Source organism: Medicago sativa, chromosome 3 (assembly GCF_051527215.1).
Source record: "Medicago sativa cultivar Bolivia chromosome 3, Bolivia_mono, whole genome shotgun sequence".
NCBI classification, from domain to species: domain Eukaryota; kingdom Viridiplantae; phylum Streptophyta; class Magnoliopsida; order Fabales; family Fabaceae; genus Medicago; species Medicago sativa.
This window is the reverse complement of record NC_140751.1, coordinates 64,768,818-64,840,684: the sequence shown is the minus strand read 5'-3', so window position 1 is coordinate 64,840,684 and position 71,867 is coordinate 64,768,818. Positions and strand designations below refer to the sequence as shown.

The 71,867-nt window shown below is 33.8% G+C and overlaps 7 protein-coding genes across 7 annotated transcripts; 4 read left to right on the top strand and 3 right to left on the bottom strand.

Moving 5' to 3' along the window:
* The first annotated feature begins 20,666 nt into the window (after window positions 1-20,666).
* LOC146939181 (putative receptor protein kinase ZmPK1) lies at window positions 20,667-23,398 on the top strand. Its single transcript, XM_085752955.1, has one exon. It carries the CDS (start codon window positions 20,824-20,826, stop codon window positions 23,254-23,256), a length of 2,433 nt encoding a protein of 810 aa, XP_085609081.1. The 5' UTR covers window positions 20,667-20,823; the 3' UTR covers window positions 23,257-23,398.
* A 3,914-nt stretch (window positions 23,399-27,312) lies between these two features.
* On the top strand, window positions 27,313-29,988 carry LOC146939180 (putative receptor protein kinase ZmPK1). The gene has a single exon (XM_085752954.1). The coding sequence runs from the start codon at window positions 27,325-27,327 to the stop codon at window positions 29,704-29,706; it is 2,382 nt and encodes a 793-aa protein (XP_085609080.1). The 5' UTR covers window positions 27,313-27,324; the 3' UTR covers window positions 29,707-29,988.
* Window positions 29,989-32,083: 2,095 nt separating this feature from the next.
* On the top strand, window positions 32,084-34,736 carry LOC146939179 (putative receptor protein kinase ZmPK1). Its single transcript, XM_085752953.1, has one exon. The coding sequence runs from the start codon at window positions 32,148-32,150 to the stop codon at window positions 34,506-34,508; it is 2,361 nt and encodes a 786-aa protein (XP_085609079.1). The 5' UTR covers window positions 32,084-32,147; the 3' UTR covers window positions 34,509-34,736.
* Window positions 34,737-36,914: 2,178 nt separating this feature from the next.
* LOC146939178 (putative receptor protein kinase ZmPK1) lies at window positions 36,915-39,447 on the bottom strand. Its single transcript, XM_085752952.1, has one exon. The coding sequence runs from the start codon at window positions 39,442-39,444 to the stop codon at window positions 37,045-37,047; it is 2,400 nt and encodes a 799-aa protein (XP_085609078.1). The 5' UTR covers window positions 39,445-39,447; the 3' UTR covers window positions 36,915-37,044.
* A 6,422-nt stretch (window positions 39,448-45,869) lies between these two features.
* LOC146939177 (putative receptor protein kinase ZmPK1) lies at window positions 45,870-48,628 on the top strand. Its single transcript, XM_085752950.1, has one exon. It carries the CDS (start codon window positions 46,050-46,052, stop codon window positions 48,450-48,452), a length of 2,403 nt encoding a protein of 800 aa, XP_085609076.1. The 5' UTR covers window positions 45,870-46,049; the 3' UTR covers window positions 48,453-48,628.
* Window positions 48,629-49,446: 818 nt separating this feature from the next.
* LOC146939176 (receptor-like protein EIX2) lies at window positions 49,447-53,387 on the bottom strand. Its single transcript, XM_085752949.1, has 2 exons — window positions 50,138-53,387; window positions 49,447-49,819 (listed from the first exon to the last, which is right to left on the bottom strand). The coding sequence occupies exon 1, from the start codon at window positions 53,160-53,162 to the stop codon at window positions 50,181-50,183; it is 2,982 nt and encodes a 993-aa protein (XP_085609075.1). The 5' UTR covers window positions 53,163-53,387; the 3' UTR covers window positions 49,447-49,819; window positions 50,138-50,180.
* Window positions 53,388-63,595: 10,208 nt separating this feature from the next.
* Window positions 63,596-66,909, bottom strand: LOC146939175 (putative receptor protein kinase ZmPK1). Its single transcript, XM_085752951.1, has one exon. It carries the CDS (start codon window positions 66,862-66,864, stop codon window positions 64,468-64,470), a length of 2,397 nt encoding a protein of 798 aa, XP_085609077.1. The 5' UTR covers window positions 66,865-66,909; the 3' UTR covers window positions 63,596-64,467.
* Window positions 66,910-71,867: the final 4,958 nt, after the last annotated feature.

The window sequence follows — 71,867 nt, the reverse complement described above, 5'->3', positions numbered from 1 at the left end:
TCTACATGATCATTTTCAACAGTTTGTGGAATTTCAGTTACTGGTTGTCTAGCACCTCTTTGTACTTGAGGGGTGTGTATGACAATCAGTCTGTCACTGGATGTAGAAGGTTCAGCCTCATAGTGATCTTTCTCAAAATTTATATCTTTGAACTGATCACTCCCACTAATCAAGTCATTTTCAAGAAATTTTGCATTTCTTGATTCCACAATCCTAGTTCTAAGTGATGGACAATAAAATCTATAACCTTTAGACTTTTCAGCATATCCAATGAAATGCCCGCTAATAGTCCTTGGGTCTAGTTTCTTTTCTTGTGGGTTATAAATTCTCACTTCAGACGGGCAACCCCATACACGTATATGTTGCAAACTCGGTTTCCAACCCTTGAATAATTCAAATGGTGTCTTTGAGACAGCCTTGGTTGGAACTCGATTTAATATATACGCAGTCGTCTTTAGTGCTTCAGTCCACAAAAATCGAGGAAGATTAACATTACTCCTCATACTTCTAACCATGTCCATTAATGTTCGGTTTCTTCTTTCTGCTACACCATTCTGGTCAGGAGAACCAGGCATAGTGTATTGGGCAACAATCCCATGCTCTTGAAGAAACTTCGCAAATGGACCGGCTACTTGTCCACTCTCAGTGTATCTACCGTAGTACTCTCCACCTCTATCAGATCTCACGATTTTAATCTGTTTTTCACATTGTTTCTCTACTTCAGCCTTGAAAACTTTAAAGGCATCTAAAGCTTCATCCTTGGAATGAAGTAAGTAGAGATGCATATACCGTGAATAATCATCTATAAAGGTGATAAAGTATTTTGGACTACTTGCGTCCATGTCTGGACAACAAATATCTGTATGTATGATTTCTAATAAGTTAGAACTCCGTTGTGCACCCTTTTTGAACTTGTTAGATTGCTTACCCTTAATGCAATTTACACAAGTCTCGAAATCAGCAAAATCTAGAGAACTAAGTACCCCTTCATTTACTAATCTCTTAATTCTATCGATTGAGATGTGTCCCAATCTTCGGTGCCATAACATTGAGGATTTTTCATTCATAACACATCGTTTTAAACCAGCAGTAACATGCATTGAATTATAAGCAGCATTATTTTGTAAATTAATAGAATAAAGACCATCACGCAATTCACCATAACCAACAATTCCAGATTTATTACACAAAGTAAAACCAGAATCCTTGAAATTAACTGAAAAACCCAAAGGCGATAGTTTTGAAACAGAAATTAAATTCTTCGAAAAACAAGGAACATAAAAGGTCTTTTCTAAAATTAAAATAAAATTGCTGCTTAAAATCAACTTGCACGTTCCAATGGCTTCCACATGTGAACGCATCTGCCCTCCTGAATAGATGAATTGTTCACTTCCCACTGGTTTCCTTAGGTTTTCCATACCCTGCAAGGTATTAGAAACATGGATTGTAGAACCAGAGTCAATCCACCATGTGTTATGGTTTATATTAACCATATTAGATTCATAACAAACAAAGGTAAATGGAGTACCTTTCTTGTCCATCCAACTCTTAAACTTCAGACAGTCTTTCTTCAGGTGTCCTTTCTTTTTGCAAAAGAAACACTTAGACTCTTTCTTAATGGTTGGCTGAGGAGGAATGTTGCTCTTATTCTTTGCAGCTTCCTTCCTTTTCTTTCCTTGAACAGTCAGATTAACCTTCTCACCTTCCTCCATCATCAGCCTTTCCTCTTCCTGCACACACATGGTCAATAATTCATTGATTGACCACTTATCCTTATGTGTGTTATAGGATATCTTAAAAGGACCATACTGATGAGGTAGAGTGGTTAAAATGTAGTGAACAAGGAAAGAGTCAGACATTGTCACCTCCAAATCCTTAAGTTGAGCCGATATATCCCTCATGCGCATGATGTGATCACGCACTCCTCTCACCCCAGTGAGCTTCATGGTGGAGAACTTAATGATCAGAGTGCTGGCAAGGGCCTTATCAGATGTAGCAAACTGCTCATCAATAGCCTTAATAAGATCCTTGACATTTTCATATTGCTCGATGGAACCACGGATGCCAGCAGATATTTTGGTCTTTATGAACATAACGGAGAGACGGTTAGATCTCTCCCTGTTTTATCTTGGTTTTTCGGGTGTCAAACATTGATTACGTTTGAACTTTTTAAACCGGTGATATCTTATTTTTTTCTTGGGAAAGGAAAAAGTAAGCAAAACCCTTGAGAATCGAGGTCCGGGAGTTGTTTTCGCTACGGGAAGGTGTTAGGCACCCATAACGACTATAGTAACCTATAGGAACCGTCTTTAATTTCTACGCGTGCGCTTTATTTTTAAATGCTATTTTGAAATGTTATTTACACCTAAGAATATTCTATGTGAAGAATTGGAGGGAGAAGATTGTGTTTGAATTTTTATTTTAGTTGAATTGAAGGAATTTTGTTCCTTGCCTACGTACCCGTTTAAGGGATCAAATCCACCGTAGTTCTCTCTCAAAAAATGTTTTTGTTTTTGTTGGTTGATTTTAAGTTTGAAAATGAATTTTGAAGAATAGAAAGAGGCCTCAAGGGCATGAGAATTTAAGAAAAGGTGAGGTTGAATTAGTGAATTGCAAAATATGGTCAAAGTAGGATTAGAGTTCATTGAAGTTTGATTAAGAAAATGGAAAAGAAAATACAATGGGATGTTGGATCCCAAGGTTTATTTGGAAAAGATTTGAGTAAAGTTGTTCACATTTGTTTGGAAAATTGATTTTTTCTAAGTATAAGTCCTAGGCATTCATCTAAACATACAATCCTAAATATAGATCTAAACATGCATATTCTAGCTATATAGTGATGTGTGTGCATGTATCGGTGCTTGTGTCGGTGTACATCATTAGAGTCCATTGTCCTTTACATCATACCCTAGATCCATTCTATGGCCTCTTTGCCAAGCAATTAAAAGCATGGAAGTAAGATATTACAAAAGCTCCTAAGTGTCACATTCTAACTTTAGTACAAATTAAATTGCAAGAAAAATAGAAATGAATATGGGATGAAATGGAGATGCTTAAGATGAATATGAAACATGAAATGAAAAGGTTAGTAGCACATGATAATATCAAAAGAAATAAAGCAAGAGAAGCACTAAAATATAAAGGGTAGAAAATGAGTGCAAACATGGCCAAAATTTGTGCCTAGAGTGCAAGAACCATATGACCTATAATTCTCACATTCCAATACATTTTAAAGGTTTAGAATCAGGTCTTGGAATGAGGATTAAGGCAACATGATTTACTTGGCAACTTAAAGCAAATTTTAAGCGCATTTGCATTATTTAACTACACAATGCCTTGCAAGCTAAGTAACTAATCAAGATTCACATGTATGCAATAAAATCAAACACAAACAGTAGCAACAAACCCACAAAATCATCTAATATGTATCACAAACAATTATCAAGAATTTGAAATAGAATTTCGACAAAATTTTCATGAATTTTCAAACAATTAAGGAAATAAAGCAAGAAAATGCAATAATATTTTTCATCAAGATTTTCAGTAAACAAAATGCATAAAAACACCACAAAAATTAACAAGAACATGTACAAAAATTTATAGAATTTTCCAAGTAATTTTGATCATGAACAGAGGTGTAAAAAGCAAAACAGTGTTAGGAAATAGCAAGGATGCATGAGGAAAACGAAAATCTGCACAAAAGGAGGTTCAGGCCCAAACTGAGATGGATCCTGGATCATCCAAACGCACCAGGGGCGTTGGATTGATCCAGTACCTCTCAACCCTAGATCTAACGGTCAAGCAGTCATGAAGGCGCATGGTATGGTACTGACGCGCGCGCGTGGGATCATAGAGCAGGTATATAAGCAAAATCAAAGGGGAAACCTCACAATTCTCACTCCTTTCTCTCTCTACAATGTTCTTAGAGAGAGAGAGTCTGCAGACTCTCTCTTCTCCGACCTAAGGCCGGTCATCTTCAACCTTTCTCCGACGCGGTGGCCGGCGGTGGCGCCGCCGCGTCGGAGCCCTAAACCGCCCAGAACTCAGACTTAAACACATGTTTCTAAAGCTCTTCTTCTCCTCTACTCGATTCTGAGGCTTGTTTCTCAAAGAAACTTACGAATCAGAGTAGATCGGACTTTTACTTCACGGTTTTGATGCTTCTTTTTGTTAACTCTTCTTCTTTTTCTCTTATTCGAAAGGTTTTTGCAAGAAAACTCTTAAAATGCTCCGATCTACTTTGATTCATAGCCACAGCGCATGTATGAAGCTAATTGTTCAGGATTTTCGAAAGAAAACGTGAAGAGGAAGAGATTGATAGTTTGATACCTGTGTTTTGGACTGGTGAAGTGACGAACGAAGAAGATTTTGAGTTCTTCGATTGTCCTTCCTCTGGTGAACTTCGTATCCCTTCCCTTCTTCTGCTACGGCTTCGAATTCGAACTTTTTCCCTCTTCTTCTTCAAATCCTTCGTGATCACGAAGAGTTCGTCGTTATTGATGAATCTTCGTTGGAATTGCGAAGGTGAGCTTGATGATGAAGATTCTTCAGAATCTCTGAAAGCTTCTTCCTCTTCCTTGCGAATTCGTTTGTTTTTTGTGGAGTAGATGCGGAATTCTGTGTTGTGTGATGTTTTTGATTCGGTTATGGCTTGAATTTGATGAGAATTGATGAGTTTGGTGATAACTGAATTCGGTTAGGGTTTTTGGATGATGAATTTGTTCATCATGTTCTTGAGCTTTTTCTGGATTTTTTTGTGGTGTTGATTCGTTTTTTGTGGAGAGAGAGAGAGAGTGAGAAGTGTTATTGATGATGTGTTGAAATCTGAATGGCACTGCAATGATTGGAGCCTTTTATAGGCTGCCAAGTGTATTACTGGACCAATGCAAAGGCGCCACCTGGACATGGACTTTGTAACAAACTCTTGGACAAATGGACAAATGAGAAACTGACACGTGTACAGACCTGATGACTTGGACAAAAAGGACTAAAATACAATTTTTTTAGGAATTTTAGGACTAAAAACAAAAATAAAAATGAATTAAAATTGGTAATTGGAAAATAACGTAAAGTGAAACGATTAAAATTTGACAGAACGGACTAAAACGAACCAATGGCCTAAATGAGGTACTTTAAAGTACCTCTCTGCCGAAATTTCGTGTGAAATGATCAAAATGCCCCTGGGGCTGAAAACGACTAAAAAATGACTCAGATGCAGTTGAAAAATGGATTTTTTGACAGAGATTGAATCAAAGACTCATACAAGCAAAATTAAAAGACTCAGAGACAATTTTTAGGATTTAAACAGTACTTTGACACTTGAAAAGACTAAAATGCCCCTAGGGGCAAAACTGACTCAAAAATGACTTCAAATGCAATTTTTAAAATGGATTTAGACATAGAATGAAACAGAGACTTATTCACACTACTTGAAAGGACTCAAACAAAATTTTGAAAGACTGAGAGAAATTTGACATAGGAAATGACTAAAATACCCTTGCATGTGAATTTTTGCAAACAATATTGAAATAAAATGCAGAGAAAGATGCAATTGATCAGAGACAGTTCAAATGACTTATAATGCAAGAAAAGAAAAATTGACTAGTATTTTTAGGTCCAAAATTAGGGTATACTCCCACTTTTCATAAAGATCCACTTCAGTGATGGCAGATGGTTCATCTTTCCTGATAGCAAAATCAATATCCATCCAGCCCAAATGAAGGAGAATTCTCTCCTTCCAGATTTTGTAATTGTCTCCATTCAACTCAGGAATGTCACACTTAAAGTCAGAAAAATTCGCAGATTGAACAACTGCAAAAATTCAGTAAACATGCTCATTTAATCAAAATTGAGACAAATTAAATAAATTTCATGGTTTACCAATGCAAATCATGCTTAAATATATAAATCTAGTGACATAACACCTGCCTGTGGGCTAAGGTTTTACTCAATTAGATTTATATTATAACTTTATGATTAAACTATCAAATTATGTTCCTTTTCTTAATTCCTGTGGGTAAATCAAGAAATATAATCTGATATTTTATCCTAATTAAACACACAGTCATAACAAAATTCCTGTGGGTAGATTTTATTATACAAGCATGTTTAACTACAACTAATGCTTTGAATGTGATTCTAAATTCTTTATATAAAAATTCTAATCAATTAAAGATGTTGTGGCTATTCCTTAATTAATCACAATTTTATTAATCACTTAACATTAATATTAATTAAGGCTTAAAGCTGAGCAATGCATTCAGCAAAGTAAACAGCAACTATACATAATACATAAGCAGTAAAATTAAAACAATTGAATACTGCAGCACGTTTGGTTACAGACTTCTTATGCATCCAGAAGGACACAGGTTCGATTCCCCTTGGAGTTTTCCGGAAAACCCCTTGGAGTTTTCCGGAAAATTCGATTCCCCTTGGAAAAGTAAAGGAAAAGTAAAACGCGCACCTTTTTTTTTTTTTTTTAAAACTAAAGGTAAAAAGAAAACTAGAATTGTGGGAATCGAACTCGCGACCAAAAGCAGTTGATGACTGAAACAAACCGCTGCGCCACATGCATTCATGTTGCTAAAATTCACGTTGTTTAATATAAATACAAAACGTGCACTAATTAAAAACTATATATTCATCGTCTTCAACCTTCAGCCGGGTCGATTTGACCCGGTTCAGACCCGCGGTACCCGAATAAAAACCCGACGGTTTTAGATGCATTTCGACGTCAAAAAACGATGAATTATTATCCAGAAACACTTTATAAATCATTTCCAATAGGTTTATGATTTTATTTTTGACTAAAAAAGGGTCATAAATGAAATGCCCAAAAATTGAAATTTTCAAAAACATAATGGAAACGATTTAGCAAGACAGAGGCATGAAGGCTCTGATACCAAATGTAAACTTTATTATCGATTTAAACATGTAAACAACATTAACTACACGTTTAAATCAGTAAGCGGAAGCAGAATAAGAGCATTTACCTCCAGCCATTGCTTGATGAAAAGACCTCACTGCTTATGCTTGCTGCTATCACGGACTGATTTCACTGCTGTTCCAAACCTTCACTTTGCTCAAACTCGATGGTGCAGTATTATGAAGAGAGAAAGTAGGTTCAGTGACTATGAAGTTGTGAATATGTCCTGGATTTATAGTACCTTACCCATCATAAGGTCTACAGACATGTAACACAATATGAGGGAGTACTCAATTGAATATGGGATAAGTGGGAACAAAAGTTGCACAAATTCAGCAAACTTTTTCCCATAAAAACAGGATTCAAGTGGACCAATATAGCAAACTTTTTCCCTTAAAAACAGGATTCCACAACAGCCATTTTTTACTCAATATTGGCATATGTGGAAAGGGAAAAACAGTGAAAGATCTAACATTTAGTTCCTTTATCTATTAAAATATGCACAAGTTAATCATTTTTCTATTAAAAAAACTTGCATGAAAATATTAATTTTATTAATAACTTTATTTTATAAAATAATTTTTAATATAAATTCATGAACCATATGAATGTCTTCATCTTCATCATCGTCATCTTTATCTTCTTCTTTAAATCAAAAAATTGTCCATCGAAATACACCTTCAAATTCCTTAAATATTTTTACTTTCATCTTCTTCTAAGCAAAAAATTCAAAATCCTCAAATTTAATAAACCCTTAGTTTCCCAAGCCCAGAAAACTTTTTAATGAAAATTTTGTTAAAAAAGAAAGAATGAAAATTAAATTCTTAAAATTAGTGATGGGAGAGACCATCACTAATTTTTAATTGATTAACAAAAGTATAGTTAAAGGATCTAAACGTAACACCAATTAGTTTTTGCACCAAAATGAAACTAAATTATTAGCTAAGGGGCCAAAAAATCAACTTAGGCTTTTATTGTTCCATATGTTTGTCCACAAAAGACAATCTTATTTGAGATACATCATTCAATCAATATTATAAGCAAAAATCTATATTTTAGATACATTCAATAAATGATGCATATGGTCTATAATAAAGACCATATACATCATTAATTAAATGAATCTTAAATGGGAACATCTCTTTCAACGGATAATTGAACTTTGATTGCTAGTAGTGGTTGAGCTTCTCTAATGCTCGGTGGGACACAATTCACCCCTCAATTTTTCTTTTTTATCCACGACAACGTCTCAAAATTGTTTCTTAAAGTAGAATAAGTCATCTTATATTTTGACAACAATTTTTGTACAGTGTGATGTAGTGTCCTACGACAACGATTTTTACTTACTATAGGTAACTCTATCAAAAAACCATTTTTGGAATGAGAAAAGTCAGCCCAAAAGAGTTGAAATGGACTGCTTTCTTTATGAGAAATGATATTTGTACAACCATTTTGTGACAACTTTTGAATAAATTTCTCTCTCATACTCACATGATGTTCTTTTCCTCTCTCTTCCTTTTTCTCTCTCCATTGTTTTTGACCTATAAGAAGAGAGAAAAACAAGTTTGTCATAAAAGTTGTTTTCAAATAGATGTGCATATATCACTCCTCTTTCTTATTATATAGTATAGATTTTTTTTTTTGGGTGTTAATCCTTCGGTTCCTATACGACAAGATCAAATAATTCGAAGTTCGATCGAAAACTAAATAAGGATGGAAAAAATATTCCACTTAAAAAAACTTGGGGTTGGGTAGCTAAATATATGTGATTAAGGATAGCTAGATATAAATATATACCTACTCACTCAAAAAAAATTTTTTTTTTTTGGGTAGCCATGGCTACCCCTCCCCTATGAAAGCATACACCCCTGATAGGGACCATAATAGGCCAGTCTATTTATACTTTATACCAATCCTTCTCAAACAACGAGTTAACGAGATTGTTCTTTAGGCATTTAGTCATTGCTTGCTAACGGTTATTACCATTCGCTAAATGACAATTAATTACCGTTCACTTCAAAACGACAATTAATTGTTATTCAACACTTTTTAAATTGGTTGAATCAATTTTTAAATTAGTGTATCCGAGTTAAAAAGTTCCTTCAACGGTGATTAATTGTTGTCGGAGGTATTTTGGGTAATTTGAAATGTGCAAGCAATTGATAGGTTTATAAAAAGCAATTTTCATGATCTAATGGTATTTATCGCAGGCTCTTATTTTATTTTTGGTAAGCTGTTTACACATGAATAATTTTTGTTTGATGTGAATTTATTTCAATTTCTTCGATTTTGTTTAATTTGTAGATCAGGACAATCTAAATATACTCTTTTTTCTATTAATCAAATTCAGTCACTTATTGCCCTGGCACAAATATGGACTTCAAATTCCTTTTCAACGACACCATAAACAAAATAAATGACTCTTACACCACAATAATAGGGAGTAAATAGCCAAAAAACCCCCGAAATTGCAAGGTTCATCAAATACCCCATGTAGTTAACGAAACATCAATTACCCCCCCTGAAATTGTCTAGCGTCTGTCAATTACCCCCCTCCGTTAATTTCCTCCATCCAACGTGCTGATGTGGCCGTTAACTGCCACGTGGCACTGCCACATGGTCAGAAAAATCATGTCACGTCATAGGGGGTAATTGACTATATTTTTTTTTTTTTTGAAAAAAATCTGATTCTTTTTTTTTTCTTTTCAAAATTAACATTTGTGTCATCCACTGACCTTGCAAATACCCCCCCTGAAATTTAACATTTATGTGCAAATATCCCCCTGAAATTTAACATTTATGTGCAAATATCCCCCTGAAATTTAAAATCCAAGATTCTCAACAACAACCCCATTTCTTCACTTTACCCTTTTATGGGAATCGATGATTCCAACAATGCTTCTGCTGTTTCAATGGAGAATTTGGTTAATGGTTGTAACCCTGACCTAAATCTCAACCCTCCTAATTTGGGGGTGAATTATATTGATTCTGAGCCGTGTGAGGGAAATGATCGAGCAGTTGTTGTTGTTCCGGAGAAACAAGAGATGGCGGTTGCGGTGGTTAGGAAGAAAGCAATTTGCTACATAAATTTTAAAGAAAGCAATTTTCTTTCATTTTCTCACTTCCCTTCATTTCTCCTCATTTCCTTTTTCTCTAGCTGAAGCCAGAACTTTCCCTCTCCTCTTTCTATGTCTCACGCTCATCTCCCTCCTTCCCTCAATCATCAATTTCTAAACAAAAAACTAACACCAATTATATATGCAAATACATAATGATAAACTATGATCCAAGATGAGCCTAGAACTAGCTTGATCTTTCCCAAATTCCATTTCTATATTTTTGGTTAGGTTGTGTTTTTGTATGTGGTGTTCGGTGCTGAAGTGGATGACTTGGGTTAATAGGAATCAATATTTAAGGATTAGTGAATGGCAAGCATCTTTAAAAGAGACAGAGTTTTTAACTTTGGCATGAGATGGAAGCTAAGCTACTCTTGAGGTGAGTTTTCCATTAAGCTTGAATTTAACAATATGGAGTTGAATTTAATGTTGGTAATAATTGGAAGAAATAGTGATCTAAACACCTTAAACTAGAATGTTGTTATGGTATTTTCAACTGGTGCTGTTGTTGAATTGATTGCTATTGTTAGTTTGGTTACAGTTAAGCTTTATGAGTAATTGGCTAAAATTCGTATGGACATGTTGCTGGAAAAACTGTCATAACTTCTGTTACATGATTCGTTTTGGAGTGGGACTTGAACCATTACAAAGAAGACAAAATTCCCTACAGTTTAGACACAAGAATTGTTAAATTCTATTAAGTACAGTAGGAGAAAAGCTACCTACAAGTTTGAGGAAAGTTTCAGTCTTGTTTCTGTACCAATACCTACTCTTTTGTTAAACTGGACCAATTGGATGATTTAATCTCAAAACAAAAATTATATCTGTATTGTTGACACCCTAAGCTTTCCAACGAGTGTTTGTTTGCTCAAAATGAATATTGTTTGGTATTTTAATTAAATTGTGAAAGTTAAGGTACCGTTGCTGTGTTGTGCCGAAAATCTGGTTTCGCAATTTGCTACATAAATTTTAAATTTGAGGGGGGTAATTGCACATAAATGTTAAATTTCAGGGGGGTATTTGCACATAAATGTTAAATTTAGGGGGGGTATTTGCAAGGTCAGTGGATGACACAAATGTTAATTTTGAAAACAAAAAAAAAAATAGTCAATTACCCCCCTATGACGTGGCATGACTTTTCTGACCATGTGGCAGTGCCACGTGGCAGCTAACGGCCACATCAGCATGTTGGATGGAGGAAATTAACAGAGGGGGGTAATTGACAGACGCTGGACAATTTCAGAGGGGTAATTGATGTTTCGTTAACTACAAGGGAGTATTTGATGAACCTTGCAATTTCGGGGGTTGGCTATTTACTCCAATAATAGGCTTAGAACATCACAACATACACAAAACACAATAATATGATGACCAATTGCACACAAACACCTCAGTTCGACCATGGGTCGTAACACGAGTCATGCTCCCCTCGTAGGCCTAGACTACACCAAAACATGTTTATTGTCATCGCAGGCTCGAGATCAAACAACACATCACTTGGATCCAAATTAAACACATAGACCCTTTCCCATTAACAATAACACTCATAGAATCGATTTGCATAATATAGCCGCATATCACTTAGCAAAACATATCAGAACACATTGGAATTTAACAGAACAAGAATACATATAGGTTTGAATGCAACAAAGTAATTTATGGTATAACATAGTCATAACAAAGTAAATAGTTGATTCTAGAACTTACATTGCGTTTTCTAATACAAAATTAGCATTAATTTATTCTAAGAACTTCTATAATATTCTAGAAAGATTTAAAAGTGCGCACCAACACTTAATAAGTAATAATGATTAAATAACTTACTAATGGTTTCTAGAAATCTCTAGAGATATGCATCATAGTTTAACCAGAAAAGAGGGTGCAATCAAATGTGTGAATTTAATTAATCTAAGGCTTTAGTTGTTGTTTAATGCGTTCCACCTTTAGCGAATGTTTGTTTATAGAGGCGTAAGAAACGAGAGAACCTGAGATGAGAGAGTGTTAAGAGAGAAGCATCACATCAATGTTGTTTGATAGAGCGATGAAATAAGAACAACAAATTAAAATGTGTGGACCCCACATGAAAATTCATTTGACCTGATTAGCAGAATGACGTTTGATACGGTGAGCTGGTTGTTCTTGAGTGCTTGGAACGTCGATGGGTGATGTATCTGCAGATACTTTGGTTGTTCTTGAGTGCTTGGAACGTCAATGGGTGATGTATCTGCAGGTACTTTGACGCTCAATTCAGAATTTGAGCAAGAAAAGAGGGTTAATGGTGAATGAAATCATATCTTGGGAGATTGTTAAAGTCCCCTTATATAGGGAGCTGTAGGTTGCCGGTGAATTCGATTTTTCGTAGTCGTTGCTCGACGGTTACCGATCGTGGAATCCGTAATCGTTGAGCGTTAAAGATTGCAATGATAAGAGGCAATTACGATTCATAAGTTTCAATTGTTGCTCTGTATTGTTGCGAGCACACCCCCTTATAGATAGAGGATAAGAAAATCGTTGTTGATCCAATATGGATTTAGGTCTGTTTGTTGGACCTTGGACTGCGAGCAGGGGGCATCCTATCATTCTGAAAGGGTAGTCTTGGCTACCCCAAAAAAAATATCTTGAATTAGTTGGTATCTATTTATATTCAGCTAAATAATAAACATTGAGCTACCTCAAACAAGTTTAATTGTCGAAAATTAGCATAATTAAAAAAGTAAAAAAAATTAATATATGATTGATAGATTTATTTGTATTGGTTTGATACTTCTGGTCTCAATAAAAATTATAGAGAAAACTTTTGCAACAATAGAAATTATCAAGACAGTAGTCATAATTAAACATAACCTACTTGTGTACATTGGAAAATACATTATTAATATATTTTATAAATAGTCATTTATGGATAAAATTGGCTTCTTAAAAAAAAATTTGTCCAGCTTTTTTAAATAGCTATTGTCATTTTTAATCATTTGTTCCTGCTCATAGTTAATTTCATGTATTGGTTAATTTTCGAATTATTTTGATTTTAGTCTCAACAACACTTGCGACTTTGAAGTTAAGTTCATAAGATTTTTTTTAATTTAATTTTAATTTTTTGTTATAGATATTAAATTCAAGACTAAAAACACTTTTTTTTATAATTTTAAAAAATTGAGTAAAAAATTGAATATTTTTTTTTTTGTAAGGACCTAACCTAAAGAATTATAACTTATAGGACTAAAAGTATATTTTATCTTCAAATTTAATATATTGGTTTTAAATAATTTTTTTACAGTTGGTCCGTGCGTAAATTCTTTTGAACAGTCTAGAACAAAAACTCTTTCTCTTCGTTGGTGTGAAGAAACAAGGAGAGGGATTAGAATTTTTGGTCTTTCTCAATTCTACCCTTGAAAACAAAGCATTGAATATAAACCATATTTGATTTTTGGCTTAATAGGTCACTTGATCCCTTAATTAATTTCAAGTTTTCATTTTGGTCCCATAACTAATAAAACTCATGTTTTGGTCCCTTAATTTGCCCTCCGTCTGTCAAATAAATCTTTGATTGTTAAATTTAACCTTAAATGTCTATGATGAACTGTACTCGTAAAAAGCACAATAAGGGATACTAGGGTTAAGTATCGTATTCTAGGGTTTAGACTGATTATTGGATGCCTTGAGAATGCTCTCAAGGGTGGTATTTATAGCCTGCTATGGGCTTGGGTTTCGGTTGCTTGGTTCCCAAACAATAGGGATATTTGTGTATTTTAGGCGGTTTCTAGAGGTTTCTAGAAGTTAAGAAAGGCGGCGTCCTAAGAAGGGCGCGCCTAGGCCTCAGGAGCCCTTCCGGAGGGCGTCTGAGCCATTCTAGAGGGCTTAGAGCCTTTCTAGAGGGCTTTTAAGCCTTTAGGAATATTATGACGGTCCATAGCCCCCCAAGCACGAGTCTTGGTGTAACGCCCCATTTTTATTCTATTATTTTTAGTAGATGGGTGGATATTTTATATGACTTTATTTGTTATATATATGTGATTTTATGTGAAATATATATATTATATGATTTTTATGTGATATATGGTGTGATGCTATTTTATTATATGATTCATGGAGTTGTGTATTATTTAAATGAATGTGGTTTTATTATTTATGGAAATAATAGGAGAAATAGAAATAGGTAGAATTAGTATTTATTTTTGGTTAATGGGAATTAAGTAGAAATTAAATAGAAATTAAGGGAGTTAAGTGAGAAAAGAAAAGAGTTATATTTTTTGGGAGTAAAAGAAAGAAAAAGAGATAGAAACATTTTCACGTACAAACATTAGAAAAACTAGTTTTTGGAGAGAAAGAGGAGAAGAACCAAGAGAAAGCTAGGAGAAGAGCTAGGAAGAGAGAATCCAACCGTTTTTGCTGTAGAATTTGCTGAGATAAGGTAAGGGTGGGATTCCTTTCACTAATAATATATATAATTCTGATTTTTGATGATTGTGGTGTTTTGGTATTAGGGTTAGAAAGTTTTAGGTTAATTGCTATAATATGATGAATTGTGTTGTTGATGCATGTTTCTATGTTATTTGATTGCTATATTGCCTAATTGAACCTGAAAACTTCTGTTGAAACGTATTTTGGGTAATCAGGGATTGAAAATTGGGATTTTCGATTGAAACGTCGGTGTCTGAATGTTCTACAGACAAGTGATTATGTGAGGTTTGGGAAATCGATTTTTTTGAGTGGTGGAAAATTGAATGTTTCTGTAGATTATGATAGAGGGAAATGTCAGGAACGTGTAGGCGAAAACGGCACTGAAATCTGCTTAACGGTTTGAATTTTATGCGCAAAATGGTGAAAACGGAAAAAAACAAAGAAAAAGTTGTGCTGTCAATCGAGCACGGCCGTGCCGTGCATGGCACGGGCCGTGCCAACGTTCTGTTTCTTCGTGCTGACAGAACTTCGATTTCTGCGTTTTTTGTGCTTTTTCACCCATTTCTGTTTTGAATTGGCTTTTGATGTAAACATGAAAGTTGTAGATAATTAAGTTAGCTTTATAATGGCCTTGGTTTGGAGTGGAAAAGATTTGTAGATTTTGAGTTATGATAAAAATAGTTTAGGTGGGTCTTCAGAAAATTTTAAGAAAACTTAGAATAACTAATCCCAAGTTAGTCCAAAAACTTATGGTTGGTTTCCCAACTTCAAACTTAAGTGTTAGGGATTTAGTTGAGGTGTTTTATGGATATTTGACTTATGTTCTATTGATCAAAACTTAATTGCTTTTGGGGGATGTTTTAGACTTTGAGATGAATGTAATTGATTTATATATATGCTATGTTGTTGATTTCCGTTGTTGATGTCGTTGTATCATCTGATGTCAAAGTTGGGAAGTGTGTCATAATTGTTTTAGGCACATATGTTGTTGTTGTAGTCGCTGTTGAAGTTGTATGTTGATATACACAAGTTGAGTCCATTTGCATACTCACATCTGTTGGGGGCTTATGCCCTGAAATGTTCATCATTCAACCCGTTGGGGGCTTATGCCCTGGAATGTTTATCATTCACCTGTTGGGGGCTTATGCCCTGAGATGCTTTAACCATCCAAATTGTTGGGGGCTTATGCCCTGGAATGCTTAGCATTCAACGCGCGTAGATTGGTACCACCTGCATGATGCATTAGTTGTTGTCGTTGTCGCATTGTCAAGTTGTTGTTGTCATTGTCGCATTGTCGAGTTGTCGGTGTAGTTGTTGATAATGAAGTTGTTGTTGTTGCTGCTCTTTGTTGCGGAAAATGATTATGTTGTTGCTATATGTATTTTTTATATACATTATTAATGATGTATGTTGTGATATGTTGTTGCTTTCATTAATTTGATGAATTATATATTATTATTATTGGATAAGTTTCTCACCCCTTCTGCTTGAAAATATTGCCCTTCGTATGGGTAACTTGCAGGTAATGATGGCTTGTAGGTTGGTTGGCTCAAGTGTCTAGGGCTCTGATACATATTAGGATGGGGATTCGTCGTGAATGTTTTCGTTTTCTTCATTTCTTTTATGTATCATATTTTTGGGAAAAGACTTAATAATGGAGTTTATCGTTGTTGAAAATAATGTTGATTACGTTGAGGCCTTTGTGCCAAGATTTTCCTTTATGTTGGATTTGGTTGAAATTGTATTTCCTAAAGAATTATTCCGCTGCAGTTTTGGAGATATTTTAAATGTTGATTTAAATAAATAGCTATTTTCTATTTATGAAATTTTGATTAGCAGTGTGACACTCCGTTGTATGGTTTACTCTGATTATAATAATTAATATTACGTTGTTGGGAGAACGGGGTGTTACACTTGGAACAAGGCGAAGTGTTGAAAGGGTCTTTAAGCCTTTAGGAATATTATGACGGTTCATGAACCAACCTTAAAAGTGGTCCACCATAGATTTTATTAATTATTTTAATATGAACCGTTTGATCTTGTTTATTAAAAGAGAACCGTTACATCATGCATGTCTATTGTATCTTACGGTGAACCAACCACATCTAACTTTATTTCATCTCTCTTTCTGGAACAACACAATAACACAACACGCTTCCTCTTCTTCGTCCCCAAACCACCACCACCACCAACTTTCAGCAATCGTAGCTTCTCTGTTCGATCTCTTTCACAATTCTACCACCACCATTGAATTCCTTTATCTATCCTCTACAGAACCCACTATTTTATTTCTCAGATTGGAGATGTTGAAAACTCCAAACCACCACTTTTTCTCATGTTTGCCGGCCACCATGTGCTTCCATTGGAAAAACTAAAATCATTATCTCCTCCCTTGTAATGTTTGCAACAAAAGTCCTATGTTTATTTCGAAATCTAAGCAACTTTGGAGGCAACCACCGCGCCGAAAAAGTGGTTCACGACCTTCTATTCTTAAATATAAAGCAGTGGAAACCATGTCATTCATGAATCTAGACCTCAAATTTCTTATGTCACGAAACTCACCTTGGAGGGCAGAACTGATGTCAGTGATTGTTTTCATGGTGAAAGAAATCATGTTTAATCTGAATATTTTTGTTTTGTCTTTTATATATTTTTCTTTGCTGACAATCACAATTTCTTCATATTATCCATGATAGATTTGAGTCTCCATTACATCTCCAAATTATGTGTTTCATTGTGTCATCTGAATATTAAAGGATGTATTCCCTCCGGTCACTATTATAAGCAAAAGTTTACTTTTTAGGTTCATTCAATAAATGATATATGTGATCTATATATAGACTACATACATCATTTATTGAATGAATCTAAAAAGTAAACTTTTGCTTATAATAGTGACCGGAGGGAGTATTTGTGTCACTGATATTGGCATATCAGATCTCATACACAGATGTAACAAAATTTTACGTTTGATTTTGCAGATTGGTTTTAAACTTTTAATCCTTTTTTTATGTTTCTATTGTATTAATTTGTGCAGAATTGATGATGATGATGATGTTGTTGTGTAATTGATTTGTGCAGAGTTGTGTAGATTTATGTTGTTGTTTGCCTCTTTCTGAATTCTTTAATTCATAAGAAAAAAATCTATTTTTTTTTATGGGTTGATGAGTTTGAATGTGTTTTTGAAGAAGTTGAGTGATTTGGATGTTGTTGTTGTTTGGTTTTTTTTTCTTCTGGATTTTTTATGAATATTGATGATGAAGATGAAGATGGTATGAAGATGAGGAAGAAGATGAAAGAAGGAGATGAAGATGGCAAAAACTAATGGAAGCTTGTTTTTTTTTTTAACAGAAGGGATTTCTTTGACAGACGGAGGGCAAATTAAGGGAGCAAAACATGAGTTTTATTAATTATGGGACGAAAATGAAAACTTGAAATTAATTAAAGGACTAAATGACCTATTAAGCCTTGATTTTTTTACGAGATAACCAAATCTAATTGTTACAAAATTAATAAAATTGGTTTATCAATTCAGTAATTAATTAAATTTGTGTGAAAATCTAATAATATAAAATTAATAGTTAATAGGATTAAACTACTACAATTAATTAAATTAAAATATGACAAAATAATGTTGTATATTAAATTTTTTTAGTCTAAGAATGTTTGTCTTTTTAAAAAAGAAAAACACTTAATTTTCTTCTATTTCTCTCATTTCTCTATTGTACTAAATAATATGTCAAACGTCATCGTGAGTTTAGCTCAGTTGGTATTGACAATGCATAATATATGGAAGGTCTGAGATTCAAACCCCGGCCACTCAAACCTCTTACATTTCACATATACCTCTCTTTTTTCAGTGTTTTCCACCTCTTTCTCTCTTCATACTTCCTTCTCACAACCATATCATTCATTTTAAAAGGACTTTTCTCTCTTCTCATATATTACTTTTCTCTCTTCTCATATTGAAAAGTCCTTGTAAGTAAAGTGAACTATATTACTACCTCCGTCCCAATTTAATTGACACAATTTTGTTTTTCACACATATTAAGAAAAATGTATAAATAAAGAGGAAAGTGGAATATATTGTATTGGGAATGATAAAAGTAGTATTATTTAGTGTTATATTGTATTGGGAATGATGAAAGTTGTATTGAAAATTGAAATGAGTCAGTTATTTTGGGACACTTTTTTTAAGAAAATGGATCAGTTATTCCGGGACGGAGGGAGTACTATATTACTTCCTTCTCATCTTTTTCTCTCTTCTCATAAATACTCTTTCTCACATCTTTCTCTTTCTTATTTTCACACAATCTAATTCGTTCGTTAGACCCCATTATTTAAAAGTCAACATGATAACGTCAATAAAAAGTCAACTTGATAGTTTCAAAGAAGGGAAGGAGGTGCATAGGAAAAAATGGCTACGTAGGACACCTAAATTTTCTCTTTTTAGGAAAAATTGAAGAGCTGTGTTATTTGAACAACTATTTGTATGACAATTTTTGGGATAACTATAAATTTACAAAGAAAAGTAGATATCAACACGGAAATCAAAATAATAGAAGAGAAAATAAAAACATAATATGAGTATGAGAGAAAAAATTGTCACAAAAGTAGTTAAAAAATGTTGTAAAGATATCATTTCTAAAAATTGAAACTCTTTTGTAATGGGAATCTAATAATGGCACGAGGTTCGATGTAGGTTAGGTAGTGTAGAAGATAGCGCCAAATCGTTGAAAATTGACCAGCAGACATTGACACATGAACAATATCAACGGCGGGAACGAGAATACTTCTAATCTACACCCTCCGGTCACAAATATAAGCAAAAATTTACTTTTTAGATTCATTCAATAAATGATGTATGTAGTCTATTTAATAGTCCACATACATCATTTATTAATTGAACCTAAAAAGTAAATTTTTGCTTATATTTATGACCGGAGGGTGTACACACTGTTGCCATTGACCATACAAATATAATCAAAGTCTTGTAACAAAAGAAAACATAAGAAATGCATGTTACAATTATTTTATTACAACTAGTAGTATTATTATTTAATTAATATATTAATTTTTAAATGATATATAGTGAATACAGTACACGTGTAAACACGTGTAGACATTATAATTGATTCTTCAATTTTCAGTAATCTTTCATTTTTTTTCTTTCTTTTTGAATTTATTGCATTCAGACATGTTATTACGTACTCCCTCCGTCCCATATTACTTGACCTATTTAGAATATTTGCACTATTCATGTACCATGCTTTGACTCTATTTTTCTACTAATATATAAAAACAAAATATAGCATATAAGATGTTGTTAGATTCGTCTCGATTAATATTTTCAAAATATCCAATTTTCGTAATTTTTTCTACTAGGTTATTAAAGAAATTTAAGTTTAAAATTGTGCATTGGCATACGTGACAGAGTCAACTAGGTCAAGTAATATGGGACGGAGGGAGTACCAAATACTCAGTAACATTTGAATAAGACGGTAAAATTATCTCATTCAATTTGAATAAGACGGTAAAATTATCTCATTCAGTTTGTTTTGTGAATATAGTTCACTTTACTTACAAGGACTTTTCAATATGTAGGGGTTAAGTTTTAAATTATGGAAATCTCTTTCAATCTAATTAAAGAGTTTAAGGTTCAAATTCAGTTTTGTTAATACATCAATGTTAAATATGGAAGAGTTTTTTCATCTATTATGATTTGTATCTAGCTAAAAAATGTGTGAAAAATTCACACAATTGAAACGAAGAAGTATATTTCTCATCTTAAAGGAGAGTTTTTCCAATGTTTCATAGACATTTTCTTTTTCAATCACATGCATGTAATATTCAGTTAATAATGCCAAAAACTAAAATCAATTTAGTTGAATAAACTATAAATCCAATTCATAATTAAACTTGTATGCATTTTTTTAAGTGTTCTCCTCATATACGACACTCTTTGCTTTGTAGTTTCTGTCTTACCGATCTCTGCTTGTTTCGTGCAGTGACTTGTATGCATATCATCTCTGGTTTTTTTTTACAGTGATTTATGTGGATATCACAATTTTCATGGTTGATTGAATAAATATCTATTTAATTGAATTAACCATATTTCTTTAACATGATTAAGATGTAGCACAGGGTGCACCAAAAGCGGTTGTAAATTTTGAAAGCTCTTTTTGAATTATTGCATTCACACACATGAATTATCTATACCCACCAACCATCAAATACTACAAGTACAAATGATTCAAACACTCAATGTCCTTTTAGGACCACACTATTTATTTTTTCTTCTTTATCCATAAAACTACACCACCAAAACAATTCAATATTAAGCACTAATCTTCTTCCCTCATCACACCACCCAAGATTCCAATAATGCTCCCTTCACCATCACAAATCTTCATAACTCTTTTCATCTTTCTCTTCCATTTTCAACACACCTCATCCTTCACCCTCTCAGTAGAAAACCCTAAACAAAACATCATACTCTCTCCCAAAAAAACATTCACGGCAGGTTTCTACCCTGTTGGACAAAATGCTTATTCCTTTGCCATATGGTTCACACAAAAACATAAAAACCTCAACAATACCACCATTGTTTGGATGGCAAATCGTGACCAACCAGTTAACGGAAAACGCTCAACACTTTCCCTTCTCAAAACCGGAAACCTCGTCTTAACAGACGCAGCTCAATCCATTGTTTGGTCCACAGACACCACCTCAACAAAACCACTTGAATTAATCCTACATGAAACAGGTAACCTTGTTCTTCAAGAACAAAATACAAACGGTTCAAGAAAAAGAAACATTCTATGGCAAAGTTTTGACTTCCCAACAGATACACTTTTACCAGACCAAACCCTAACGAGGTTCACGAACCTCGTTTCATCAAGAAGTCAGACGAACTATTCGTCTGGCTTCTACAAACTATTTTTTGACAATGATAACGTTCTTCGTCTTTTATACCAAGGACCGAGAGTTTCTAGCATTTATTGGCCGGATCCTTGGACTACAAGCAATGGTGCTGCCGGTAGTGGTACAAGAAGTACTTACAATAGTAGTAGAATCGCGTCGTTGGATTCATTTGGTAGTTTTAGTTCATCTGATGATTTTGTTTTTAATACTGCTGATTATGGAACTTTTTTGCAACGTAGACTTACACTTGATCATGATGGTAATGTTCGCATTTATAGTAGAAAAGATGAGGAACAGGGTTGGTTTGTTTCGGGTCAATTTCGTCAACAACCTTGTTTTATTCATGGGATTTGTGGGCCTAATAGTACTTGTAGTAATGATCCTTTGACTGGTAGAAAGTGTTCTTGTCTACCTGGTTATGTTTGGATTAATGATCAAGATAGTTCTCAAGGTTGTAGACCAAATTTTGAACTTTCTTGTAGTAACAAGACTCATGATGAGTTAAGTTTTTTGGCTTTGTCTCATGTTGATTTTTATGGATATGATTACGGGTTTTATACGAATAAAACTTACAAAGAATGTGAGACTTTGTGTGCACAATTGTGTGATTGTGCAGGATTTCAGTATACTTTTACAGCTGAATATGGTGGTGTTTATTGGTGTTATCCGAAAATTCAGTTACTTAATGGTCATCGTTCGCAGAGTTTTCTTGGATCGTTCTACTTGAAATTGCCGAAAAGTGGTGGTTTTGTTGATGAGATTAGGATTCAACAAAATAGCAGTGGAATGGTTTGTGAGAGGAATGGAGTGGTAAAGCTTGACAGAGAATACATCAAAAAGAAAGAAAATGGTTCATTGAAGTTCATGCTTTGGTTTGCTGGAGATTTAGGAGGAGTTGAACTTTTGGGATTTTTTATGGTTTGGTTTTTCTTGTTTAGGAGCAGCAAAAATTCAGATGAGAATCATGATTATGTTCTAGCAGCAACAGGGTTTAGGAAATTCAGTTACTCTGAATTGAAACAAGCTACAAAAGGTTTTAGTCAAGAGATCGGAAGAGGTGCCGGAGGAACTGTGTATAAGGGTGTTTTATCTGATAATCGAGTTGCTGCGATAAAGCGTCTGCATGAAGCAAATGAAGGTGAGAGTGAAAGTGAGTTTCTTGCTGAAGTTAGCATCATTGGAAGGCTTAACCACATGAATTTGATAGGAATGTGGGGTTATTGTGTAGAGGGAAAACACAGATTGTTGGTTTATGAGTACATGGAAAAGGGTACTTTAGCTGATAATCTCTCATCGAATGAACTTGATTGGGGTAAAAGGTATAACATTGCTATGGGAACTGCAAAGGGTCTTGCGTATTTACACGAAGAATGTCTGGAGTGGATTTTGCATTGCGATATAAAGCCGCAAAACATACTTGTTGATTCCGATTACCAACCTAAGGTAGCGGATTTTGGTTTGTCCAAGCTATTGAACAGGGATGACCTTGATAATTCAAATTTCTCGAGGATTCGAGGGACAAGAGGTTACATGGCACCTGAATGGGTTTTCAACATGCAAATCACTTCAAAAGTGGATGTTTATAGCTACGGAGTTGTGGTGTTGGAGATGATTACCGGAAAGAGTCCAACAACCGGTATCCAAATCAAAGATAAAGAAGAGTTGTGTCATGAGAGGTTGGTAACATGGGTTAGGGAGAAAAGAAGAAAAGGATTAGAAGTTGGTTGTTGGGTTGAACAAATTGTTGACCCTAAATTGGGATCAAATTATGATGTAAAGAAGATGGAAACTTTGGCAAATGTTGCTTTGGATTGTGTGCAAGAAGATAAAGATGTTAGACCCACCATGAGTCAAGTTGTTGAGAGGCTATTAAGGGATGAGCAAAATTATTGATGGTCTGCACATTTAATATTTCTGTTTCCATTGTTTTCTACATGTAATTTGATTCAAGGAGGATGTTATTACAATTTTGGAGGTAAAATTAAATAATTTAGTGTTTATAATGTGATCATAGTTTTCACATTTCTGTTGCTTATTTTCCTGTTTTGAGCTCAATCAAATCAAAGAAATTAATATGCATATCACCTATTTTATCTGCCTGTTGTATACTTGTCACGAACAAACAAGTCCTGTGTGTCCAATGACCTCGAAACAATTATTTAAAACCAAATCAGACGGTTCAGTCGGTTAAACCTTAAATTGTCGTCTAAAATTTGGTTATTTGAGTGGTTCGATCACAGTTTTATTTAACCATAACATACAAGTCTCGCTGGTTTGATGTTCGGTTTTTAAAACGTCGCATTGAACTCAAAATGTCTTCTATAATACATTGAAGTTCATATTGGAGGATCCACTTCCATGATCCATAAACTTCCATATAAGTTATAACTTCCAATATTTGTTCTTGTGTGATCAATACCTCACTTCTAACTCTGACCAAGAATAAAGGAAATGTAAGCATTGGAACACTAGGAAAAACAGCTTCAATATATAGTTGAATTCCACTAGTGTTTAATGCTTGAACAATTTCATTCATTTGGGAATTAGACACTAGAGAAATGTACAACACTAACATTGGTGCCTTAGAATCTAGCCAATTCAAGTACTATAGTCAAGTTTGCAATCACCAAATATTATTAAATGAACTGGATAGTTTGACAAAGTTTTTAAAGAATTGATTTCTTCAGCTTCCAAATCTTGAAGTGCATTCCAAACCACGTTGCATAAACCTGAAGACATTTTAATTGTGCTGAAGAAATTCCTTTTATATGCTTTGCATGATTGAATGCCAAAATAAAAGTCCAACATGAACAACTAGAAATATAATACTTAGATTTACTTATAGATGTTGCATCAAGTACTTCAACTTCTGGTATTGATGATGCTCAAAGTTTAAATTCAAAGCGAAGATTCAGTAAGAGAGAAAGGGATAGTGGTAGATAGCAACACTTCAATTATTAATTTGACAGTTGTAATTGGACCACTTTTTTTATCTTCAATTTTTTATGTAAAGATTCCATTAAGATTAGTTATGACTTTAGTTTTTGTTTGTTTGTAACTTTGATATAATTCTTAAATGAGAATTGTTTTGGTCCCATGGAAAAAAACAAACCCGGCACTGATCCCATTTTTTGTTTGTTACATAAACAACTTCCATTTTATGAAATATTGAAATCAAGAACAAAGAATAAACTAAAATAACGCTAACCACTTCTTTTATGTCTCTTACAACCACTTTAAATATTATAATCACATATTTAAAAATTAAACATAAATATTAATTATTACAAATAGGGTCATGTTAATCGGTGCCCGGAGCACTGGTTAAGCATACTAAAAAATGGAATTATTACCATAAAATGAAACTATTGTGACATTTTATGACTTAATTACACAATTTTCAATGCAATAAATATTATATGATTTACCTTTTTAGTATCCTTAACCAGTGCCCCCAGAGGCACCGGTTAGCATTTCCCTTAAAAATAAATAGGTTAAATATATATTTGAGGGAATATGTTAAATATTTGTGATAGTCATATTAAATACTAATCCACCTTTTACAAATTACAAGTCTTTTCTTCCATTTTGTACGGATTAAAAAATATAGTTAATTTTATACTCCCTCCGTTTCAAAATGAGTGTCGTTTTAGGTGTTTACACACATATTAAGAAATGCAATGATTAAAAGAAAGAGAACGGTTATTTTACCAAATTATCCTTATTAACTATTGGTTAGTTTTAAAAGTAATATTTTGGAAGTAGTGTGCAAAGTATTAATTGGAGGGTACAATTGAAAAGAAAAAGTTATTATTGCATTGGAAACTGAAAGCGACATTCATTTTGAAATATCATGTCAATAATCCTTTTCATATATCAAAGTTGTTAATCTCGTGTGTAGTGATTTTTTGTTTATCATTAATTAAACTTGGTTTGACACAGTCATAAGTTTTGTGCATTGTAAAGAGTATTAACCTTTGATTGATTACTCTACAATTCATAGTTGAATATCATCTAATTCATATTGAATTGTTTTGTTTTTTTGACAAATTCATATTGAATTGTTGTTTTCACATTATATCTCTCTCTTATAATTTGTATTGTGTGCGCAATTTCAAATAATCATATGTTTTAAAAGGGGATAGTCAAAACCACGCTTTTGCAAATGTTTCAATCCGAAAAAACTATTCACCCCTAGCTTCCTCTTGTTGGCGTCATATCGGCCAACACATTATACATATGAACTATATTACACATCACTAATTCAATCAATTTGAAATAAAAAATCTTGAAGGGGATATTTTGACTCCAAGAGTAAGTGTAATAACTTACTCCAAATCTTGACCTTTAATTGCAATTTTAATTAATGGCTTAGATTAATTGATATGGTAGACTTTAATTTCATTTTCTATTGTAGTCAGCACTTATCACTACTAAATAACAAAACAATAAATGTTATTTAATTGATTGATTTTATTTTTCTTCTCCCATTGTTTTTTTTTTGTTTTCACGTGAAAAAAGTTTTTGATGGTTAATGGTAAAATATGCATTTTAATTTGTCGTTACAAACCTGCTTTTTTTACATGTATGTTTTTTCTATGTATACACTTTGTTTACAATAATGAGCTCTTTCTCAAATAACATCATCATCTATGTATGTTCTTGCCAACAAAAACTAATTAAAATGGAGATGGTTATTTTAATTTGTCGTTATTTATATAAAAAAAATAAACCAATTTCTTTATTTTTTATGCAATTATTGTAAATTGGATATAAGAAAAGACCATGGTTACTTCCTCTATCGTTTTTTTTCCGTGACAGATTAGTACAAAAATGTGTGTTTACAAAAAATATAAGAAAAGCTCAAGATTATATTAAAGAAACCAAATAAAATATGTGGTATAAAATATAGTAATGGGAGAAGAATAAATATACAATTTTTTTAATTTTACTATTGTTTTCTTTAAAAAAAATATATGCATTTTTTTTACAATAAAAAATAAATAAAGGGAGAAGAAAATAAAATTTGTGGTCAAATAAAAAACTTTGATGATTATTTTACCACTAACCCTCAAAAATTCTTTTAAGGTGAAAACTAAAAGGCAATGGGAGAAGAAAAAAAAATAATCAATTGAATGACATTTATTGTTTTGTTATTTTGTAGTGATAAGTGTTGACTACAATAGAAAATAAAATTAAAGTCTACCATATCAATTAATCTAAGCCATTAATCAAAATTGCAATTAAAGGTCAAGATTTGGAGTAAGTTATTATACTTACTCTTGGAGTCAAAATATCCCCCCTCAAAAAACTTTAGTTATATCCGAGACTTTGATGGAATATTAACCTAAAACAACTTCTTCATTTCATTCAATTTAGATTTTTTTTTCAGAAACAATCCATATCAATATTTTTTATTCTTTTTAAATGGAACAAGCATACTAATAATGAAAACCAGTTTGTGAAATGTTAACGAGTGCTTCCATAGGATTGTTTGAAAACCTCAAAAGATACATTTTAATAAAAAAAATTGTGTATTTAATGAAAGTTGTAATATTTGATTTTTTTTTTTAAAAAAATTAATTCTTAGAAATCATGGTTGGACTTAACACAATCGGTTTGTGAGGTGAGGATTATCATCGCTTATAAACTCATGTTCATATCATATTTTATCCGATGTGAGACTTTTAACAATAGTTTCTTAATATAAAATCTTTTAAAAAAAAGTGTTCAAGGACATGTATTTAACAAGATCCAAACACTTTCAATTATTTCCGACCAATCAATGTAAAAGATTGGGTGACCCAAGGTCAATACAAATTATGGTCAAGCCGTGGGGATTGGGAGAAGGAGCTAAAAGTAAAGTCATGGAAATTTCCCTTTATGTACTTCTTTCATTATCATACTATGTTTATATATATGATGACAAACAATAAGAAAATTATCCAGCAATAACATATCATGATTCATTCATCATTCTTCTTCACACTTCTCATCTTTCTCTTGCATTTTCAACATTCATCATCATTTTCCCTATCAGTGGAGAAACATGAAGAAGACGTTATAGTCTCACCCAAAGGCACATTCACCGCGGGCTTTTATCCCGTAGGTGAGAATGCTTATTCATTCGCCATATGGTTCACTCAAAAACACAAAAACCTCACCAATGCTACCGTTGTTTGGATGGCAAATCGTGACCAACCAGTTAACGGAAAACGCTCAACACTTTCCCTTCTTAATACCGGCAACCTCATTTTAACCGACGCAGGACAGTTCAATGTTTGGTCCACAAACACATACTCATCCAAAAAACTTAAGTTGTTTTTGTACGATACGGGAAATCTCATTCTCAGAGAGTACAAAACAAATGGTTCTATTTTGTGGCAAAGTTTTGATTTTCCAACAGATACCCTCCTCCCCGATCAAAATTTCACAAGGTATATGAACCTTGTTTCGTCCAAAAGTGATACCAACTATTCCTCTAGCTGCTACAAGCTTTTTTTTGACAACGATAATCTTCTCCGTCTTCTCTATGATGGCCCTGGAGATTCAAGCGTTTATTGGCCAGATCCTTTGCTTCTTGATTGGCAAGATTCTAGATCCATGTACAATCATAACAGGGTAGCAACATTAAATCGTTTGGGAAACTTCAGTTCTTCAGATAATTTCACTTTCATAACAAGTGATTATGGAACAGTGCTACAACGAAGACTTACGCTTGATTTTGATGGCAATGTTCGTGTTTATAGCCGAAAACAAGGGCAAGAGAAGTGGTTAGTGTCAGGGCAATTCGTCCAACAACCTTGTCAAATACATGGAATTTGTGGACCGAACAGCACTTGCAGTTATGGTCCAATAAATGGTAGAAAATGTTCGTGTCTTCCCGGTTATAGCATAATTAATAACCAAGATTGGTCTCAAGGGTGCAAACCAAGCTTCCAATTTTCATGCAATAAGAAGACAGAATATCGCTTCAAATTCTTACCCCGTGTTGAGTTTAACAGCTATGACTATGGATTCCATAAAAATTACACCTATAAACAATGTGAGCATTTGTGCTTACGATTGTGTGAATGCATAGCCTTTCAATTTCGCTATGTCAAGAACAAGGGTGTGCATAATTGTTATCCAAAGACGCAGTTACTAAACGGCCTTCATTCGACAAAGTTCAGAGGTTCGCTCTTTTTGAAATTGCCAAAAAACAATATTGTTTTCTCCCCCGAGTATGATAACTTGGTTTGTTCGAGAAATAATGGAGTAAAACAACTACAAAGATTATACGTCAGTGAAAAAGAAAATGGATTAGTGAAGTTCATGCTTATGTTTGCAAGTGGCTTGGGCGGAATTGAGGTCTTATGCTTCTTTCTAGTAGGGTGTATCTTATTCAAGAATAGGAAGCAATCTAGTGTTGATAATCATGGGTATGTTCTAGCATCAGCAACCGGGTTTAGAAAATTCAGTTATTCGGAATTAAAACAAGCTACAGCAGGTTTTAGCCAAGAGATTGGAAGGGGAGCTGGAGGAACCGTGTATAAAGGTATTTTATCTGATGATCGAGTTGCTGCGATAAAGCATTTGCATGACACAAACCAAGGAGATAGTGAGTTTCTTGCTGAAGTTAGCATCATTGGAAGGCTTAATCACATGAATTTGATTGGTATGTGGGGTTATTGTGCCGAGGGAAAACATAGATTGTTGGTTTACGAGTACATGGAAAAAGGTACTTTAGCCGATAATCTTTCATCAAATGAACTTGATTGGAGTAAAAGGTATCACATTGCTATAGGAACTGCAAAATGTCTTGCTTATTTACATGAAGAGTGTTTGGAGTGGATTTTGCATTGTGATATTAAACCACAAAACATACTTCTTGACTCTGATTATCGACCTAAGGTTGCAGACTTTGGTTTGTCTAAGCTATTGAACAGGAATGAGCATGATAATTCAAATTTCTCGAGGATTCGAGGGACAAGAGGTTACATGGCACCTGAATGGGTTTTCAATATGCAAATCACTTCTAAAGTGGATGTTTATAGCTATGGAGTTGTGGTGTTGGAGATGATTACCGGAAAGAGTCCAACAACCGGTATTCAAATCAAAGATAAAGAAGAGTTATGTCATGAAAGGTTGGTAACATGGGTTAGGGAAAAAAGGAGAAAAGAATTAGAAGTTGCTTGTTGGGTGGAACAAATTGTTGACCCTAAATTGGGATCAAATTATGATGTAAAGAAAATGGAGACATTGGCAAATGTTGCTTTGGATTGTGTACAGGAAGATAAAGATGTTAGACCTACCATGAGTCAAGTTGTTGAGAGGCTCCTAAGTCATCAACATAACTATTAATGGCTTGCAATATGAATAACTATCTCTCATGTTTACTACTACCTCCGGTCTTAAATGTAAGAAACTTTTCACTTTTTTGGTTCATTCAATAAATGATGTATGTGGTCTATAATAAAGACCACATACATTATTTATTGAATGAATCTAAAAAGTGAAAAGTTTCTTACATTTGAGACCGGAGGGGGTATTATTCAACTGTTTCACTTCTTGTGTTTCAATTATTTTCTAGATGTTATGTGATTTAAGAACTTATGATTAGGATATTACTTTTTTTTTTCCTCTCTAGAGTTAACTTAGTTTAATAATTAAGGAAATGATCGGTTCTAATGTAAAAATAAAATAAAATTGTTTTGTAAAATTGATTTTTAGTCAAAAATGGATTGAATGTAACCTGATTTAAATTTGTATACACTCATATAAAAATGAACATGAAAAGTAAATTTGAGGTTAAAATAAATTGGAGAGACAAAATCTCTAAATTCTTATTTATCTGCCAATTCTTATTTAACATTATTCAGAGGCTCACAACCCCCAAACACGAATCATAAGCTTAAGGGCGAAGTGGTTTGAATAAGACATGACGATTTACATACACAATTCATACATAATTTACTATATTATAAAAAAAATATATAACAAATGCTACCTACTAATTATTTATTTTTATAACATTCTATCTATAATGTGTGATTATAGATTCTATGAGATGTAAACCTATTAATCTGAAATTTAGCGGGAAGATAAGTAAAATCTGTTTTGAAATTATTTCACCTAAAAATCATAATCTAGTTTTATGGAACAATAGGAAAAACTACTCTATCAACTAATTTACACTACCTACAAACTAACATAATTGTTTATTTATTTATTGAATATGTTGTTCTTAACTTTTTTTTTTTTTTTTGAGCAAGTTGTTCTTAACTTCACCATTAGTCCATGGGATAGAGAAAGAAAAAAAAAATAAGAAATTGGAAAACCATTCCTCGCTGCTCCTACTTTCCGGCACAACCACCGTATCAAAAATCTGATTCCGTCGCAATCTCGATCATATGTAGGCGATTTACTCCGCGAAAATGGCCACCGTGAAACCTGACAACATCTTCGCTTACGACACGAACAGCAACGTCACCTCGTTCCCACAACACTTCAAAATGATAATAAACATGGGTGCCAAAAATCTCAAATCAAATCAAGATTCAGTTGTAGAACTCCTTATTTTTGCTTGTGATTTCATTCAAATACTAAAGGGTTAATTTTATTTATTTGTACATAATGATGATAAAAAACGGATGGTATTAAGTTATTAACTATGAACGAGCGAGGAAAATGGATGTATGTTTAGCTAAGTAGTGTAACAGAAAGGAGCAAGGGTTCTTCAATTGTACTTTCTCTGTTTCAAAATACATCACATTTTTGCAATGCGCACTATTCATATGTCTTACTTTGACCCTACTTTCTAACTAATATATAAACACAAATGTTATCATGTAAGATGTTGTTTGATTTGTCTCGACATATATTTTCAAAATATTAAATATTTATAATTTTCTACTTTAAGTAATTAAATATATTAACGGTCAAAGTTGTGCATTTACATATGTAAAGTAGTTGACTGCGACATGTATTTTGAAACAGAAGGAGTATTCATCATTATTATTGGCAAGAGAGATGGAGAAGAAATAGAAAGAAAAAAAAAATTATGATGGATGGAAATAAGACATAGTGTTGTGAATTTATGATCTAATGGTGAGAAATTTTGCTCTAGTATGAACCAATACATGTATGGGTGCATGCTAAAGGTCACCTATTACTATATATCACGACAAGTCACCATAGAGCATTGCATTTACTATGACCATCTTATGCCACCACTACCTCCTGTATCACAAACTAAGATATCTTTTTTAATCACTCCCTCCGTCCCTATATCTAACCATCCATTTGACTTTATTTTTGTCCCTAAATCTAAACTCTTTTTCAAATTACTAGATGTATTTATTATTTTTTCCTAAACATACCCCTAATTAATACTACTAACTTGTTTTGAAATTTAAAAAGTCAAATTTAATACATATACAAACAAAGGACAATATGGTAATATTAACACAAAACAGACATAATAATTACATTGTCAGCTTTTCTTAACAAATGTGAAAAAAAAACAAAGGGATGTTACATTAAGGGATGGAGGGAGTAATAGTTTATGTCTTATACGCTAATTTGACTAAAAAATACTCGGAATGACGGTTCAAACTACCAAACAATAATCAATTAGTTTAAATACCACTGCTGTAATGAATAATTGTCAAAGCCAAAGACAAAATTGAAAATAGAAAACTCGTGGAAAGTGCAAGTTCCACTATTTCATTATGACCTGATGATACTTTTCATGATAATGCTATTATGATGGCAATAATAAAACAATACATCAACAACGTAACATGATGCGAATGGCCTCTTTACCAATCTTGTTCACTATTCTCATCTTCCTCTTCCATTTTCAACATTCATCATCATTCTCCCTCTCAGTTGAAAATTTTGAACAAGACATTATAGTCTCACCGAAAGGCACATTCACAGCAGGTTTCTACCCTGTTGGAGAAAATGCTTATTCCTTTGCTATATGGTTCACCCAAAAACACAAAGATCTCACCAACGCTACCGTTGTTTGGATGGCAAATCGTGACCAACCAGTTAACGGAAAACGTTCAACACTTTCCGTTCTTAATACCGGCAACCTTGTATTAACCGACGCAGGGCTGTCCAACGTTTGGTCAACAGACACAAACTCATCCAAATCACTTGAGTTGTTTTTGTACGAAACAGGAAACCTCGTTCTCCGAGAACAAAACAGAAATGGTTTCATTTTGTGGCAAAGCTTTGATTTCCCAACAGATACCCTCCTTCCTGATCAAAGTTTGACTGGGTTTATGAACCTTGTTTCGTCGAAAAGTGTCAATAACTATTCCTCTGGTTCCTACATGCTTTTTTACGATTACAAAAATATACTATGTCTTCGCTACAATGGCGCGCAAAGTTCAAGCCTTTATTGGAATACTAATAGGTTCGCATACGATGGTAGGAGGGTAGCAACATTAAATCGCTTGGGAAACTTCGGTTCTTTCTATGATCCATTCCCTTTCAAAACAAGTGATTATGGAACAGTCCTACAAAGAAGATTGACCCTTGATATTGATGGTAATGTGCGAGTTTATAGCCGAAAACATGGGCAAGAGAATTGGTCAGTAACAGGGCAATTCCTCCAGCAACCTTGTCAAATACATGGGATTTGTGGACCTAATAGCGCTTGCAGTTATGATCCAAGAACTGGTAGAAAATGTTCGTGTCTTCCGGGTTATACCATAATCAACATCCAAGACTGGTCTCAAGGATGCAAACCAAGCTTCAAATTTTCTTGCAACAAGACAAAGTCTCATTTCAAAGTCTTACCCCATCTTGAGTTTGACAACTTCGACAACCATGTATTCTACCAAAATTACACCTATAAACAATGTAAGCATTTGTGTTTACGATTGTGTGAATGCATAGCCTTCCAATTTCGCTATATGACGGAAGAGGGTTTCTTTTATTGTTACCCAAAGACGCAGTTATTAAACGTACGCCGTTCAACAGAGTTCGAAGGTTCAGTCTTTCTGCGATTGCCAAAAAACAATACTGTTTTTTCTGAACAATATGATAGCTTGGTTTGTTTGGGAAATAAAGGAGTAAAACAATTAGGAAGATCATACATCACTTCCAAAGAAAATGGATCAGTGAAGTTCATGCTTTTCTTTGTGAGTGGCTTGGGCGCAATTGAGGTTTTATGCTTCTTTCTAGTAGGATGTATGTTATATAAGAAGAATAGGAAGCAATCTATTGTTGATATCCATGGGAATGATCTAGAAGCAGTTACAGGGTTTAGGAAATTCAGTTACTCTGAAATAAATCAAGCTACAAAAGGTTTTAGCGAAGAGATCGGAAGGGGAGCTGGAGGAACTGTGTATAAAGGTGTTTTATATGATAATCGAGTTGCTGCGATAAAGCGTTTGCATGATGCAAATCAAGGAGGGAGTGATTTTCTAGCTGAAGTTAGCATCATTGGAAGGCTTAACCACATGAATTTGATAGGAATGTGGGGTTATTGTGCAGAGGGAAAACACAGATTGTTGGTTTATGAGTACATGGAAAAGGGTACTTTAGCTGATAATCTCTCATCAAATGAACTTGATTGGGGTAAAAGGTATAACATTGCTATGGGAACTGCAAAGGGTCTTGCGTATTTACACGAAGAGTGTTTGGAGTGGATTTTGCATTGCGATATAAAGCCACTAAACATACTTGTTGACTCTGATTACCAACCTAAAGTAACAGATTTTGGTTTGTCTAAGCTATTGAATAGGGATGACCTTGATAATTCAAATTTCTCGAGGATTCGAGGGACAAGAGGTTACATGGCACCTGAATGGGTTTTCAACATGCAAATTACTTCTAAAGTGGATGTTTATAGCTATGGAGTTGTGGTGTTGGAGATAATTACTGGAAAGGGTCCAACAACAAGTATACCAAACAAAGATGGAGAAGACTTTTGTGATGAGAGCTTGGTAACATGGGTTAGGGAAAAAAGGAGAAAAGGATCTGAATTTGGTTTGTGGGTTGAGCAAATTGTTGACCCTGCATTGGGATCAAATTATGATGCAAAGAGAATCGAAACTTTGGCAAATGTTGCTTTGGATTGTGTGGCTGAAGAGAAAGATGTTAGACCTACCATGAGTCAAGTTGTTGAGAGGCTCCTAAGTCATTAACATAACTATTAATGGCATGCACAATGAATAACCATCTCTCCTGTTTACTATTATTCACCTGTTTCACTTCTTGTGTTTCAATTATTTTCTAGATGTAATGTCATTTAAGAATGTATGATTAGGATATTAATTTGTTTTTCCTTTCTCTAGAGTACACTTACTTTAATAATTAAGGAAATTATTGGTTCTGATGTAAAAAAAATTGATTTTAGTCAAAAATGGATTGAAACCTGATTTAAATTTGGATACACTCATGTAAAAATGAACATGAAGTAAATTTGAGGTTAAAATAAACCGTAGAGGCAAAAGCTCCAAATTCTATTGGCAAAGCGGAGGAGATAGTGGAGGATATTAAGGTTTTGTTGTGGAGATGGTGTTGGAGTCGGTTGAATTTGTCGGCTTGTTTGTTTTACGAATGGCATTGGAACCCAAAAGAGTGTCTTTTGCGGTAGTGGAGCTGTTTTTTGCGACTTGGAGGTTGAGGCTGAGGTATGCTGTGTCTGCTGTCACCGTTTTCTGGTTTTATGTCAGCATGTATATAGCAGCCTCAATTTTTGTTTAGTTGCTGGGCTGTTTTGTTACATCCTTCTGTCATTTTAGTGGTCTATTTTTTGGGTGGCTGTTTTGGCTGTGGGGTTTTCCGGTTATGTCGGTGCCCTTTGTATTTAGTTTTTGTGCCCACGAGTTTAGTTGTGCAACTTGTACACTCTCGACGTGAATAATATTTGCTGATTCTGAAAAAAATTAGGAGACAATACTAATTCTACTCATAAACCTCCAAACATATTCAAATAAATTCTATACCTCTGAAATTAGTTACAGGTGTGTTTGATTAGAATGTAATCATAGTTTTCACATTTGTATCTTTTATATGCCATTTTGCCTATTTTAAGCTCAATCAAATAAATATGCATACAACCTCTTTTATCTGCCAATTTTGTAATTGTCACAAAGGAACATGCTTTGTGCTCAATAGGCTTGAACACACAAAATGTCTTGTATAAATACGTTGAGGTTTATATTGGATGATCTACTTTTTGCAACTGCTGTGTCACAGATACCCTTAAGATCTTGTGCCCTTTCCCTTATTTATTTACACTTCCCACTTCCGTAATCCATAAACTTCCTCATAACTTTCTATATTTGTTCTTGTGTGATCAATTCCTCATGACTCATCTTTTTAACTTGGTCAAAGAATAAAGGGAATGTAAACATTGGAACACCAGCAAAACAGCTTCAATAGTTGTTACATTTACGTGTTGGTTTGTGGAGTCAACTGAAAATCATAAAAGCATTCGAGAGTGTTATATTTACCCATCTATATGTATTTTACCGCAATATAAATGTTTGCTGCAACTGCAACTTCAATTTAAAACAAAACATATTGTAGGTGAGTGATTATATGTAGCATTTTTATACTATAAAGTTATAAATACTTGGTATCATTTGATAGGTTGGTTTTGGCAGCATCAAAAATCAATCAAGAAGCCGCAGACTTTTATTTAAAACCATGTATTTGAGAATATATGAAAAGATAAAATTTGAAACGTGGTAGCAGAATATATGGTACTTACTGATGTTGCAGTTGAATCTATGCTTGAGAGATGTCCATAAAGTGGCTTGTTAGGATTAGAAAATCCCAAAGGAGTGGACCTTCCAACAAGGCAAGGGCTGAGAAACCCACCAGTAAAGAACGCAAACTCTGTCACTTCTTATGTTGATAGCATGAAATTTTATTGAACCACTACAAGTTGTCACAATACATTTCCCATTAAGCTCTTTCTTGCGTTCTTTCTTTTTGCAACTCAGATAATCTGGATCGTTTTTCAAGTACTATGCCTACATTATACATAACATTATTATTTCAAGATATATATATATAGTACTTTGCTATCGCACACACTACTTTGCTATCGCACGGGTCTGTTATAGTGTTCGTCATTTATATTATTTATCAGTGTACCATGAATTAATCTTTCAGGTATGTTAGAATATAGACAAATCAAGGACATAAAGTTCAAAACAAAAAGTAATTGTATAACAACTTGCAACATGAAAACCTGCAACAAAATCAACGGTGGACGTAGCTTGGTTGATTGCAGCATGAAAACTTGCAACAAAATCAACGGCGTCCTTAGCTGTAAGCTCATGGTTTATCTTTCCAAATCAACAATAGTTTTTTTGGCTGCCTCGGCATTATCCTCCATTGCCATCCTTCAGCTACTAGACCTTGAACTTCAAGCCTTTTACTTGAAGTTTAAGACCCTTGATGTGAACTCCCGCTTAGCAACATGCTTTTGAGCTTCCTACTTCTGCCTACCCTTAGACTCCATTTTGGTACAAAGATCCTTGACAAACTTGTCACCTGTAGATATATTCTTCATTCTTCACTTTTTTCTTCCTTCTTCTTCACCTGTTCCAAACCAAACCTCTACTGTTCAAACACTCAACTGCATTCATGACTTTGAATTGAATTAAGGAAGATAAACATGAAAACTAATAACCATCAAAGATGGCTCCTAGTTTGAGCATATCATCAAGAATCATGTTCATGAGATTGGAGCCATTCAACAACTTCACTCATGTTAGGTCTCATGTCTTTCTCTTCCTCAACACACTTTAAAGCAACTATTGTCAAAGTCTCCAATTTAACCATGTCATAATTTGATCCGAATGTAGGGTCTACTATTTGTTCCATCAAAGATTTCATCTCGGATAATTTCCTTCTTTTCTCTCTCACCCATGTTACCAAACTCTCATTATGAGTCTTTTCTCCATCTGTGATTAAGATACCCGTCATTGCACTCTTCCCGGTAATCATCTCTAGCAGCACAACTCCATAGCTATAAACATCTACCTTGGAAGTGATTGGCAAATTGAAAATCCATTCAGGTGCCATATAACCTCTTGTTCCTCTCATCCTCGAGAAACTTGAATTATCAAAATTGTTCCTTTGTACTAACTTAGACAACCCAAAATCCGCTACCTTGGGTTGGTAATCGGAGTCAATTAGTATGTTTTGCGGCTTTATGTCACAATGCAAAATCCACTCCAAACATTCTTCATGTAAATATGCAAGACACTTTGCAGTTCCGAGAGCAATTTTATATCTCTTACCCCAATTAAGTGCATTTGACGACAAATTATCGGCTAAAGAACCTTTTTCCATGTACTCGAAAACTAACAATCTGTGTTTTCCCTCTGCACAATACCCCCACATTCCAATCAAATTCATGTGGTTAAGCCTTCCAATGACGCTAACTTCAGCAAGAAATTCACTCTCTCCTTTGTTTGCTTCATGCAGTCTCTTTATAGCCACGACTCTATTATCAGATAATAAACCCTTGTACACAGTTCCTCCAGCCCCCTTTCCAATCTCTTGACTAAAACATTTTGTTGCTTGTTTTAATTCAGAGTAAGTGAATTTTCGAAATCCTGTTGTTCCTGCAAGAACGTAGCCTTGATTATCTTTAACAAAGTTCTCGCTATTCTTAAATAAGAAGAACCATATTATAAAGAAACATAGTGCCTCAATTACCCCTAAGCCAGACGCAAACCAAAGGATAATCTTCACTGATCCATTTTCTTTGTCTTCAACGTATGATTTTTTTAGTTGTTGTACTCCATCATTTCTCGAACAAACCAAGCTACCATTTTTTGTTACATTCGCATGGACAGAAACATGTTCTCTTTTTGGCAATCGCAAATAGATTGATCCCTGAAAATTCGGTGAACTGAACCCATTTCGCAATTGTGACTTCGGATAACAATAAAAAACACCTTCGTCATTAACCAAACGATATTGGAAGGCTATGCATTGACATATTCGCAAGCAGAACTGCTTACATTGTTTATAGGTGTAATTTGCTTGGTGCAAATAATCGTATCCATAAAAATCAACATGGGGTAAACGTTGGAAGCGAGTCTCTGAATCTGTTTTATTGTTGCATGAAAGTTGGAAGCTTGGTTTGCACCCTTGAGACCAATCTTGATTATTGATCCTGTTATAACCAGGAAGACACACACACTTTCTTCCGGTTCTTGGATTGTTAATGGAATAGCTATTCGGTCCACAAACTCCATGTATTTTTAAAGGTTGTTGGTGGAATTGCCCTGAAATCGACCACTTCTCTTGACCATGTTTTCGACTATAAGCACGAACATTACCATCAAAATCAAGGGTCAATCTTCGTTGGAGAACAATCCCATAATCACTTGTCTTTAAAGTGAAATCATCAGAAGAACTAAAGTTACCCAAAACATCTAGTTTTGCCACCCTGCTACTGTTGTTTGAGGATCTACTAGCATCCCAACTAACGAGCCAAGGACTTGGCCAATAAATACTTGAAACTTGAGGGCCATCATAGAGAAGACGCAAGAGATTGTCGTTATCGAAAAAAAGTTTGTAGAAGCCTGAGGAATATTTGTTGTGACTTTTGGAGGAAACAAGGTTCATGTGCCTTGTGAAACTTTGATCAGGAAGTAGGGTATCTGTTGGGAAATCAAAGCTTTGCCATAAAACGAAACCTATTTTGTTGTGCTCTCTGAGGACAAGATTTCCTGTATCGTACAAAATCAACTCAAGTGGTTTGGATGAGTTAGTGTTTGTAGACCAAACGTCAAAATGACCCGCGTCAGTTAATACAAGGTTGCCGGTTTTGAGAAGGGAAAGTTTTGAGCATTTTCCGTTAATTGGTTGGTCACGATTTGCCATCCAAACAATGGTAGCATTGGTGAGGTTTTTGTGTGTTTGAGTGAACCATATGGCAAAGGAATAAGCATTTTCACCTACGGGGTAAAAGCCCGCGGTGAATGTGCCTTTTGGTGACATTATAATGTCTTCTTCGTGTTTTTCAACCGAGAGAGAGAATGATGATGAATGTTGAAAATGTAAGAGGAATATAAGAATAGCAAAGAAGATTAGTGAAGAAGCCATTCAAATAATGCTAGCTTGTTGATGTATTGTTTTGTAATTGTCATCTTATAAATACAGTATGGTCATATAGAAAATATGTTAATAAAACAAAAGTATAGGTGACTTTATCCGTCTTTCCCCACCATATGACCATAAATTGGTATTGACCCAACTTTCTATTTTTGGTACAATATTGACCTAGCCTTTTGATCCGGTTGTAAATTACAAGGAAATTAACAATAATATACAGACTTTTCTTTCAAAAAATAAAAAATATATACAGACCTTTAAGTTTTAATACATTCTACACCTATTTTATTGATAAACTGATATTGGTTCCAACAATTTTATATGAGATTCATGTAACTTAATGAAACTCATGTGAATTTTAATAAATAATTAAATGAAATATGTTTTTTTAGAGGTGAAAATATATGATTTTTTTAAGTAAGGTGAAAATATTTTAAATATAAAGAATGTACTATATTTACCATTAAATTTATTCAAAAATACTTATCATCAAATTAACTAAGCTAGCTTGACTGGACCACCTCACATCACATACTTTCTTCCTGCAGGTTAAATTCTTATTCCACCACCTGTTCATACCATCATTTCTTCGTAAGTTTCATGTTCCTTGTTGAAACCAATAAGAATTTTAAATACTGCAGCCAATATGAATTTCATGTTCCTTCTTCGTAAATTTTATGTTCCTTGTTTAGACCAATAATGCTACTTCTCAAGAAAAATAGCTTCAAGAATTTTTCAAGAAATAGTTGGCATCCTTGGAGTATATAATTTGAGGAGAACTCGTGTGAATTTTTACAAGTCCAACATTGGTGGAATAAAGCATGTAGTTATGGTTTTCTTTTTTGGGTTTATCTAAAAATAGCAGTTTTTAGACATGTTAAAGGAACTAAAACAAGTAATGTTTTTATTAAGAAAACAACAATTGTACTTATTAAAAAGTTATATATTGCATGTAAAATTCACAAATTTCAAAATAAATTTACTATTTGTCCCCGTGAGCTTAGCTCAGTTGGTAGGGACATTGTATAATTTATGCAAGGGCCGGGGTTCGAACCCCGGACACCCCACTTGTGTGAGCTCTAGCCACTAGACTACTAGACCAAAAAAAATAAAATTTACTATTTTAAAATTCTTTTTTTAAGGAACTATTTTAAAATTCTTAACATGTGCAAATTTGCACATGATAGGAAAGAGTAAATTAAGATCCTTTACATTTATGTCTTTCTCCATTTGTTCAATTTAGAGAGATAAAGACACATAAAAATTAAAAAAATAATTAATAATGATGAAACACACTCAATGGTAGGACCCACAACATTTTTTTGTGTATCTCTTTTTAAATGACATTCTCCATTTATTTTTATAAATGGAGAGGATCCTTCTCTGATAAGAAAACCCTTCGTTCTTTTTTTTGAGGGAAGAAAACCCTTCGTTCTTGATTTGCAGTCCTTTAATATTTGGGCACACATATGCTCTGCTTGTAAAAAAGCTAGGAAAAAATCTAGGGTTAAATATGTTATTGGTCCTACATTTTGTGCCCCTTTGAAGAATAGTCCCTACATTTCAATAAATATTTTTAAAATCCCTACATTTTTACTCCGTTAGCATAAATAGTCCCTCCCGTTAAATTCTACCCAGTCATCAAACAGAATAATGATGTGGCAATTTTTTTTTTGTTACAGTTTTTTAATGGATTGGGCTTAATGAAATGGGTAATATGACCCGACCCATGGATCCAACTCAAATTTCTTCTTCTTCTTCATTGTGTCGTTAAGTTATTTCTCTCTGCAGCTTGCTGTTTTCCGCCACCACCATCCTCCGCCCACCATCCCTGCTCACCACCGACCATAAAATTCATTCACAATCTTCCCTCCATTTTCCCCTCTCTCTCTCTCTCTCTCTCTCTCTCTCTCTCTCTCTCTCTCTCTCTCTCTCTCTCTCTCTCTCTCTTCCCGCTTCTATTCTCAACGGGTGACGTCGGCGCCGTAATCATGGATTCACCTTCCCACGCCACTGTCGTCGGTGTACGTACACGTACCAAAACCATCGCTCATAAATCTCAGCAACAACAACAACACAAAAACAACTTGAAGAAGAGCAAGAGAAAGAAGACCCAACTGCTGAAACATGTTATTTTAACCCAAAAGCAGATGCTGATAGCATATTAAGCTGGGAGTTGGATTTTTGTTCTAGACCGATTCTTGATGTTAGAGGAAAGAAACTTTGGGAGCTTGTTGTTTGTGATAAATCTCTTTCACTTCAATATGCTAAGTATTTTCCTAATAATGTTACGAACAGTATCACTCTCAAGGATTCTATTGTTGCTATTTGTGATGACTTGAATCTACCTGTACCTAGAAAAACATTTGCTTCTTTATATAGCTAGATTGAAGTTATCCTGGTGTTGTTTTTGGATTATTATTTTGTTGGATTTATGATTTTTTTGGTTTTAGAGAGGGAAAGATGAAGATGAATTTAGAACGAAGAGAGAAAAGATGAATAGATGAAGAGGAGAAAGACGAAAATCAAAACTGTTGCTGCACTTGTTTTAGTCTCCAATTTTCTTCTTTACTAATTTTAATTGTCTTTTGTGTTAATTAATCAAATTAACAATAAATTAGCATTAATCATTTTATTAATGTACACTTATTTAATGTGTGGGACCATTGCTGCCACATAAACATCCACATGTCTCTGTTTTTTTGGCCACATCACAAACTAATTGGGGCCCACTTGATGCCACGTCAGCATTCCGTTTGGAAATTAACGGCATGGACTAAATTTGGTAACGGGAGTAAAATGTAAGGATTTTAAAAACATTTACTTAAATGTAGGGACTATTTATTAAAGAAGTGTAAAATGTAGGGACTAAAAACATATTTAACCCAAAAATCTATAAGCTCATGAGTAAAAACAATGTTGTCAAATCGAACTATTTTGATCATAAGAGCTTGTAAAATGTTCTCTAAAAACTCGGAAATTGACTTTGCCAACTTGAAATAATAAAATTATATAAGGGTAGAACTGTTTATCTTTAACTTATTTAGTAAAACAAAATTTGAATTAATGCATGCTTTTAATTTTTGCAAGGGTATGAAAAAACATAATTAATTATATCTTGATTTCAAAAAAGAATCAAAATTTTTGAACGAAAGCAAAACACTAAATAAAACATAGTGATTTTTTTTTTTTTTTTGGCTACATAAATTTTAGGGTGAGGGGATGGTGCCCCAGTTTAAAGTAGGGAAGACCTTCGCGCTTAAAAAGCACTTACAAAGATATTTACATTTACCTCCCTCCAAAGACACCAGCGAGGCTCGAACCCGAGATATCTCGGATTCAAGACTGTCTTTTTACCACTAGACCAAACCTTTGGAGTTCTATTTTATGTGGTTTGGTTATGATTAGGGGTGGGAATAGGCCAGGCCAGGCCAGGCTTTGATAGGCCTGAGCCTGGCCTACGAAAAAATTTACAGGCCTGAGCCTGGCCTATGGCCTATCATAGGCCGTTTTTCTGGGCCTGGCCTGGCCTATTTAAAAGCCTGGACTGGCCTGAAAGCCTACTTACAGGCCTACTTTATATTAAGGTCATCAAATAGTTCATTTAGCCTACTAAATAAGCTAAACAAGCCTTAAAGCCTACTTAAAAGCCTATTTAACTACAAGTAAATTTTAACTAGATTAAAGCCTACTTAAAAGCCTATAACAACAAAGCCTATTAAGGGACTAATAGATAGAGAAAAAGATATTTATATTTTTAATGTATGCAATTATTTTAATATAAAAAAACATTTTTTAATAAATAGTATTAATAGGCCAGCCTATTAGGCTTAACAGGCTTTTCTGGAAGCCTAAGCCTGGCCTATTTAACTAAACAGGCTTTTTAAAAAGCCTAAGCCTAGGCCTATCTACGAAACAGGCCAGGCCAGGCCAGACCAAAACAGGCCAGGCCGTAGGCCCCTGTAGGCCGGCCTGGCCTATTCCCAACCCTAGTTATGATGTCTTTTTATGTGGAATTCTATTTTTTAACCCTAAAATCTTAATTAATAAGAACTTTTGATTTGACGCAGGATTAAGCAAATTCAATATTTATAAGGAGGCGTATTAATAGAGTAACTCAACTCAAAGTTTCTTCTAAAACTAGTATGGACACCCGTGTCAAGCACGAGTTAGAATTTTGACATTTCTAAAATATTAGATGAAGATGTGGTATAATTCTTATTTGTGAGGTAGCTCTTTGCTTAATGGGTCGATCCATATCGGTGTTGCCTCTCACATAATGTTCAAGGATGGTATCATAAGTCAGATTGTCTTTGTCGGGAAGTAGGAGTGATTCCTCGTAGTAGATCCCGGCATAAGGAGAGTCTCATATTTGAGGGATAAATGTTAATGTGTCGAGTATGAGTTAAAGTTTCACATTGAACGCGAGAGTAGATGTTTAGCAACATGTAGTGATATGACCCATATACCTAATGTCTTAAGGTTTTGAGTAAATATGTAGTGTCAAACTCACTTGTGTAGTTTCTTTTAGTATAATGTGATGACCAAACTCAATGTCGGATCCTCCTAAAGTCACAACATTATTATGAACTATTTTTTTTAGTTTTTAGATGTCATTTGTTTAATTATTTTATCTTAAAATTTAGTTTTTGGATGTCATTCACTTTGATGCTATATTTTTTCAATCTATATTATTTCAAATTACTTCACTTTTGGTCTTTGGTGGAATTTGACAATGAAAAAATACAAGGGTTCAGTTGAGTTGACATGATACATTCTTATTAAAAAAATGGTTTTTTTTTATTTAGACCAATTGTTTGACAAATTATATACCCAAAAATCTCCAACTCCTTCAATAAAATCATAAAATTACCACCAACTCACTCTATTCTCCTTGCTCATAGCCAAAGCACACACTCCTTCCTTGCTTTTTCATTTCTTTCATGTTCAAATTACTTCTTGGGTTAACTTTTTCGCTATTCTGATTATACTCTTCAACAAATTTTGCTGCAATAATGTTATTTTGTTGGTATCGTTAAAAAAGATATGGATTTATATTGTATTTGTTATATTGTTGGTATTATTAGTTTGTTATAATTTGAAAGTCACAAACATTTATGCCAATATTTTAAATCAAAATCAAAATTTCATAAAAAAATAAACATTATTTATAATTTACAAATTTTAGCGTAATAAAAAAGAGAAAAAAAGGGGCACGTGGGTGCCTATCATTCCGCTAAAATAAAAATATTGTTGATTCGTTTTTTTTTTCTGTTTATATTGTTGATTCATTGAATAATTTGTTATTAACTTCACCATTTATTCAATGAGATGGAGACCTTGGAGATTGCAAAAGAAAGAAATTATACTCATTTTTGGTTGGAGACTGATTCTAGCAGTTTTGGCTTTCAAGACTGCTGAGACAGTTCCTTGGCAAATAAGGAACAGATGGTTCAATTATGGAATACATTGCTAGCATTAACTTTATTGTGACTCACATCTATAGAGAAGAGAATGTTTGTGCTAATAGATGAGCAAACATAGGGTTATTCTTAAACTCTTTGGTTCTCTATGATACTTTACCTTTGGAAGTAAGAGCAGCTTATGTACAAAATAGACTAGAAATGTCTAGTTTTAGGTTCTCTTTTGCTTGAGGCGGTTTGGCTTGACCCCTCCTCTTTTTGTATCAATCTTATTTATAATATATTTTGGGTGAGAATGCTCTTTGCATTCCACTAGCTTAAAAAAAAAAAAAAATCAATGAGATGGAGACATTGAGCAAAAGACCCGGATTGGAAATAGAAAATTCGTAGAAAGAGGAAGTTCCACTATTCTTGTCACTCCTACACGGCACATCACATTCCAACAATGAGGAAAAAGTTGAATAACTAACGTGAACTTTACGAAGAAATAAACGAACTTGGAATTAATTACATGCAGGAACAGGGCCGGCCCATAGCCCGTCGAGGCTGGGCGACGACACCGGGCCTCCAATTTTTTGGGGCCCAAAATATATATATATTTTTTTATGTAAGACACAAAAATAATGGTTATATACCTATTAAAAGCAAATTATTTCAGTTTGTACGGCTTGCTTTAGTGGCATGGCCTCTTTTTGTTGAGTGTGAGGTCATATGTTCAAGACCCACCAAAGTGTGTTTTATATTTTATTTTTTTAAAATGGCTTATTTATTTTTTTTGGGGCCCGGAATTTAATTTTTTTTGCAACCCTTATAAAATTAAAACCGGGCCTATGAATTTGTTAAGACGGCCCTGTGCAGGAAATGTACATGATTTTATAATTTCTGGTTGGAGATAACACAATTCCATAAAACCTGTCTGTGAGATGACTATTATCTCAGTTTATAAATATTTATTCAGATAATCTTTCAACTTATGTAAAATCTAAGCTTAATTAATTAATTTCATTCTAGAAAAAATAGAAGATTGGGTCAATAACGATTACGGTCATCCTATGGAAACCAAAGCTCTAAAGTCAGTCACTGATACTTGTTTTTATGCACATACTTTCTACATGACCATACTATATTTATATGCTGACAATAAGAAAACAATAACAACATAGCATAATACCAATGGCCTCTTCACTAAACTTCTTCACTTTTCTCATCTTGTTCTTCCATTTTCAACACTCATCATCATTCTCCCTCTCGGTGGAAAAACCTGAACAAGACATTATAATGTCACCCAAAGGCACATTCACCGCAGGCTTTTATCCTGTAGGTGAAAATGCTTATTCCTTCGCTATATGGTTCACCCAAAAACATAAAAATCTTAACAACGCAACCGTTGTTTGGATGGCAAATCGTGACCAACCAGTTAACGGAAAGCGATCAACACTTTCCCTTCTTAAAACCGGCAACCTAGTATTAGTTGACGCGTCCTATTCCAATGTTTGGTCCACAAACACAAACTCATCCAAACCACTTGAGTTGTTTCTATATGACACGGGAAATCTCGTTCTCAGAGTGCACAACGCAGATGGTTTGATTTTGTGGCAAAGTTTTGATTTTCCAACAGATACCCTCCTTCCTGATCAAAGTTTCACAAGGTACATGAACCTTGTTTCCTCCAAAATGGAAAACAAATATTCATCAGGCTTCTACAAGCTATTTTTTGACAATGACAACATCCTACATCTTCTCTACGATGGCCCTCAAGTTTCAAGTATTTACTGGCCAGACCCTTCGCTTAAGAGTTGGGATGTCGGTAGATCATCATATAACAGTACTAGGATTGCAAAACTAGATGTTTTAGGGAATTTCAGTTCTTCCGATGATTTTACTTTAAAGGCTAGTGATTATGGTATTGTGCTCCAACGAAGATTGACCCTTGAATTTGATGGTAATGTTCGTGTTTATAGCCGAAAACATGGACAAGAAAAGTGGTCCATTTCAGGGCAATTCCATCAACAACCTTTCAAAATACATGGAATTTGTGGACCTAATAGTTTTTGCATTAACAATCCAATAACTGGTAGAAAGTGTTTGTGTCTTCCTGGTTATAATAGGATCGATAATCAAGATTGGTCAAAAGGGTGCAAACCAAGCTTCCAACTTTCATGCAACAACAAAACAGGGTTGGAGACTCGCTTCCAACGCTTACCCCATGTTGAGTTTTTTGGATATGATTATCACTACAAAGCTAATTACACTTATAAACAATGTAAGCATTTTTGCTTGCGAATGTGCGAATGTGTGGGCTTCCAGTATCGCTCGAATTATTCCCAAGGTATGCCGTACTGTTATCCTAAAACACAATTACAAAATGGGTTTAGTTCACCAGATTTTAGAGCGTCATTCTTTTTGCGGTTGCCAAAAAGAAGTCATGTTTTTTTCCAGGAGAATATTATAAAAAATGGTAGCTTGGTTTGTTCCAGAAATAATGGAATAAAACAAATAAGAAGATCATATGTCGAAGGCAAAGCCAATGGATCAATAAAGTTCATGCTTTGGTTTGCGACTAGCTTGGGGGTGATTGAGGCATTGTGCTTCTTGATGGTAGGATGCTTCTTATTTAAGAATAAGAAACACTCTATCAGAGACAAGCAAGACTACGTTCTTGCAGGAGCAACAGGATTTCGAAAATTCACTTACTCTGAACTAAAACTAGCAACAAAAGGTTATAGTGAAGAGATTGGAAAGGGCGCTGGAGGAACTGTGTATAAGGGAATTTTATCTAATAATCGAGCTGTGGCTATAAAGCGATTGCATCAAGTGAATCAAGGGGAGAATGAGTTTCTGGCTGAAGTGACCCTCATTGGGAGGCTCAACCACATGAACTTAATTGACATGATGGGGTATTGTGCCGAGGGAAAACACAGATTGTTGGTTTTTGAGTACATGGAAAAGGGTTCTTTAGCTGAGAATTTGTCATCAAATGCACTTAATTGGGGCAAAAGGTATAAAATAGCACTAGGAACTGCAAAAGCTCTTGCCTATTTACATGAAGAATGTTTGGAGTGGATTTTGCATTGTGACATAAAACCCCAAAACATACTAATTGACTCTGATTACCAACCCAAGGTAGCGGATTTTGGATTGTCTAAGCTTCTACAAAGGAACACTCTTGATAATTCAAGTTTTTCAAGGATGAGAGGAACAAGAGGTTATATGGCACCTGAATGGGTTTTCAACTTGCCAATCACTTCCAAGGTTGATGTTTATAGCTATGGAATTGTAGTGTTGGAGATGATTACTGGAAAGAGTCCAACAACATGTATCCAAATCACAGATGATGGAATAGTGTCACATAATGAGAGGTTAGTAACATGGGTGAGAGAGAAAAGAAGGAAAGTATCAGAAGTGGGATGTTGGGTTGAACAAATAGTTGACCCTGCATTGGAATTAGATTATGACTTTGCTCAATTAGAGACTTTGGCAGTGGTGGCTTTGGCTTGTGTAGAGGAAGAGAAAAATGTGAGACCCACCATGAGTCAAGTTGTTGAGAGGCTCCAAAGTCATGAGCATGATTCTTGATTGTTTGCACAAAGAAGAGTCATATGTATATGTATCATGGCTGTTAGTTCTCCTATATATCTTTGTTGAGCAATTCTTCCTTAATCACAATCACAAATAAAAAATATTTGGATGCACACACAAATGAAAAAAATTAAAAGAGAAATAAATTAGACTTACTCAATATTAACGTTGAGAGAGTGAAACTAGTTAGAATGTTAGATTTCTCATAAAATGAAATAAGTATAAGAAGTAAGACTATCAAGTAGCAATGTTGTTCCTAAATTAAATATCTATGTGTTGATATTGTTTTGTTTTCTCATGCCACCCTGCTTAACATTTTAGTTAGCCATGATCTATACGACAGTGTGTTTGCTCGATAAGTAAAAACGAGGTTGTGTGACGATATAGATGTGGGTGATTAGATATGCATCCGGATTCTACAACTTTTGGGTGGGAAAAGTTATGTGATTTTGCTCAATATCTACCCTTTGGTTTAATCTTTTGGTTCAGATTTTGACACAGGTTCCAACCTTTTTTCGTATTAAAAATCAAAAACAAAAGTCATATTGAGATCCATCACAGAACCCAGGACCCATATCACACAACCCATAGTCATGACCCATCACCCCTTCCAAAAACCTCCACCTTCAGACCGCCGTTGACCACCACGCATCGCTGCTCTGCTCGTCGTGCGCCACCCCTCTCGTTGTCGCCATCATCTTGTCGCCATCATTTTCATTCTAATGTCTCAATCTTTTTTCTGTCAAGATGATTCTGGTCTAACACATTGAATGAATTTTTGAGATACTAGAGAATATAATTTAGAAATTCATAACCATTTTAATACCCTTTTAACTTCCATTTTAATATCCCATTTTAAGCTGGAAAAAACTTCATTATTCGACATAACTAAATTAAGAATAAAAGGCTTTGCTAAATCAATTATTGGAACCAACTTGTACTTATTGGAACACCAACAATTAGGTGACAAGCAAAGCAATTTCAAGGAAACAGAATAGACAAATTGCATTTTCAATTAAGTAGCGAAGATTAAATCGTCCAATCTTATTTAACATGCTAGTTAATTATACGACATAACATAAATTTAAAAATAGAAAAAGGAATCACATGAGCAATGAATACACCATCACCACATGTCACATTGTATTCAGCCCCTATAGGTTTCTATAGCATCCTTGATAATTTGTTCTGCTGGAGTAAACTCTAAACCTATATATATAATTAAGCATACAATCCATTTATTCATACTATATCCAACCCATAAACAAACAGTCAAGGGTGTGGACTTCACACTGCTAATCAATCTACATTATTCTATAACAGCAAAAAAATGCAATCATCCCATACAGAAGGAATAAGAGATCCTGCAAAAATAAAAATTAAATTTAGTACTAGGAAACAACATCAAAGCAGTCTATAAGCACGAACACCTTTAGGATTAGGCGTGTCGCGGTGTCCGACACACGTCGGTGTCCGACACTCTTATGACACCCGTACGACACGTGTCTAACCGGTGTCCTAAATAATTGATTTTTTCTTTACTTCGACACTCCTACGATTGGTGTCCGACACCTATAAACCTCACAGGGAAACACTGGTAATGATAAAGCTTATACATCAAGACTTATAATATTCATGATTTAACTGAACCATAACTAAAAAGTAAAAAAGTGAATAAGTACCTGCTCATCATTCATCCACTTTAGAGCAACTAGACAGTTTTATTCACTGCTTCCACCACATGAAGGCTTTCAAGATCAAAGTGTTCAAGAATCTGGAGTAAGTTTCTCTCCAAGTCGGTATTAACAATATTGAGCCTACCAAGCCAACGAAACTAGTGAAGAATCCTATCCCCATGCTCATGTATAAAGCTTCCAAAAATATTGAATTCTCGTCTCTTGAATTTGTTGTTGGCACTTGATGTTCAGTTGGCTCTTCTCCTGGACATTTTATACCAAGTGGTTCTCCACAGAGATTGGAATTTCCTCCAAAACATGCAGCATTGAAACTCTGCAACTGTATTCCAGTTGGAATCTTCCCATAGAGCAGATTGTTTGACAAATCCAACATAGTGAGGCGATCAATATGAGCTAGACTGGAAGGAATTCTTCCTGACAAATGATTACTTGATAGATCAAGAAATTCAAGTGATTTGAAGTTTCCTATGTTTGAAATTATTTCCCCACTAAGATTGTTCCTTGACAAATTTAAGGAAATCAATCCAACTAAATACTCCATTTCAGTTGGTATTTCCCCTAAAAGATGGTTGCTTGAGAGATCAATGCTTTTTAAAAACATATCTGCATTTTTGTAGGGTTGGTCTACACCTTTCCACATCAAGATTAGGTTGAAATAATATGGTACATAGTAAGACGCATTCTTGGTTTTGATTGTATACGAATGATACAATGCTGTAGCTGAGCTCTTGTTGTCCTGAGTCATGGAAGTAAAATTCTTCACACATGTTGGGATTCCTCCTGATAAGTTATTTAGGGAAAGATCCAATACTCTAAGGTTTCTCAAATAACAAAGATTTGAAGGTATACTTCCATAGAAGTTATTGAACCGAAGGCTTAATATTATTAATTGGTTTAAACTCTCTCCAATCCATGCAGGTAATGGACCATGAAACATATTTTCTCCAAGGTCCAACAAAGCCAACTTGTTTGAGCAATTCTTCAATGAGGAAGTAAGTTGTCCACTCAAACTATTATTTCTTAAAATCAAAGCCTCCATGTTAACAAGAGCACCCATTGAGGAGGGAATATTTCCCCACAACTTGTTATTGCTCAAGTCAACATAGTGTAATGATGCTAAATTATTCCAACAATCAGGCAACTCGTCCTTTAATTGATTGTTTGATAAATCCAACATCACCAAAATGCTAGGCTTACTTTTGCTGCATATAAAGGAAGTTAAATCTGAAAATTTATTATTGGAGAGATGTAGTCCTAGGGCTTGTAGTAAAAAAATAGGAATGGAACCTTCGAGTTGATTTGAACTCAAATCTAGTTCAAGATAATTGGTTAGATTGAGTTCCATATCTGGAATCCTACCACTGAGATTGTTGTTTGAAATGTTTAATAGTTCCAATGTTTGCAATTTGCCCCAAAACCATTGAGGTATTTGCGCCAAATTACTTACATTTGAAAGGGAAAGCTCAGATAAGTCGTTTTGTGTTTGGAGCCAATTAGGAAATCTAGAATTCAGGTTGCAAGACGTTAGACGCAAATAACTTAATTGAAACGGAGGAACCCAATTATCACTAATCTTCACATTCAACAAATTGTAAGACAAATCTAGGACTGCCAATTTCGAGAGGTTGGTGAAATGGGATTCAGAGACAACACCTTCAAAAGAGTTTACTCCCAGTTCCAAAAACTCTAAATATGTAAGTGATCCAATGCTTACGGGTATTTCTCCACTTAATTTATTGCCAATAGGAGACAACCGTCTCAAAGTTGAGGGAATGGAAAAGTCAGGTAACAAACCCGAAATTGTATTGTTTGATAACCATAACACTTGTAATGAGGATACATTTCCAATGCATTGAGAATTGTTATTATGGGTGATAAAACCTAAATCTCCACCTAAGTGGTTATGAAAAGCTGCAAATGTTTGCAAGGTGCATATACTCCCAATGGATTTTGGGATCTTTCCTTCTAGACTGTTGTCTGAGAGTTCGAGATTCACAAGTGAATGCATTATGTTGCCAAAATCATCAGGAATAGTACCTCTTACAAAGTTATTAGAAAGGTAGAGGTCTTGAAGATTAGAGGTGTAGTTAAACACCAAGTGGAATATCATCGATGATGTCAATTCATTCCAAGATAGATCAAGGAAAGTAAGAGAAATAGAAGAGTTCAAATGGGAATCAGATAAAGGAAGAATATTGTCATCAGAAAGGCCACAATCACGTAGATACAATTTTTCAAGCCTTGGAAGCTTCAATAAGAATTGTAGGGTATGAGAAAAATAGTTGAGAATTAGAACATAAGTCAAGTCAATTTTTCTCAATGAAGGGAGGTTTGATAGCCATTCAACATTGCCTTGACTTTGGCTATTGATTTCAAGATGAGAATTGAAACCGAGTATAAGGTATTCTAACAATGTAATATTCTCGAGTTGGGGAGGGATTGTTCCAATGAGCATGTTGTGACTAAGATCAACATGTATCAACTTTGAGAGATTCCCTAGTTGAAAAGGGATTCCTCCAATGAGTTCATTGTGGCTGAGATCAAGGTATTGCAATTGTGAGAGTTTTCCAAGTTGAGAAGGAATCTTCTCATTAAAAAGGCCATTTGAGAGATTAAGGTATCGTAAATTGATGAAGGAGCCAATAAAATTTGGGATATGACCTCTAATCTTCAATGAACTAAGGTCTAGATATGTTAGATGTTGCAACTCAGTAATTGAAGGATTGATTTCACCATTTAAATACAAACCATGCAAATCAAGTCTTTGAACGTAACCTGTTTTGTTGTTGCATAAGATTCCCATCCATTTGCAGCAATCTGCATTTTGATCATCCTTCCATGTGGACAAAATACCATACTCATCTTGAAGGCTTTGTTTGAACGTGAGGAGTGCATGTCTCTCTCTCTCTTTGCACTTCTTGTCTCCGTTCTCCATTGTTGAGTTGAACCCAACAATGGAGGACAACACCAACAATACATAGAATATAAGAATAATATAGTTTCTCATCATAATTTCAACTACAAAATAAAGATGGGTTTCTCTAATGGATACTATCTACGAGTTAAACACACTTATATACAAAGAATTGTGTTCAAGAAAGGTGTTTTCATCATTCTTTTGTTTTAATAAATTTCATTTGTTGCTTGACCATTGGATGACATTTGTTTTCCATTACCATTACCCACGTTATCTTTTGATCATGATTTTATTTTTACATAAATCATTTTATCATGGTTTGTTTTTTTTTTTTTACTAAATCTTTTTACCATGCTTTTTAATTCTCTAACTTTTTATCCATGATCGTTCGTAAGACCTTTGATATTATGAGTGAATCAATAAAGTTGTGCACTTTTAATTTGAGAATTTTTTCTTCTTACATTTTTGTTGCAAAAGATTCAATCATAAATAAGTTTGTCGAAATAAATATTTCCAACATAATTAATCAAGGTTAGTTAACTAAAAAAATTCTGTTTATCTTGCTAACTACTGACTAAAAAGTAAGCAAAAAAACTACTGTGTAAAAATAATAATTTTGTTTCCTGAAAAAAAAAATAATAATAATTTTGTTACCTCTAAAAAATTATGTCCTCGATTGTGGCCCCTCCTTTTATCCTATGTTAATTTAGAGAAAATCTTGTGTGGTCCTGGTCCACACAAGTGGTCTTTGGTCACACAAAGAGAAAAAAGAGAAGAGAGAGAAGAGAGAAGAGAGAGAAAATGGAGAAGAGAGAAGAGAAGAGAGAGAAGGAAAAAACTTGTGTGTGTGACCAAATCAAAATTCTTGGTCCTGGTCCACACAAGTGTTTCTCGTTAATTTAATGCTCAAATTATATTACAGTCAAAGGTAAGAATTTCTCAGACATACAATCTCTATTCTTTTTGACAGTATCTCAATTCTTAATTGTTGCATTTTAGAATCTTGCTATTGTCGCAGCTACGCACCGTCAAGATCCAACAATTTAAAAGTTAAATGCACTTTGGACCAACTACAAGGAACCTGTATGTTTGAAAATATTAACCGAGATACCAACCATTTAAAGCAAGAAGAAAAGTGCAAAGGAAATAGCAGGGAAAATGACCCCAAAAATATTATTTCCCCAAGGAAATAGTAGTAAAGAAAATGACCCGGGACATATTTTCTCAAGGAAATAGCATGGAAAAAATTATGCGGAAAATATTATTTTCATACTATATAGTTTTTCTTTAATGACAATAATAGCATGTACTCCCTCCGATCACTATTATAAGCGCGATGTTTTTCGATCTTTTGATACATGATTTCTAGCCCTTAGAGGGCTTTCTCATAAAGTAAACTAGCTTTGACCCTCTTTGGTTTTTCTAACAAGTGTTGCACTAACAGCTACAGCAGCAACAGAAAGATATAAGTAGGGTTTCACCTTGTTCGGATCTTGAGAACATGAGGTGTTCATAACGAATGTCTGACATGTGTGAGAGCAACTTTACATTCATAGATCCACTTGAAGGCTGTCTTTGTCTGAGGAGCTTGAAGAAAGGGAGGGCAAGTTAAGCAGATTTTACAATCAGGATCGTTCTTATGAAAATGGAGGCTCGACTCTCAAGTAAAAATAGGTCCCTAATAAAATAAAAACACATTTTTTTTAAAGAGCAATCATCTATTTTAAATATAAATTAATAAGAACCGTAAACATAAAAAATATTAATCATTGTAAGTAACATAAAAAAGATCAATATTCTAATAAAACAAAATATAAAAATACAACTTTGAACGAATATCATTATCAACTTTCTAAGTTGTTATTTTTCTTAGTTTGTACAGAGGCAAAAAAAAAGTTTATCATGTTTTTTTCTAGAATAATTATAATGTTTTTTGTCAGAGCTTTGTTATTTTATACAACGAGTATGAGACAAAAATTACAAGAAGTGCTCTAACAAAAATAAGAACAAGAAAATAGTTATATTATGTTTTTATTTGTAAATATATAAGTCAATATGTTAAGGAGTTGGAATGAATTAGAGGAAAAAGATAGGGTCTTGAGGACATTGAGTCTCTAATCCATGATAAATTATGCCATGTTCAATGGGTGTTGAACCCAGACCTAAGAATGTTTTCACAAGCTTCTACAACTGAGACGCCTATGCATATTTGACATCTTTACCACCTTATTTGTATATATTAATATTTTACATGAATAGATATTTACAATATATATATATATATATATATATATATATATATATATATATATATATATATATATATATATATATATATATATATATATAGGGTTGTGTTAACTTGTGTTAACTTGTGCCCTAAGGCCACAAGTTAAGAAGCTAAAAATGGAAGTAAAACATAATTTCTGTCTTGAAAACATAAGATTTTAAATTTCTAAAACATAGAATGCACAATTTCCAATAAAATGTTTCTATATTTAATCTCTTAACTAGTGCCTTAAGGGCATAAGTTAACATTTGCCATATATATATATATAGATATATTTGCCCCAATATTTTGGAGGCCCAGCTTGTTTTATCTTGGTTTTTCGGGTGTCAAACATTGATTAAGTTTGAACCTTTTTAACCTTTGATATCTCATTTCTACTTGGGAAGGGAAAAAATAAGAAAAACCCTTGAGAATCGAGGTCCGGGAGTTGTTTTCGTTACGGGAAGGTGTTAGGCACCCATAACGACTATAATATTCTATAGGAACCGTCTTTACTTTCTACGCGCGCGCTTTATTTTTGAATGCTATTTGAAAATGTTATTTACACCTAAGGGTTTGCTAGGTTAAGAATTGGAGGAAGAAGAACGTGTTCGAATTTTTGTTTTATTGGACTTGGAGAAGTCTTGACTTCTTGCCTACATACCCTTTTAAGGGATCAAACTCCATGTAGTTCTCTTCCAAAAAAATGTTTTTGTTTTTTAATTTGGAAAATGGAATTTTGAAGAATAAGAGAGAGAGGCCTCCAGGGCATAAGATTTGGAAAATGTGAGGTGGAATTAGTTATTTTGCAAAAAAGAAGTCTAAGTATGATTAAAGTTCATTAAGGTTTTTGTTTTAAGAAAATAAAAGGAAAATTCGATGGGATTTTGATCCCAAGGTTTCTTTGGGAAATTATTTGAGTGAAGTTGTTCACATTTTTTGGAAAAGAGAATTTTTCTAAGTATCGTGATTCCTAAGCATACATCTAAGGCATACATTCCCTAAACATTCATCTAAAGTATCCATGTGATGTGTGTGCATGTGTCGGTGCTTGTGTCGGTGTACATCATTAGAGTCCATTGTCCTTTACATAGGCCCTAGTTTACATGCTATGGTCTTGCAAGAATTTAAATTGCATAAGATAAAGTACAAAAAACCTAAGGTTATACATGCTAAGTCTTGGCAAAATTTAAAGTGCAAGAAATAAAAGCTAAGAATATAAGATGGAGGATGAGATGCTTATGGATAAATGAAACATGAAATGAAAGGGTTAGTAGCATAAGGCATAATAGAATAGAAATTATAAGCAAAAGGAACACTAAACAAAGTAGCAAAAACTTGACAAAAAAGTAACAAAACTCTTAACATAAAGGTAGCAAAATATACCTAAAATTTATCATAATATCAAAACAAGTATATGACCTATAATTCTCATATCATGACAATTTTTCAAAGGTTTTATTACAGCAATAATGTGAGAATTATATGAACATATTCAAGTCAAGAGTTATCATACATTTTTAGATACACTTGGCACTTTATTTTCACAAACAATTATTTACATGACTTGTAAAACAAGAAACTAATAACATACATCACAAACAGTACCAAATACACTAAACTAAAGACAAACATATCACAAAAATTATTCATCAAGTATCAATCATCATGAGACAAAATATTGGAATCAAAACATACAAAAAAAACTTCACAAACATTGACAAAAGGCACCAAAAATCACAAGCAAATCCACCTATATTTTTATCAATTTTTTTAACATGTCAAAATATTATGAGAAACAAGTCTTAAGTATCAAAAATAATTGCAAGAAAGTTCACAAGATTTTTAGAAATTTTTAACAAGATTTTTAACAAAAAAATGAAAAAAGAATTGAATTAACAAAGAACAAACTATTTTCATGTATTTTTTCAAGATTAACATGTAAAACACATCAAAATTTATTGAAAATAACAAAAAAACATTGAACAAGATTTTTAGGAATTTTTATCAAAGTTTTTAGGCAAACAGTGGTTTGATTATCAAGAAACAGTGTCAAAATAGCAAAAATGGAAGCAAAAAACGAAATCCAGCACAAAAAAGCCCAAGCCCAAGATCCTTGATGGATCTGGACTATCCAAATGCATCAGGAGCGTTGGATTGATCCAGCTCCACCTAAACCTAGATCCAACGGAGAAGGCGCATCCTAGAGGTCTATATAAGCCTCACTTCACCGTTTTCCTCACTTCTTTCTCTCTCTAACTCCTCTCCTAGTGAGAGAAGCTCTCACCTCTCTCTTCCCCGTTCATCCTTCGCCGCCGGTTTCTGGAATGAAACGGCTGGGGAAGATGAACATTCATCGGAATCTTCATCAACGCCGCCGTGAATTCCATATTCCGGCGAGTCCTAACAACACCGATCTACATGGATCTAAACCCTAACTTACTCTAGTTTTCACACTGATTACGAATATGAACTTAGTTTTGCAAAATAAATGGTGAAACGTTGTAGATCTACGTTTGAAGTTACAGTTTCAAATCTTTTTCAATCCTTTCAAAGCTTTTTCGAAGGAAAAGGTTTCTAAGTCACCGATCTACTTTGATTCACCGTTTATTCATACTTACAGACCTTCGTTGAGCTTTTTGCAATGAAAACGAGAAGGTTTTTTGTGGTTACCTGAATTGAAATGGAGATTCGAATGAGAAGATGAAGGAAAACTTCGTGAATCTTCTCTGAGCCTCTGGTAAGTGATTTGTTGTAGTTGAAGACCGAAAATAAATCGGTGAAGTTCTTCCTATTCTTCTCTGGTTTGATTCTTCTTCTTCGATCTTTCTTCTTCTCAACTTCGATCCTTTCTGTGATCGTATGAATTCATCACTCACAGTGGCGAATTTGTGCTTGAATTGCAGAAAAAGCGGTTCAGTGATGATGATTCATGCTTGAATCGATGAGAACTGTGAAAGATTCATTGAATTTGTTGTAAATTGTTGTTTCTGGAGATTTAGGGTTTCGAATTGGGGATGAATTTCTGGGTTTCTTTGTGTTTTTGATCGTAACTGTCAAGAGAGAGAAAGTGTGATTCTGTTTCTGTGATTTTGATGAGTTGGCGAAATCTGAATGGAATTGTGATGATTGGATCCTTTATATAGCTGACATGTGTACCACTGGACCAATAGAAACTTGACACCTGTGCTTGGACCTTAACAGACTCGGCCTTGCTGAGTTTCTTGCCTTAGGGACCTCTCTGCAATTTTTGGAACTTTGGGACTAGTCTGCAATTCTTGAAAGTACAAGGACCAAACTACAATTTTAAAAAAAAGGACAAAAAATAAACTTGACACAAATAGGGACTGTTTTGCAATTAAGAAAAAGGACCAAAAAGCAATTTTAAAACCAAAAGGACTTAAATGCAAAAAAAAATTTAAAACTTTGAAGGACTAAAATGCAAATTAAAAATAAAATTGGATAAAAATGTAAAATGGAAAATAACGTAAAGTGAAACAATTAAAAAAACACAAAAAAGGACTAAAATGAACCAACTACAAAATGAGGTACTTTAAAGTAACCTCTCTCTGTCAAAATTTCATGTGAAATGACCAAAATGCCCCTAGGGACTAAACTGACTCAAAATGACTCAAATGCAATTTTTGAAATGGATTTTAACATGGAATTAAAGCAGGGATTTATTCAAACTAATTGTAAAAGACTCAGAGACAATTTCCAAGGACTAAAATGAGTTTGAATGCAGGAAATGACTAAAACGCCCTTTTCCATGAATTTTTGCAACTAACATTGAAATAAAATGCAGAGAAATATGCAATTGATCAGAGGGACTTTCCAATGACTTGCAATGCAAGGAAAACATTTTGGATGGTTTTTTAAATGCAAGAAAACATAGATAAAATCACAATTGAAAATATTTTCAAGACAAAGACAGTAAAGTATGGTAAAATATCAGGGTAAAACAATAGCAAATTGACAGTCTCTCAAGAGTAATAGACATATATCAAAGATGGAAAAACATTTTGAGCAAGTATTTTTAGGTCCAAAATTAGGGTATGACACAGCTCAATAGAGCTGTTTACACCCCCCTCAAAATCGGCCTTGTTCACAATGAAATGGGATAGTCTTGTTAGGATGCACGTTTTCGGGGTTGGACATTAATCAAATGCTCGACATTTGTTTGGATTTGCTTCATTCCCACGTTGTTAGGTAAAAACCTAAAAAAATTCCTACTTGAACACCAAAAGTGCGTTTTCTGGGTTTAGGCGCATGTTGTATTTTTGTGCTTACTCAAATACCTTTTTAAGATGGATAGTATGATCTACCTCTTGCTCTAATTTCACCATCATATCGTCCACATGTACTTCAAGCTTGTCACAAATTTGGTCTTTTAAGACCTTGTTCATCATTCTTTGATAGGTTGCACCGATATTTTTAAGATTGAATGGAAAATTACGTCGTAGTAATAATTTCCAGACTCAGTATGAAAGTTGTTTTCTTTTTGTTTATTTCAGTCATGGCTATCAAATTGCATCCAGAATATGCATTTTTGGGGAAGGCCCTATTGAGATAGGTATAGTCAACACACATGCACCACTTTCCATTAGATTTTTTTAACAAGTACAACGTTGGAGAGGCAAGTTGTGTACTTGGTCTCATAAATGAAATTTTCCTCTAGGAGGTCTTTTACAGCTTTTCCGGCAGGCTCCAATTTCTCGGGAGATTATTTCCTATAAATCTGAACTACATCGCTAGTACTAGAACTTATTGTTAGCTGGTGACAAGCTACTTCGGGATCTATTGTAGACATGTTAGCAGCACTCCAGGTAAATAAATCTGCATTTTATCTCATACATGCAATTTACTCTGCTCGAACCAACTCTGGCAATTCTTTTTCGATCTTCATATTCTATTAAGGATCTCGCTAAAGGGCACTAGATAGAAGTAACCATCTAGGATAGGCCTTATGATTTCTTTGTCAAATGTATCCTTCTTTTTCTGCTCTTTCAGGTCCACCTTGCAGAACCTGGAGTCATGTTCCATCATGTTAGCATTAATGGTGCTCTCGACCGCTTTTTTTTTACCCTTTAACGGGGTTATTGGTATAAAGTAAATGCTCTGATTTTTGTTTCCTGCTAGGAAGCACCTCCTCACAGTCGGCGCCACTGATCTGACTTGATCAGGAGAACGACATCTAATACGGTGAGCTTTCTGCTAGCTTGTGTTTTGGAACATAGGGGAGTGGTGTACCTGCATGCATTTTGACGCTTAAGTCAGTTGGTTGAGCAAGAAGGGGGTTAACAATTCGATAAATCGTATGTTGAATGATGTTGATGATCCTCTTATATAAAGGAGGTGCAAGTTATCAATAATAATGATTGGATAGCCATTGTTTGATGGGTAGTGATGGCATGATATGTAACCCTCTAATGTTATGAATTGATGGTAGTTGAAGGTGTTACGATCCAGTGTGTGAATTGTTGATTGTATCGTTACGAGCACACCTCTCTAGGAGGGGAGGGTGTGAATAATGTGACTGGACCAAAGGGAATTGGCCTAGTCTTTTAGCCTTGTACTATGAGCATAGGCTTTTGAGTGGTGCAGAATAAGGAGAAGACTAATAAGTAGGGATGTTATCCATAAATTAAAGAATTTTGCTCTTTACCTAACAATTTTTGCAAATTCCCAACTGAAAAGACAAAATTACCCCTATGCATGTTAACTCACGCTAGTGCAAATGTCAACGTAAGTTAACACATGCCGCGTGATTTAACTTACGCTAGTGTTTAGTTAACTCACGTTGCCATTTGTACTAGCGTGAGTTAACTCACGTTTATAGCAGACAACAGAAACCTCATTAAATGCAGTGCAGTAACTGAACATGTTTTCGGAAAGTCATAAATGACCCGTAATCACGACACATTCATAACTTAACCGAATTACGCCAGTTTAACAACATTATCAGATAATACGACATCATCGATCCAAATAATACAAAATCATCGTTAAATTACATAAACAAAAATTCTTTAAAATTCAACGATATGGACACAAATTTGGAAAACAATATTACACTATTACACTTAAATAAATATTAAACTTCAACGGATCAGAGAAAAAGATACAAAGTGTTATTCTCAACCATTAACCTAAACATGTAATCAACGTCGCTATCATCTTTGAGAATTTGTGGATAGTACACGGTCTTCCAAAAGTCCTCTTCCTTATCCTCCCCCAAGTCCACGCCTGGCACATTTACTATTACATCACATGATCTTTGATTTGAACCAATATGGATAAAGAAGTCGTCAAGTTTTGCCTTCAAAGGAGGAATGAGCAGGAATGAGCATGATAATTCAAACTTCTCAAGGATAAGAGGGACAAGAGGTTACATGGCACCTGAATGGATTTTCAACATGCAAATTACTTCAAAAGTGGATATATGGGATCAAATTATGATGCAAAGAGAATGGAGACTTTGGCAAATGTTGCTTTGGATTGTGTGGCTGAAGAGAAAGATGTTAGACCTACCATGAGTCAAGTTGTTGAGAGGCTCCTAAGTCATTAACATAACTATTGATGGCATGCATAATGAATAACCATCTCTCCTTTTTTTTTTAAAAAAAAAAAAGAATAACCATCTCTCCTGTTTACTATTATTTATCTGTTTCACTTCTTGTGTTTCAATTATTTTCTATATATGTAATGTGATTTAAGAATGTATGATTAGGATATTAATTTGTTTTTCCTTTCTTTAGAGTTAACTTAGTTTAATAATTAAGGAAATTATTGGTTCTGATGTCAAAAAAATTGATTTTGTAAAATTGATTTTAGTCAAAAATGGATTGAATGTAAACTGGTTTAAATTTGGACACACTCATGTAAAATGAACATGAACAGTAAATTTGAGGTTAAAATAAACCGTAGAGGCAAAAGCTCCATAATCCATAAACTTCCTCATAACTTCCTATATTTGTTCTTTTGTGATCAATTCCTCACGACTCTGATCTTTTTAACTTGGTCAAAGAATAAAGTGAATGTAAACGTTGGAACATCAGCAAAAACAGCTTCAAGAATTGTTACATTTACGTGTTGGTTTGTGCGGTCAATTGGCAATCCTGAAAACATTCGAGAGCTTTACATTTACGTGTAACTAGCCTAAATTTGTGAATTGAAGAAACATGATGGTTTTTTATTATGTAAAGAAAAAGATAAATGCACAAGTGTGGGAGATGAAAATTTTATTAATCTAGGGGTGAAAGTGGTCTTTATCGCTCCATGACTTGGCTTGGTCAACAAGTCTTTAATATTTGTAGAAATTCCATCTTTCTTGCACAAAGTTGACTAAATAAACTACTATATATAGAAATATATATGAAACTTATACATATGAGCTTGAAAAAAGTGAAGCTATTACTCACTGCACATATCATCTTGTAAAAAAGTAGTGACTTCTGAAGTTATTGTTTTACCATCTCCATATTTGACTTGCTGAGGTTCCTTGTCTCCACTAACCCATGTCAATCTCATCTGCAACGCCAATCATATTACCAATCATTTTACTATAACAAACATCTAGGACCAGTTTAAGGGAGGATAGGGCCCAAAAGAATAGTTCTAAATTGTTGTCTGCAAATCCAATTGTGGCCACATCGGCCGCATCTATATGTATTTTACCGCAATATAAAGGTTTGCTTAACTGCAACTTCAATTTAAAACAAAACATATTCTGGGTGAGTGATCATTTGTCGGTATATGTAGCATTTTTATACTATAAAATTATAAATATTCGGTATCATTTTATAGGTTAGTTTTGGCAGCATCAAAAATCTATCAAGAAGCCGCAGGCTTTTATTTAAAACCATGTATTTGAGAATATATGAAAAGATAAAATTTGAAACGTGGTAGCAGAATCAGAGCCGTTCCTTGGCATGTGCAAGGAGCTCTACGGAGCCGAGCCTCCAATTTATGGGGGCCTCAATTATTTTCTTTTGTTATGTAGGTCTAAATCAAACACTTATTATTTGACAAAAATAAAGAGTAAATGGACAAGTTAGGTCAAACACACACATCTATCAACAACAAAAATTCAACAAAACAAATTAAAATCAAAATAATGCTTATTGTTAATTTGTAATTGTTTAAATTATCATTAATTATTGTACCCAAAAAAAAATTATCATTAATTATTTTTATTAGGGACCATTTTTAATATTAGAGCCGAGCCTCCAATTTTATTGGAACGGCCCTGAGCAGAATATATGGTACTTGCTGATGTTGCAGTTGAATCTATGCTTGAGAGATGTCCATAAAGTGTCTTGTTAGGATTAGAATTTAGAAAATCCCAAAGTAGTGAACCTTCCAACAAGGCAGGGGCTGAGAAACCCACCAGTAAAGAACACAAACTCTATGTCACTTCTTATGCTGATAACATGAAACTTTATTGAACCACAACAAGTTGTCACAATGCATTTCCCATTAAGCTCTTTCTTGCATTCTTTCTTTTTGCAACTCAGATAATCTGGATCGTTTTTCAAGTACTATGCCTACATTATACATAACATTATTATTTCAAGATATATATAGTACTTTGCTATCGCACGGGTCTGTTACAGTGTTAGTCATTTATATTATTTGTCAGTGTACCATGAATAAGGGTTTAATATGTGATTCGTCCCTGCAAATAGGGCTCGCTTAAAATTTCGTCCCTGCAATCGCTAATCCTTTTTTTTTTTTGCCCCTGCAAAGTTTAATCAGTTAAAAATTCGTCTCTTGACCCAGTTAATGACTGTCACGTCATCAAAATTACCATAATGGCATGGGAATTGACCAAAATACCCCTGGGCTAATTTTTTTTTTCCTTCAAAAAAAAAAATTTTCAACATGTTTTTGAGCTTCCTACTTTTGCCTACCCTTAGACTCCAACTCGGTACAAAGATCCTTGACAAACTTGTCACCTATAGATTCTTCATTCTTCACTTTTTTCTTCCTTCTTCTTCACCTGTTCCAAACCAAACCTCTACTGTTCAAACACTCAACTGCATCCATGACTTTGAATTGAATTAAGGAAAATAAACATGAAAACTAATAACCATCAAAGATGGCTCTTAGTTTGTGCTGTTGTGCATATCATGAAGAATCAGGTTCATGAGTTTGAAGCCATTCAACAACTTCACTCATGTTGGGTCTCATATCTTTCTCTTCCTCAACACACTTTAAAGCAACCATCGTCAAAGTCTCCAAATTAACCATGTCATAATTTGATCCCAATGTAGGGTCTACTATTTGTTCCACCAAAGATTTCATTTCTGATAATTTCCTTCTTTTCTCTCTCACCCATGTTACCAAACTCTCATTATGAGTCTTTTCTCCATCTGTGATTAAGATACCTGTCATTGCACTCTTCCCGGTGATCATCTCTAGCAACACAACTCCATAGCTATAAACATCTACCTTGGAAGTGATTGGCAAGTTGAAAATCCATTCAGGTGCCATGTAACCTCTTGTCCCTCTCATCCTTGAGAAACTTGAATTATCAAGATTGTTCCTTTGTAGTAACTTAGACAGCCCAAAATCCGCTACCTTGGGTTGGTAATCAGAGTCAATTAGTATGTTTTGCGGCTTTATGTCACAATGCAAAATCCACTCCAAACATTCTTCGTGTAAATAGGCAAGACACTTTGCAGTTCCGAGAGCAATTTTATACCTCTTACCCCAATTAAGTGCATTTGATGACAAATTATCGGCTAAAGAACCTTTTTCCATGAACTCAAAAACTAACAATCTGTGTTTTCCCTCTGCACAATACCCCCACATACCAATCAAATTCATGTGGTTAAGCCTTCCAATGACGCTAACTTCAGCAAGAAATTCACTCTCTCCTTTGTTTGCCTCGTGAAGTCTCTTTATAGCCACAAGTCTATTATCAGATAATAAACCCTTATACACAGTTCCTCCAGCACCCTTTCCAATCTCTTGACTAAAACATTTTGTTGCTTGTTTTAGTTCAGAGTAAGTGAATTTTCGAAATCCTGTTGCTCCTGCAAGAACGTAGCCTTGATTATCTCTAACAAAGTGCTTCTTATTCTTAAATAACAACCACCAGATCATAAAGAAGCACAAGGCCTCGATCACCCCTAAGCCAGAAGTAAACCAAAGCATGAAGTTCATTGGTCCATTTTCTTCGCCTTCAACATATGATCTTCTTAGTTGTTTTACTCCATTATTTCTAGAACAATCCAAGATACCATTTTTTACAACATTCTCATGGAAATAAACATGTTTTCTTTTTGGCAATCGCAAGAAGATTGATCCTTGAAAATTTGGTGAACTGAATCCATTTTGTAATTGTGACTTAGGATAGCAATAAGATACACCCAGGTCCAAACGATACTGGAAGGCTATGCATTGGCACGTTCTCATGCATAAATGCTTACATTGTTTATAAGTGTAATTTGCTTGGTAGTCATCATCATATCCATAAAACTGAACATGTGATAAGCGTTGGAAACGAGTCTCTAACTCGGTTTTATTGTTGCATGAAAGTTGGAAGCTTGGTTTGCACCCTTGTGACCAATCTTGATTATGGATCCTCCTATAACCAGGAAGACACAAACATTTCCTCCCAGTTCTTGGATTGTTAATGCAAATGCTATTAGGTCCACAAATTCCATGTATTTTGAAAGGTTGTTGGTGGAATTGTCCTGAAATTGACCACTTCTCTTGTCCGTGTTTTCGGCTATAAACACGAACATTACCATCAAAGTCTAGGGTCAATCTTCGTAAGAGCAGTGTCCCATAATCACTTGTATTTAAAGTAAAATCATCGGAAGATCTAAAGCTCCCCCAAACATCTAGTTTTGCAACCCTGCTATGGTTATACGATGATCTACCAGCATCCCAGCCCACGAGCCAAGGATATGGCCAGTAAATACTGGAAACTTGAGGGCCATCATAGAGAAGACGTAAAATATTATCATTGTCGAAAAAAAGCTTATAGAACCCTGATGAATATATGTTGTCACTTTTGGAGGAAACAAGAGTCATGTACCTTGTGAAACTTTGATCAGGAAGGAGGGTATCTGTTGGGAAATCAAAGCTTTGCCACAAAATGAAACCATTTGTGTTGCGTTCTCTAAGAACGAGATTTCCTGTGTCGTATAAAAACAACCCAAGTGGTTTGGATGAGTTTGTGTTTGTGGACCAAACATTGAAATAGGATGCGTCGGTTACAACGAGGTTTCCATTTTTGAGAAGGGAAAGTGTTGAGCGTTTTCCGTTAACTGGTTGGTCACGATTTGCCATCCAAACAACAGTGGCGTTGTTGAGACTTTTATGATTTTGGGTGAACCATATAGCAAAGGAATAAGCATTTTCACCTACGGGATAAAAGCCTGCAGTGAATGTACCTTTGGGTGATATTATAATGTCTTTTTCGGGTTTTTCCACTGAGAGGGAGAATGATGATGAATGTTGAAAATGGAAGAAGAAGATGAGAAAAGTGAAGAAGTTTAGTGAAGAGGCCATTGGTATTATGATATGTTTTTTTTGATCGAGGTATTATGATATGTTGCTATTGTTTTCTTATTGTCATCATATATAATATAAATATAGTATGGTCATGTAGAAAGTATGTGCATAAAAACAAGTATCGGTGACTGACTCTGGTGCCTTGGTTACCACGGGATGACCATAATTCGTATTGACCCAACCTTTTAATACGGTTGTAAAATTAACAATACATTTTCTTTTAGTATTTGATTAATTAATTCTTATTGGTCTCACCGAATTTATAATTTGAGGGGAATTCGTGTAAATTTTAACAAATAAATAAGAGTTCAGCATTGCTATATACTATGAAGTGTGAACAAAGTGCTCGCTTAAAATCAATAAAGGCTTACGTGTTTAGAGCTTTTTTTTTTAGAGAGATGGGTTCATTCATTTGTTTTCTACTATTTATGGTGAAAACTAAATGAATGGTAGTATCAACTCAATATGAGTAGAGTTATCCATCTTTTATCGATATCGATGGATAATGTAGTTCTTTCCTTTTTTTTTTAGGGTTAATTAAGTTTTTAGTCCCTATAAATATCTGCAGTTTTGTTTTTAGTCCCTATAAAAACAAATCACACTTTTTAGTCCCTACAAAATTTTCCGTTAGTGTTTTTAGTTCCTGTTAAATTAAAATTTGTTTAATTATGCTTAAACTTCTAAATTTTTGAAAGATTTTTTATAGACATGTTCATAACATCGTAAGAAGCTCTTTTATAAAATCTTTTAGTTTTTTAACATGTAATGAATTAAATATGAATTTTTATAAAAGCCAAAATTTCAAAATTATATTAATGAAAATTTGGACCTAATAATAAAATTGAGTTACTTTTTTGCGGAGGAACTTTGTATAATGGTCTAAATAAGTATGTAAAAAATATGTTAAAAAATTAAAAGTTTAAGTACAATGAAGAAAATTTTAATTTTACAAGAACTGAAAGTATGTGTTGGTCCCTGTTAAATTAAAATTTGTTTAATTATACTTAAACTTTTATATTTTTAAATGCTTTTTAACAGACATGTTACGAACATTATAATAATCTCTTTTATAAAAAATTAGAATTTTTTAACATGTAATGAATTAAATATAATATTTTTAAAACGCCAAAAATTCAAGATAAAACTAACGAAAATTTGAACCTAAAAATAAAATTTTGAGCTAACTTATTGCAGCAGAACGTTTTATATTGTTTTAAACAAGTATGTAAAAAATCATTAAAAAATTTAAATTTTAAACATAATTAAACAAATTTTAATTTAACAGGGACTAAAAACACTAACGGAAAATTTTGTAGGGACTAAAAAGTGTGATTTATTTTTATAGGGACTAAAAACAAAACTACAGATATTTATAGGGACCAAAAACTTAATTAACCTTTTTTTTATAAGCCATGCCTGTCGTGAATCAGTATGTTATTTTTCTCGAGAAGTTTAGCATTTTCCATAAGAGTCTGTTAAAAAAATGAGCAGTGTTATATCAAGCAAATGAAATTTTCACAAGATTCCACAAAGGCGTATGCAGTTAAACTTTTTTTTGGTTAAGAATTTTGTTCACATTTTAATTCTGGTTTGTGACAATTAGATAGATAGTAGTTTATGAAGCACGGATATGGATACTAGACACGACGCAGACACCAATACACCGACACCGCTAATAATTTAATAAAATCATATAATTTAGTGTAATCATTGTGAATGACATGTCGGTATCAGACATTGACATGTCCGACACCAGGAAAAGCCAAATCCGAAAGATGTTCGTACTTCATAGGACTAGCATAGTGTATGTGGGACTAAATAACACTCGAGATGAATACATGGAATAAATATGTTTTTGGTCCCTATAAAATTGGGAACTTCTAAATTTTGTCCTTACTTAATTTTAATAGGTTTTTTAGTCCCTACAAGAAAAAAAATTACTTATAAGTTTAGTCCCTGCTAAAACAAAGTTTGTCTAATTATCCTTAAACTTTTAAATTTTTGAACAATTTTTTTGACACGTGTTTAGAACACTATGAAAGGTTCATTTAATAAAATTTAGAATTTTTTAACATGAAACGAATCAAATATAAATTTTTTAAAACGACAAAGTTAAAGGTAAAGTAACAAAATCTGGACGTAGAAATCAAATTTTGCGATAATTTTTTGTGGAGAAACTTTTAGTAATGTTCTTAACAAGTCTGCAAAAAAATTTGTTCAAAAATTTAAGAGTTTAAGCATAAATTAAACAAATGTGAATTTAGAAGGGACTAATACTATAGTGCATAAATTTTTTGTAAGGACTAAAAGAACTATTAAAATTAAGTAAAGACTAAACTTAGAAGGTCTCAATTTTATTGGAACCAAAAACATATTTAACCCTAACAACAATGATAAATAGACACATTTTATTTTTTCTACACCGATTTAATATTTCATTTTCTCTTTATCTCTATCATATATCACATCTATCAAATCACTCTTTTTTTCTCTTTGTTTTATGGTTTATACACCCTCAACGTACACAAAACATTATCCATGTATTATTTTCTTGTAATTAATTAAGCTAATTAGACTTGACCATCTCATTTGAACACTTCCTGCAGCTTTTAAGTCCAGGAATTGGATTTAAATTCCAGCACCGGTCGTGTTAATACTTTTATTCGTAAAGTTCACGTTCGTTGTTCAATTTTCCACACTGAGTTGGAACTTAGAACCAACGTGGAATATTATGTGCCGTGTAGGTTAACTTACTCGTCATCATTCTCCTTCTTTCCTTCTTTCCTCTCAGAAAGAAAAAAAATATCATTCTCCTTCATTTGTTAACAAGTATCTTAAAATTATTAAATTGAAATTTCAACATATTCTTTTTTATTATTAATTTATATATGCAGTTATCAAATATAGGGTTGGAAAAAATGATACCTCTTCGTTCTTAATTTGTAGTCCTTTAATATTTGGGCATACATATGCTCTAGTTAGCAAAAAGTAGTGGTGTTCTCATGAACTTATATCAGTTTGTAAAAACAATGCATAATGTATATGACATCCAAGTTCGAACCTTGAACACCATAAAAAAAAAAAAAAAGCAAAAAGTAGTGGATAGTTGATATGAGATCAACTTATTTCGATTTTATATATATATATATATATATATATATATATATATATATATATATATATAATTATTTTGCCATTCGAATATATTTGTTGAAATCGGATAAACTTATATCAAATAAACTATAACATTGAATTTGTAGTGTTTGATGAAATTAATGATTGAAGTAGAGATAAATATTTTTTATGTAAAAAAAGGTTAAATTGACATAAAAAAATTATAAGTAATAAGTTTAAGCACTTCTTGAAGTAGTTTATAAAGATTACGATATAAACTAAGAAAAAAGTATTTGCTCGTGAGTTGAAATAAATGTTGTCAATCGGACAATTTTGACCATAAAAGCCTATAAGCTTTCCGCTAAAAATTCGAAAGTTGACTTTGCCAATCAAAGCAACAAGAAATAATAAAATTAGATAAGGTTAGACTTTTTACCTTTAATTTATTTAGTAAAAGTAAAATTCATTTCTTCCCGTGAGCTTAACTCAGTTGGTAGGAACATTGCATAATTTATGTAGAGGTCGAGGTTCGAACTCCGAACACCTCACTTCTCCATATTTAATTGTGTGAGCTTCTGCCACTAGACCACTGTTTTATCTTGGTTTTCGGGTGTCAAACATTGATTACGTTTGAACCTTTTAAACCGGTGATATCTTATTTTTTTCTTGGGAAGGGAAAAAGTAAGCAAAACCCTTGAGAATCGAGGTCCGGGAGTTGTTTTCGCTACGGGAAGGTGTTAGGCACCCATAACGACTATAGTAACCTATAGGAACCGTCTTTAATTTCTACGCGCGCGCTTTATTTTTAAATGCTATTTTGAAATGCTTATTAAACCTAAGGATGTTCTAAGTGAAGAATTGGAGGGAGAAGAATGTTTTTGGATTTTTTATTTTAGTTGAATTGAAGGAATTTTGTTCCTTGCCTACGTACCCGATTAAGGGATCAAATCCACCGTAGTTCTCTTCGAAAAATGTTTTTGTTTTTGTTGGTTGATTTTAAGCTTGAAAAATGGAGTTTGAAGAATAGAAAGAGGCCTCAAGGGCATGAGATTGGAAAATAGTGAGGTTGAATTAGTGAATTGCAAAAGAAGTCAAAGTTTGATTATTTTTCATTGAAGTTTGATTAAGAAAATAAAAGGAAAATTCAATGGGATGTTGGATCCCAAAGTTTATTTGGAAAAGATTTGAGTGAAGTTGTTCACATTTGTTTGGAAAATTGGTTTTTTCTAAGTATGAATCCTAGGCATTCATCTAAACATACAATCCTAAACATACATCTAAACATGCATATTCTAGCTATATAGTGATGTGTGTGCATGTGTCGGTGCTTGTGTCGGTGTACATCATTAGAGTCCATTGTCCTTATTACATCATTGGCCTAGATACATTCTATGGCCTCTTTGCCAAGAAAATTAAAAGCATGAAAGTAAAATATTACAAGAATTCCTAAGTGTTTACATTCTAATTTTGCATGAACTTTAAAGTGTAAAAAAAAGATAAAGACTAAGAATAGAAAAGGAAGGATGAGATGGAAGATGAGATGCCTTACGGAATGCATGAAACAAGAAGTAAAGTGGTTAGTGGCATAAGGCATAATATGGTAAAGATAGGGCAAGTAAGATACCATAACAAGTGCAATAGAAATCAACACAAGACAAAGCCAAAACAATGCAAAATGAAGCCAAAATTCAAACAAACAAAATACAAGAATCATATGGCTTATAATTCTCACAATTCAACATATTTTTTAAAGGCATAAACTCAGGTTTTTAGAAAGAGAATCAAAGCAATATGATAAACCTTGCATTTAGAATTGAATTTAGGCATATTTATACCGTTTATCCACTAATAAAGACTTGTAAAGTAAGCAAATGGTCATTGTTCAC

Coding starts and splice junctions, on each gene's coding strand:
- LOC146939181 (XM_085752955.1), top strand. CDS start 20,824: ATGCTCCCTTCACCATCACAAATCTTCATAACTCTTTTCATCTTTCTC.
- LOC146939180 (XM_085752954.1), top strand. CDS start 27,325: ATGATTCATTCATCATTCTTCTTCACACTTCTCATCTTTCTCTTGCAT.
- LOC146939179 (XM_085752953.1), top strand. CDS start 32,148: ATGATGCGAATGGCCTCTTTACCAATCTTGTTCACTATTCTCATCTTC.
- LOC146939178 (XM_085752952.1), bottom strand. CDS start 39,444: ATGGCTTCTTCACTAATCTTCTTTGCTATTCTTATATTCCTCTTACAT.
- LOC146939177 (XM_085752950.1), top strand. CDS start 46,050: ATGGCCTCTTCACTAAACTTCTTCACTTTTCTCATCTTGTTCTTCCAT.
- LOC146939176 (XM_085752949.1), bottom strand. CDS start 53,162: ATGATGAGAAACTATATTATTCTTATATTCTATGTATTGTTGGTGTTG.
- LOC146939175 (XM_085752951.1), bottom strand. CDS start 66,864: ATGGCCTCTTCACTAAACTTCTTCACTTTTCTCATCTTCTTCTTCCAT.